The sequence below is a fragment of the Protopterus annectens genome, chromosome 6.part0, assembly GCF_019279795.1.
Source record: "Protopterus annectens isolate FY-2018-M chromosome 6.part0, PAN1.0, whole genome shotgun sequence".
NCBI lineage: Eukaryota > Metazoa > Chordata > Ceratodontiformes > Protopteridae > Protopterus > Protopterus annectens.
The window spans coordinates 186,546,129-186,618,217 of NC_056737.1; positions in this window are offsets into that span (position 1 = coordinate 186,546,129).

A 72,089-nucleotide genomic window follows, 5' to 3' on the forward strand; every position below is an offset into this window, starting at 1 on the left:
ACTTATATCCTGTGTCAAGATAGACTCCATTTTCCCTGCAACCCTGAAAAAGATAAAGCAGGTACCTGAGAATGAAAATGTGGAGAATTAAACAAATAACCTAACATGTATTCATTGGGTCTCAGCTATATGTATGAAGCAAGGTATGGTGAACCTCAGCAATAGTATATTTAGAAGTAAGGTTGTGGGGGGCAAATAAGGCACATACAGTATGTGTCTGTTATAAAAAAAAGTTCAATAATTCCTATTTCGGATGTTATGGCTGCTTGAAGAGTTGAAATTCAAACAACTGGTAAAGATATATAGTTGCTAAACCTATAGGGAACTCCAACTGCGTCTGGCAGAAGAACCACTCATCCAAAGGGAAATGGAGGTAAGTTATTTGTGATCCATGAAGGAGGGATAAACATGAACTCCAGTGATTATCTGGAGGCAAGATTCTCAGGATATACCACTTAGATTAACAGCTGATGGTGAACTTCCCCCAAGCCCTACATTCTCAGCTGAAGCTAAGGACTCATCTGGGTTTGACCCTCCAATATTTGAGGGTTAGCTTTGTTTGGGTTTGACCATTCATTACTTCAGGGTAAGCTTGGTTTAGGTTTGACCTTTCATTATTTGATGGTTAGCTTGGTTTGGGTTTGATCTTTCATTATTTGACAGTTAGCTTGGTTTGGAATTGACCTTTCATTATTTGAGGGTTACTCAGTAGGATGGTTTAAGCTTGACCCTTCATTATTTTAGGGTTAGCTTGGTTTGGGTTTGACCCCTCATTATTTGACAGCTTGTTTGGGGTTTGACCCTTCATTAATAGATGGTTAGCTTGGTTTGGGTTTGACCTTTCATTATCTGAGGGTTGGCTTGGTAGCTTGGTTTAGGCTTTACCTTCATTATTTTAGGGTTAGCTTGGTTTGGGCTTGACTCTTCATTATTTAATGGTTAGCTTGGTCAGGGTTTGACCTTTCATTATTTGACGGTTATCTTGGTTTGGGTTTGACCATTCATTATTTGACAGTTAGCTTGGTTTGGAATTGACCTTTCATTATTTGAGGGTTACTCAGTAGGATGGTTTAAGCTTGACCCTTCATTATTTTAGGGTTAGCTTGGTTTGGGTTTGACCCCTCATTATGTGACAGCTTGTTTGGGGTTTGACCCTTCATTAATAGATGGTTAGCTTGGTTTGGGTTTGACCTTTCATTATCTGAGGGTTGGCTTGGTAGCTTGGTTTAGGCTTTACCTTCATTATTTTAGGGTTAGCTTGGTTTGGGCTTGACTCTTCATTATTTAATGATTAGCTTGGTCAGGGTTTGACCTTTCATTATTTGACGGTTATCTTGGTTTGGGTTTGACCATTCATTATTTGACAGCTTGGTTTGATTCTTCATTATTTGATGGTTAGCATGGTTTGGGTTTGACCCTTCATTATTTGAGGACTAGCTCATCACCTGCAGAGTTCAGGGGACCATTAGACACTAGACTCTTCTCTGATTTCAAAGCATTGACCTCCTCTTTTGATGTTGTGACAGAAAAGGCCCTTATGCTGTTATCTGCATAAAGGACCATTATTGTCATTCATTCCATCACAAAGTAGGCAAGCATTTTTTTCCTCCTTTACTTTTAAGTGGCCAGTATAAACCCCTGACACATTTGGCAGTCATACTTTTCAATGACATGGTGGAGAAAATGCTGAGGAACGTCTTGGGTAGTAATAATGGCCGTGCTTACCATACTGGTTAGGAATACAAATGCAGGGCTTTAAAAATGACAGCAAGGATTGAGATCTAAAAGATATAGGAATGAACATACTTGTACAGCTGCTGCATTACATTATGACATTGGAACTTTCTTTTCTAATAACATCAGCAAAGCAGTAACTTGTCCTGGCTGCTACTGCATCCTGGCTGCAGTCCTACACGTAACATCTCCAGATTCTTCTTATAGGGGTGGGGGATGCTGAAGAATAAATTCCTGAATAAATAGAAACTTTCTCTTCTGTGATTCATTCACCATTTTTAGACAAGAAACTCCCAGTGATGACAACCCATGTGTTAAGAATACTGCAGCAGTAATTTCAGTCAAGATATCTCTCAGTGATTTTTGCCATCCTGCTCTTGGAAACTGAATTTCCTGATGGAAGTGCAACATTTCAGAACTTTAAAGCATATGCAGAAAAGGCATTTACTGTAACTGCCCTTTGAATAAGTTTATTTTGTGCAACAGTGTACTAAAATATTCACACGTGGGAAAGATCACTCTGACATCTACAAAGGTAAAAAACATTTCAAAGAGTAGCACAAGAAATTAGGTACTTTCCAAGCAGAAGTGAAAAATGTTGTCACACCTCAAAGAAATGAAATGAGCTGTTGTCTGTGGAAGAAAAACCTAGGACTGCATACATGATACCACTGGTTGCTTACAAACATCAACAGAACTGCATACTACTGACTAAACTTTAGCCTATGAGACTGCTTAATGGTAGAAGATTAACATCTGAAACAGGCCACTGGCAATGTTTGAAAATACTGACCACATGCAACTACAATTTTAGTTAACCCGTTTAGTGTTAGTCAGCTTTCTATGATTTGTTACTTCTCCCCCTCTCTTAATTGGTTCTCAAGTTACCTATCAGACAGAAAGCAGGCTGTCAAATGGCAGAACTTTTTCTCTACTTGTCTTCAGAAAGTACAGTTGTGTACACATCATAAATGTAGATGTTCGAGTGTATTCACTGTTGCAGTCATTACATTTTGGGTTATCCTGCCAGGGATAGCCCTCAGTTGGCCCGAATACCAGAGGCTTAGTATTTCTGCATCGGTTGCTGTCGCTCCAGCACTGACGTCAGGTCATCAGTGGTATAAAATCAGACAGCCGATGCCATTACATCAGTTTGTCTTGCCCTAACTGTCAGGACCCCCCAAATAGGGAGCTAGGTTATGGTGGAAAACACCACCAGTAGAAAGTAAATACCAAAGATTCCCTGTAAAGAGAGAGGAAGAGAGAAAGAGAGACAAGGGGGATAGAGGGAGGGAAACCAGGACTGCAACAGTGAATACACTTGAACATCTACATTTATGGTAAGTGTACACAACTGTACTATGTTCTTTGTGTTTCACTGTTGCAGTCATCACATTTGGGTTGATTTCTGAAGCTGAAGAAAAGGTTGGAGGCAGTCAAGAAGACTGGGTGCTGGCTAGGATGCCCTGCAAGACTGCAGTGGCAAAGCCTGCCCTGGATTTGGAGAAGATAAGCAGGTGGTAATGCTTACTGAAGTCCATGTTGTAGCCTCCAGGATGTCCCTGGTGGGGACTCCTCTGAGAAAAGCTGCAGAGGTGGAGGTTGCCCTGGTGGAATGTGACCTAACTCCCTTTGTGGGCAGTTTCCCATACTGTTTATAGCAGAAATGGATGCAGTGTGCTATCCATTTGGAGATTGTTTGTTTGGATATGGCCTTGCCCTCTGCCCCTGCTGCAAAGCTGACAAGCAATTGATCAGTTTTTCTAAAAGATTTAGTCCTGTTCAGATAGAATCTGAGCTGTATGTGCGCATCTAGAGAGTGCAGAATCCTTTCCCCTTGTTTTGTGTGTTTTGTGGGTTAGGGAAAAAGGTGGGCAAATGAATGGATTGGTTGAGAGCCACACTGGACACCACTTTAGGCATGAAGGATGGGTTAGTCCTGAGGGAGACCTTGTCAGCAGGGAAAATGATGAAGGGCTCTACAGCCATGAGTGCTTGTAGCTCTGATGCTCTTCAAGCTGAAGTGATGGCCAGAAGCAAGGCTGTCTTCCAAGAGAGGAATTTTAATAGAAGAGAAGGATAGACCCCTGTGTAGTAGGTCTGCTAGGTAATCCAGGATGAGAGGTAGGGAGGGCTGTGTCGTTCTGGCTCCCTTAGCCTGGCTCCAGGTGCAAAACGTTTTCCACTTGTCAGCATAGGATTTTCTTGTGCTGGGGCATCTGGCCTCATGTATAACATCTAGGACTTGTTTGCTTAGGCTGGCAGCTTGAGGAGAGGTCAGGGAATAAGCCAGGCTGCCAGGCTGAGGGTCTGCATGAATTCTCCATTCCTCTGGGTCAGGAGTGTTGGGATCTGAGGTAGGTGCCATGGTGGCAGGGGTGACAGGCTGTGCAGCAGTGGGTATCAGTGCTGGTGTGGCCAGTCTGGGGCAATCAGGATTGCCCTCGTTTTTTCCTCCCTTATTTTTATCAGTACACTTGAAATGAGTGGTAGAGGGGGAAATGCGCCCACTGGAAGGATAGAGCATCCAATTTCCAGGCCTTGCTGTGAGATTCCCTGGTGCAGAATTTGCTGAGCTGATGATTGGAGTGGGAGGTAAAGAGGTCCACCTTCTGGGTGCCTCGTTTCTGGGTTACAAGGGTGAAGGTTCTGTGGTCTAGCTGCCACTCGTGGGTGAGTTCTGCTTAAGTTGTCTGCCAGAGAGTTTAGGGAGCTTGGCAGGAATTGTGCTAGCAGGTGTAGTTGCATGGCTGAGGTTGTGTGCCAAAGGGTCATGGGGAGCCTGCAGAGAGGATAAGAGTGGGTTCCTTCCTGCTTGCTGATATATCACATACTTGTGGTGTTGTCTGTTTTGATCAGGAGACCCTGGGGAGAGTAGGGGTCTAAAAGCTGTCAGGGTGTGCTGAACAGCCAGCATCTCTTTTTGGGTGATGTGCAGATGTATTTGATTTGGGCTCCAAATGGCTCTGAATGCACCTGCCATCCAGGTGTGCACCCCAGGCATAGTCTGGTGTGTCTGGGGTGAGGGTCTGGGTGGAGTGGGATTGTGAGAAGGGAGGTTTCTTGTTGTGGTTGCATGCTGCTGCCCACCAAAGAAAATCTTTCCTTAGACAAGGTATCACTGGTATGAGAGTTTCCAGGTCTTGAGAGTGCTGACACCAAAGGCTTTTTAGGTACTATTGTAATTTCCTCATATGCAGTCTGGCATATGGAATGCATTGAATGCAGTAGGCCATGAACCCTACAGCTTGCAGGATTTTCCTTGCAGATAACTGGGTTCTGGTGGCTAGTTGAGAGAAGTAGCTTTTCAGGTAGGCTTGTTTTTCTGGAGTGAGGAATGCCATCTGGGATGCTGTGTCTAGGCTTGCTCCCAGGAATACTATTTTTTGTGTGGGGACTAGTTTTGATTTCTTTTCATTGATAGTATACCTCAGGGAGGTCAGTAGGTCCTTTACAAAAGTCAGGTGCTGTAGCAGCTTTTCCTGACTATCTGCCTGAATCAGGCAGTTGTCTACGTATGGGAAAATTTGAATATTTCTTTGTCTGCAAAAAGCAATGGAGGGAGCCATACATTTTGTGAAAACTCTGGGAGCAGTGGATAAGCCAAAGAGAAGCGCAGAGAACTGAAAGTACATAGATCCTACCCTGAAACATAGGTATTTCCTGCATGATTCCCTGATTGGGATGTGTAGGTAGGCCTCTTTTAGGTCTAGGGTGGCTAACCAAGCATCCTTGGAAAGCATTGGTAAAAGCTGCTGGAGTGTGAGCATTTTGAATTTTGGTATCACCAGAAAGGTGTTTAGAATGGATAGATGGAGGATGGGGTGCCATGTGCCCTCTTTTCTGGGTACCAGGAGGAGTCTGGAGTAGAACTCTTGGCCTATCTGTTCTGCAGGAAAATGCTGTATTGCCCTCATGGAGAGCAGGGAAAGGACTTGCTTTTTGGCCTCTGCCAATGATTTGGAGGAAGATCTGGGAACCCTTTTGGGGTTGGCGGAGTGTGGAAATAAAATGTGTATCCCTGGGACACTATGTTGAGGACCCATTGATTGTTGGTAATGGTGGCCCAGTTGCTTGCATGGAAGGAGAGTTTCCCTCCTAGGGGCACAAGCAGGTGGGCAGAGGTAGGGGGTGGAAGTGTAAAGTCATTGTGAGTTCTTACCATAAGGGGGTGGCTTTGCACTCTCTGTTTTTGAAGAGGAGGAACTCCATTGCTTAGATCTTTGCATTCCCTGGGGCTGGTGTCTGGGGGGTTTGCTTCCCCTGGGTATAGGCTGAGCTGGCCTGGAGGGGGCAGCAAAAGACCAGTGCTTGGAGGGGCAATGCCTACCAAACCTTGGTGGCTGGATCTGTAATAAGTCTTTAACTGTCTGCATAGATTTAGCTTTTTCTTCCATCTTTTTTAAGACCTCTTCTGTTTTGGTGCCAAATAAGTTGTCTTTGTTCAAGGATGCGTCCAATAATTTGGATTTGACATGGTCTGGCAAGGTCTGTTCCTTAAGCCAAGCATGCCTTCTAAGGACAGAACCAGTGACTGCTGCCCTGCAAGATGCTTCTAGGGCATCAAAACCACATTGTAAGCTGTGCTTAGTTACTTGACTTGCAAAATGCATTAACTCTTGTAATTCTTTGTTTTCTGCACAAGCAGGAAAAGAAGATATTTTTTGTTTGAGGAGTTTCATGGTATGTTGCTGATATTTCAGCATGTGGAACTGACAATGTAATGCTCTAATAGCAAGAGTAGCAGAGGTGTATACTTTTTTACCCCATCTGTCTAATGCTCGGGAATTCCTTTCTGAGGGGGCGGGATTCTTAGCTGAAATTGCTTTGATTCCTTTAGGTCCCTGAGAAATTACCTTGGGGTCAGCAGTAGGATTTTTGAAAAGAAATTTGTGAGAGTCAGGGACTCTTTAATACCCGTCAGGTTTCCTGGGAGCAGGAGGAAGGTGTCAGGAGTTAGACTGGATTCCATAAAAACATCATCCACAACATCTAGGACAGGAGGAATGGCCAAAGGTCTGTGCTGTGGAAAATCTAAGAATTCCCTAAGTCTCTTTTTCAACTGAGGTTAGTCCTGACATTCCCATTGGAAATGCTCCCTTAAAGTATGTAGGGTTTCCCCAAATGAAAAATCCTCTGGTGGAGAGGCAGAAGGAATGGATTCTTCTGCATCAGAATCCTCATAAGCAGACAGGGGTTGCATATCTTCATATTCAGATGCATCAGAGTCATCGGACTCCTGTTCAGATAACACTACTGGGGAAAAGTCTCTTTTTCTTTTGGAAGGATAGTCTGGCTTCCCCTAATAAGCATAATAAGGTCATCTGCCATTTTAAGCATTTGAGACTGAGGTAAGAAAGCAGGTGCCTGAGCTTGAGTTGTCATTTTTTTGGGTGTAGTTCATACCCTGGGCCTTAGATACTTGGTAGTTTTAGAAAGAACTGAAGATGCGAAAGAAGTTGTCGGTCTGTGTTGAGTATCGGTAGTGCGAAGTACTTCCTCAGAAGCCGGTGCCTGCTCAGTGGCTCCGGACCCATCCAAGGTAGAGACATCCGCAGGATCCTTAGTCGAAAAAGGGTCTTGCTGCATACTGGAATCCAAAAGGGTCTCGGTAGCGGCCTGCAAATCCACAGAAGCGGGCATCAAGGGCTGTGAAAGCACCTCACTGAGGACCAGAGAACTGACTAGCTTAATGGAAGCGTTGTCGGCAGTTTTGGACCTGTGCGGTCTGTCTCTGTCTTTATCCTTGCGTTTTTTCAGAAGATCGGTAGTCGGATGGCTTACTGAAGCCATATCAGAATTCGAGGACTGAGAGAGAAAATATCTAGCTACAATAAGGGCTCAACAATGTATAGTTCTGGCATTGAACAAAGCACAAAAGCGACAGCATGGGATGTCGTGGTCTGGGCCTAAACAGGTGACGCAGTAAGAATGGAAGTCTTGATGTGGTATTTGCAGCGGGGGATGTCGTGGTCTGGGCCTAAACACGTGACACAGTAAGAATGGAAGTCTTGGTGTGGTATTTGCTTCCCACAGGCAAGACAATTGTTAACTTTTTCTGACATTGGTTAGAGCAAGAAAAAAGGATCCCCAATGGGGTACTTAGCTTTAGAAGAATTGAACTTCAATTCGGAAACGAAAACACAGGTAGAGGCCAACCGGCACTCGTGGGAACTGCTTCTCCTTCAGGCTCCTCGGCAAGAAAGACTGATGTAATAGCATCAGCTACCTGTTTTATACCACTGATGACCTGGCATCAGTGCTGGACTGACAGCAACCGAAGAAGAAATACTAAGCCTCTGGTATTCTATCTGACTGAGGGCTACCTCGGCAGGATAATCCAAATGTGATGACTGCAACAGTGAAACATGAAGAACATCTGTATTGGTGTTCCCCAAGGCTCTATACTAGGTCCTCTCCTATTTATCATCTTTATTAATAATCTTCAGATTTCCTAGAGCCAGGGCTCTCTCATACAATATGCAGATGACTCTACTATTATCTGTTTCTCAGATACCATGTCCCATCAACAACAAATCACTCAACTGGCCTTCACCTCCATTGAGACCTGGCAAAGTGACAATCAACTGATACTTAATCCAAACAAAACTAAGCTACTCCTTTTTACCCCCCCAAAATAAAACTCTTCTAAACAAAGCCCACTTCACCATACAATCACAAAACAACACAATAACTGAAGTTGTTACTTCCACTAAACTATTATCACTAATAATAATAGATGAACATCTAAAACTTGACCTGCATATGCAACATTATATTAACAAAACACATCAGAAACTTGGGATTCTCTGTTGTCACAAATACTTTCTTAATTCTTCCACAAAACAAACCCTTGCCACCACTTATTTACTCCACTCTTTTCTCTATGGTGCCCCAATACGTACTACCTTACAAACTTCTCTAAAAACCAAGCCCAAAACATGCTATAACAAAATCGTCAAGTTTGCTACAAATGCTAAATATTCCTCCCATCACTGTATAGCTCCACGTTCCTCAACTGGCTCGAAGACTCACACTACTTTATCTATGTCCAATTGACAACTGCACATAAAATAATCCACAAACCTTTGACCTGCCCTTAGTTCATTATTTAGCAACTATCTACCCAAAAGACCTCTCAGATCATTCTCAGATCCACAAATAAACAACTTCTGGTTTTGCATAAGCCTAACACATCGGCCAGTCAGCTTCTATACTCCTGTACTGTGGCCAGAGCCCAGAATGTGCATCCATTAATAATCAGAGCTAACTAAATCCTAGCATCTTTCAAAACCTCTTTAAGAGAATACCTCTCTTCATCCTGGAACTGCTTCTGCACCAAGCCCTCTCCCTTTAACTCCAGACTACCTCTACTTTCTGAAAGTACAGTTTTGTACACTTACCATAAATGTAGATGTGCAAGTATATTCACTGTTGCAGTCCTGACTGTTGGGATTTCCTGCTGTGAAAGCCCTTGGCCAGCACGACTACCAGAGAAATTGTTGTCGCCTCCCAGGCTGGCGGATGCCCTTACCGATGTCAGTATGCTCAGGTGGAAAGGGAAGCAGCCTGCGTCATCATTTCAGTATTTTCTTGACCAGCTAGGAAGGAGCCCACAAGTGTACCCTGCAAGGACCAAGCTAGTGTGGGTATAAGGAGGCCCCAAGTGTACCTAAGGTGGACCAAGGTAGTGTAGACCCAAACAGGGTTGAGAGATGGAGGGTCCTGAGTTGATTGTAGTAGCTTATCTAGTAGGCTGATGAGGTACGTGGGATGGAAAGATAGACTGCAACAATGAATACACTTGAACATTTACATTTATGATAAGTGTACACAACTGTACTATGTTCTTTCTGTTTCACTGTTGCAGTCCTGACTGTTGGGATGATTCCCAAACCTCTAGAGAGGTGGAAAGAGATTAAGGAGAGGAGAGGATTCCATGCAGGACTGCAGATGCAAAACCTGTTCTAGACTTGGAAAAGGTTGCCAGGTGGTAGTGCCTAGTGAAGGTATACACAGAAGACCAGTTGGCTGCTTCTAAGATGTCCTTAGTGGGATCCCCTTTGAGGAAGGCTGTAGAAGTGGTTGTGGCCCTAGCACAGTGTGATGTGATCAAATCAGGGGGCTTTTTGCCATGATTTTACCTTCCAAGCCTGCGGCAAAAGTAATAAAGAGCAGGTCTGTTTTCCAGAATTATTTAGTCCTGTCCATGTAGAAGCGTACCATAATGTGTACATTCTGAGAGTGCAGTAACCTTTCCACTCTGTTTTGAGGATTGGGAAAGAACACATTAGTAACCACCTTAGGCATGAAGGCAGGATTAATTTGGAGGGAGATCCTGTCTTTATGGAAGATAATGAAAGGCTCCACTGCCATTAGGGCATGCAGTTCTGAAACCCTCCTGGCTGAAGTGATAGCCAGTAGTAGGGCTTTTTTCCAGTTCAGAAACTTCAAGGTGGTAGAGGCTGCAGTGTCAAAAAGATGCAAAGTTAACTTTTCTAGAAAAAACTTGTGGTACCAAGGAGGGGTGGGTCTCCTCCTGAGGGGCCTAATGTGAATAACTCCTCTAAGAAATTGTTTCAACAAAGGGTGAGAATAAATTGGAGGATGACTAGGGATGTGGGCAGAGATGGCTGTGCCATGCATCTTGATGGAAGAGTAACAGAGACCTTTCTCCACTAGGCTGGCCAGGTACTCCTGGATGTTAAGAATGTTGACAGAATTTGGCTGCTGCCGGTGCTTCTGGCATCAAATTGAGAATCTTTTCCATTTGGCTGAGTAAGATTTTCTAGTACTAGGCTTTCTAGACTCTTTTAAAATGTCTGTATGTGCGGACTCAAGTTGGAGGGGCAGTAGAGCTCTGTGATAAACCAGGCTGAGAGTCTGAGAGTCTGAAGGTTGGGGTGCACAATCCTTCCCTCATTCTGTGTCAGGATGTCCATCCTCTGTGGTAATATCAAAGACTTTTGATTAGTGAGCTCGAGGAGGAGAGGGAGCCAGTGCTGCCTGGGCCAGTCTGGAGCTATTAGGATGGTCTTTGGGCCCTCCTCCTTGATCTTCAGAAGCACTAGAGGCAATAGGGGTAATGGTGGGAAGGCATAAGTGAAGCAGTGTGTCCAAGGGAAGTAGAAGGCATCTGTTCTCCATGCAGATGTCTGCATTATCCTGGTGCAGACCTTCTCCAGGTAAGAGTTGTCCTTGCTGGCGAGCATGTCCACCTGGGGTACCCCCAATTATTTTGTTATTATGTAGAAAATTTCCAGATGGAGATGCCATTCATGGGGGTCTGTTAGATTCCTGCTGAGATGGTCTGCCAGGATACTGTTTTTGCCTGGCAGGTTTTGTGCCATGAGATGTAAGCCCAAGGAATTTGTTGTCTCCCATATTTGCATTGATAGATGGTGCAGGAGGTAGGAATGCGTGCAGCCTGTTTGTGTACCACATTACTGTGGTATTGTCTGCTTGTACTACTAGAACCCTGGGTACCATTTGTCCTTGAAAGTCATTAAACCATTTTGTACTGCCATGAGTTCTTTCCAATGTATGTGCCTCCTTCTGTGTTGAGCGGACCATAATCCTTGAGTTTGGAGGCATAGGGTATGGGTCCCCACGCTGTCTCTGAGGCATCTGTGGTGAGGATTTGACCCTGGGGCAAGAATCTGAAAGATAGGCCCTGATTTTGAGCATAAGCCTGTGCCCAACATGCAAACACCTGCTTGAGGCAAGGTATCAAGGGTATCTTGGCATCCAATGACTGACAGCACTGGCATCACTTGCTCTTCAGGTATCACTGCAGCTTCCTCATTTTTAGCCCAGCTAGGGGTACCATGAGAATACAAGATGCCATGAACCCCAGAACTCTGAGGAATTCCCTGGCAGTGATGCTCTGATTTTCCTTTATCTGAAGGAAATACCTGGTTAAATGGGTGACCTTGTCTGTGTGTGGGGGGGGGGCTCTGGAGGGAAGAGCCCAGGACAGCTCCCAGAAAGACCATCTGTTTGAATGGGACCAGGTTGGATTTCATGAGGTTTAGAGGAAACCCCAGGTAAGTCAGGAGGTCCTGTGTGAATTTCAGATCTTTGTTGATCTTTGGGATGTCTGCAGCCTTTATTAGGCAATCGTTCAGGTAAGGGTAAATCTGGACCCCTTTGGTTCTGCAGTAAGCAATGACCAGTGCCAAGCAGTAGACAACCCAAAGGGCAGAGATGAAAACTGATGGTGACAGGAGATTGCTCTGAAGTGAAGAAAGCTTCTGTGTGATTTTTGAATAGGAATGTGTTAAGTAGGCATCCTTTAGGTCTATTGAAACCATGAAAGCCTGAGGAGTTATCATAGGCAGCAATGTTGAAGTGTCAGCATTTTGAACTTTAGTATCCTGGGATATTGGTTTAAGCTGGACAGGTCCAGAATAGGGCACCAAGACTCTTCTTTTCTTGGGATGAGGAATAACCTTGAGTAAAAGCCTTTCCCTTTTTGATCCTGTGGAACTGGCTCCACTGCACCCTGAGAACACAGAATCTGAATCTGTTTGAGAGCCTAAGTTTTTTGATTTGGGGGTACATCTGTTAAACCTGTGCATACTAAGGGCTCTTTGAAAATGAGTTTGTAACAATTTGCAATAATGTTTAAGACCCACTGGTTTGAAGTAATGTGGGTCCAGTTTTGGAGAAAGAGAGTCAGTCTTCCTCCTAGTTTTGGAGTAGTGGTGGGAGGGTGGAGAGAGTCATAGTTGCCCTCTGGCTGGGGACTGTGACCTAGAACTCCCTTGTCTGGCTATTTCTGAGGTCCATTGCCTAGATCTCTGTTGGTGCTGTCTTTGCCTGGAGAAACTGTCCTTTTGAGGCCTTCTCTGTTTACACCTAGGCTGGGTAGGAAAGGACCAATGCTTGGCTGGAAAGTTCCTGCTGAACCTAGGTGGTTGTACTTGCAGAAATTCCTTAACTGTTTGCATGGACTTTGCCTTCGTCTTCCATCTTTTTGAGTACTGCTTTAGCTGTTGGTCCAAAAAGTCTGTCTTGGTCAAGGGAAGCATCCATAAGGTTAATCTTTACATGATTCAGGGAGAGATTGCTCCCTAAGCCATGCATGCCTTCTAATTACTGAAACAGCAACAGCTGCCCTGCAGGATGCCTCCATGGCATCATAGCCACAATGCAAAGAGTGTCTAGCCACCAGGAAGCAGAATGACAAGTCCAAAAGTTCCTTAGCAAGATTTTTATCCCCCATGGTAGAAACCTTCTACTTGACTTGTTCCAGGATAGTTTACTGATATTTAATCATATGGAATTGACAGTTCAGGGCCCTCACAGACAGGGTAGCAGAGGTTTATACCTTTTTTACAAACCTGTCTAGGGCCCTACTATTCTTGTCTGTGGGCAGGGGGTTCTTAGAGGCATATTTAATCATATGGAATTGACAGTTCAGGGCCCTCACAGACAGGGTAGCAGAGGTGTATACCTTTTTTACGAACCTGTCTAGGGCCCTACTCTTCTTATCTGTGGGCAGCGGGTTCTTGCAGGCACTAGCACTAGCCCCTTTAGGCCCTGGAGTAACAACTTCTGTATCAGCCAAAGGATTTTTAAACAGATATTTATGGGTGTCTTGCACCCTATAAAATATGTCTGGTTTCTGAGGGGCAGGGGAAAGTCAGTCAGGGTTCATGGAGGCATCCTGGAAAACATCCTCTACCACATCCAGAAAGGGAGAGATAGCTAAAGGTTTGTGTTCAGGGAGGTCCAAGAACTTCCTAACTCTCCTCTTGGCGTGATGCTACTCACACTGAAATTGTTGTTTCATAGCATGAATAGGCTTCCCAAAAGTCTAGTTCTCTGGAGGTGAAGCTGAGAGAAGGTTTTCCTCAGAATCTGATTCCTCAAAGGATATGTAGGAGGGTCCTTCCTCTGAACCAGAGTCTTCCAAGTCTGAATCCTCTTCAGATAGTAAGGGATCTGGGTAAAGATCAGTATAGTCATCCCTTTTTCTTTTATCTGAGGTAGCTTCACCTATGGTTTGTCTGACCTTTATAATGTTAATTAAGTCCTCAGCCAGCTTAATCAGATCCTGTTGGGGTCCCGGTAATTGGGAGCCTGTAGGCCTAGGTGGAAGCCTTATCACACTGCATTTCTTTGGGTGGATTTGGCCTTAGGCCTAGGTGCATCTGATGCCCTGGTGCCTGACTCTCTGTGGAAATGCATCGGCATAGGCCTAGGCCTCACTGTATCACCAGTTAATGAGTGCATTGGAAGCCATGGCCTGCTGAGTGACCTCGGACTCAACCAGTGAGATAACAATGTGTGCAGTGGAAGCAGAAGGAGCCAAAGGCATGTTGGACTCCAAATTGGTCTCGCCAGAGGCCTGGATTGCTGTTTCAAAAGTCAAATGGGGCTGCAAAGGCGCCTCACCTTTTTCAACAATAATCAGTCTAGCAGAAGAGTCAGCAGGGCAGTGAGCGTCATCCGTCAACTTTGGCTTACGTTTCTTTTCCTTTTTTGTGCTTATGAAGCTCAAGTTTGGGACAACTGGTGGATGCCATCGGACATGGTTAAACTGATTCTTGTCTTAGAAAATGTGCTAATAATTCAGCCCTCCACCTAATCGTTCTAGTGTTAAACCTAGCACAAAAAATGACACTTAGAGATGTCGTGGTCTGGGGCTAAGCAAATAACACAGAGTATGGAAGTCTCTGTGTGAGATTCATTTACCACAGCAGAGACAATTTACTTTATCTGACAGGAATTAAGAAAAATAGAAGACTTTCCCAATGATGTACTTATCTTTCGGACAACTTCTCTCTAGTGATTACCAAATGATGCACTTGTATACTGCTTTGGGCTCCAGCGGCAAAAAACTTTAGTGATGATGCAGGCTGGCTCCCTTTATACCTAAGCATTCTGATGTTGGTAAGGGCGTCCACCAGCCTAGGATGTGAAAACAATTTCTTGGGTAGTCGGGCCGGCCAAGGGCTTTCATGGCAGGAAATCCCAACAGTCAGGACTGCAACAGTGAAACACGAAGAACATCATATTGTTTTACCCATTCATTTACTATTCTTCCATGTATTTACTATAAAAGAATCTTGGTACTTAGCCCACCATACTGTTCTTTTTTATAACTTCTATCTATTCCAAATGAACATCATCCCTCAAAAGTATCATGAGATAACCTAATTGTTCCTTTGGCAGAAGTTATGTATAATGTCAACCTTTTTACTTATGTTTCTTGTCTCACTTTGAAAATTAAGTTTCATATTGCTTCTAACTAATTGATAAAAGTTGTTGTGTCTTTCGGCTTTTCCCAGTTAGGGGTCGCCACAGCGGAACTCCAGTCCGCTAATGATTGGCAGTAGATTTTTACGTGCCGAGTTGCCAGCTCTGACGCACAACCTTCAATGAAAGTACACCCATTCACGCATGTCTCCACACAGAAGACGCTCTAGCTGAGAATCGAACAGGACAACGTCATACTGTGAGGCGACAATGCTACCACAGCACTAACTAATTGATAAAAGTAAGTTTTCTATTACTTGTAACTATTGATAAAACTTGTATATAATTATTGTGGAGCTTTTCTCCCTGGGCCTCCACTGAAAATGGGCTCTTTTGGCCCAGTGGACTATCCTGGTATACAAATGTCAATAAATAAATACATAAAATAACTTTAGTCATTTGCATGTGTTAACCATGGCTGAGTACTTATTCGCAATGACCTTTTTCAGACTCAGCTAGGGAGCACTGTCTAATTAAGTGATTTGCTCAGTGGCACAGAGAAGGCAAATGGAGGTTGAACAGAACTGAAACACTGGCTGCAGGAAGCTGCATATTTTGACAGCTCTTAGCCTTAATCCTCTCAGCTAAATGCCAGACGCCTAGCCTTAATCCACTGCTCTAACTGGTAAAGACTAATAATGGAGCAAAGGTACCACTTTTTCAGTAAAGGTGAAATTTCTTTAACAGTCATTCTGTATGTTTGGGCACAAAGTCCTAACCACCTTAACATTTAATAAATCCAAAACTCAGATCACTGCATCTTGTGCTAAAGACATTCCAAGTCTGCAATAATCTTAAAGAGATTAGCTCCATTGCCTTTGGACTTGGCAAAGTAGTTTTCTAATTTTTCAGTTTCACATGACTGAGTTTGGTGACCTGCAAGTTTTCTAGGTCAAAATCAAAGTGTCTAACAGCTGAATTTAGAATCAAGATGTGACTTGACAGCCACATCACCACAAGAGTCCATGACATTTAATGAGAATTCCTGGGTCCTAAAAATATCCCTGGATATCTGCTGAGAAGCACTAGATCCCAACCTGGCAAAACCTCTCCATCACCTCGTTTCCCTGAGTCTCTCCAGTAGTTACTTCCCCAAGGTGCAGAGAACAGCTGTTTTAGTGCCTCTATAGAAAGGTAGTTGCTCTACTGAATTTGCGGATTACAGGCTTCTTAGCCTCACTAGTATTACTTGCAAGACTATAGAACATGTTATAGCTGAACTAATAAACAAAGATATAGGTGACATTATATCCTTGGATATGCATCAAATTTAGCTTTACAAAAGGCAGATCATGCCTGCTTAATCTAGTTGAGCTCTTTGAAATGGTTTCAAAGGCCATGGATAAATGATATTCAGTCCATGCTACTTACACAGACCTTGCCAGGTCCTTCATCATTATCCGTCATGCTAGAATTACTGACAAATTTGCACAGTTCCACATTAATCCACACATAATATGTGGGACAGCTGACTGGCTCTCTGTCATAAACCATGCCATTAAGCTCAGAGGTATTTGTTCCAAATAGAATATCACCAACAGTGCTCCAGTGTGGGCTCTGTTCCAGGCCCCTCTCCGTTGGCATGGTTACATCTCTGAATTGAAAGTTGATGCAAGGGACTGAGTACAAACTGGGGCAACTATGAAATCCCATTCTGATACTTAAATTGCCCAGCAAGTGATAGGGCATTCAGTTGCTTGTTGTACATTAACCATGCGCTTACCATACAGTACAGCTTTTACTGGTAAATTTTTTTTTTTGTTTATTTTGAGTTTTTCAAAATAATAATTATTTAAACATTTAAGAGTAGAACAAGCACAACAAACTATATATTTTTATCTGTTTAAAAACTTTCATTTGTGGCTTTCTCTAGTGCCTACTGTCTGTAGGCTATTGTTTTTGTCCCCACCCCTCCTCCCAGTTGGTGTCTTGCTGTTATACTTGGTGGCTTTGCAGTTGCCTGCCCCTACTGTAAATCTGATCTGTGACACTCCTCCCAGTCTAGTGTCATTAGTTCATTCTACCTAATACAGAGAGAACATTGGATAAGCCCTTCTGTTTCTCCTTTTTCTCTTTCAAAAAAAAAAAAAAAATTTTTGCCTGAATCTCCTTGTGTTCTGACTGTGCTTCTCAAACATTTTGGAAATATAGAGTATATTTCAGAGCATTTATTATAACTGTAATTGCCTTAATATTGCTACAACTCAAGTGCTCTAGGTTGCACTGCATCTGAAATGTTTGTATGTTTTAGCTGCTTTTCTGTATATATAGACTTCTCTGTTTCTTTAACTAAATAAGCTCTGTGAAGTTGTTTTATTGCATTCCTGCCTGTATTTCTGAGTTTTTTGCACTTTTAAAGTTTGTTTTTGCTTAGCTTAACTGGTAGGCTGCACACTCAAGTGCGCTAGCCGAATTAAAGCATTTACTGTGTTTCTGTACTAATTTCTGCTACTTGGTAAAAAAAAAAAAATATATCCTTGTTTCCCGCCTTTACTGAACTAGAATAGTCCAGTCTTCAGGTGTTGCTGATCTCTGGGCTGTGTCATAGTTCCTGTGTTGTCCATATCCTTATTTGGGTAGGAGGAAGCTTCTTTGTTCACCAGTGAGAGTGGGGAGCTCTGAGCAGCCTATCTGTCCCTTGAGGAGTGGTTCCAGCCCAGTGACTTGTAGCTTATTGGCCGTTTTGGGCCAGTTCCTATCTCTTTCTAACCCCCTGCTTTAAAGCCAGCTTTAGCGCGCTTTTGCGCTTCTAATTTAAAGTTTGTCCTGTTTGTTGCATTTACCTGTTGAGGCTACACACTCAAGTGCGCTAGCCTCTGTTACATATTTATTGCATTTTCCTGCTGTTTGTTGCAAAAAAAAAAACAAAAAATGATCCTTGTTTCCCATCTTTCCTGACCTAGAGTAGTCCAAATACAGGCTTTGCTGTATTCTGGACTTTTGGAAAGTTCCTGTGTTGCACTGTTGCCCATTTCTTTTCTTGGATAAAGGGAGGCTTCTTTGTTCACCAGTGGCAGTGGGGAGCTTAGAGCAGCCTATCTATCCCTGGAGGAGTGTTCCCAGCACAAGAATCTGGTAGTCTATTGGCTGTTTTGGGCCAATTTCTAGCTCTTTCAAGTCCCCCTGTATAAAACCCACTTTGGCGCGGTTTTTGCACTTGTTACTACTCAGTTTTTGCACCTGCACTTTTAAAGTTTGTCCTGTTTGTTGCATTTACCTGTTGAGGCTACACACTCAAGTGTGCTAGCCTGTGTTATATAGTCTATTGGCCGTTTTGGGCCAATTTCTAGCTCTTTTAAGTCCCCCTGTATAAAACCCGCTTTGGTGCGGCTTTGCGTGATTTTGCGCATAGCGCAGCATCGGGCAGCTCCGCTTAATTGGGTTTAAACCATTCTTGGCTCCACAAAGTCTGCTCTTCACTTTTTCCCTTAGAACTGATCTAGTTCTCATAATAAACACCCTATTCCTACTCTAAAGCCTGGCACTTGCTCACTAAAGCAATTATATAAGTCAGCACTAAAAAATTAAAAGCACTACACCCTCACAAACTCCCCTTGAGTACCTTGTTCCCCATTGGCCCTTTTTATCAATTATAAAGGAATTCCCAGTACTATTCTAGCATGTCCAAAGGTCAGTTGTCAATCTCCTCTCTGGTCCAGCTGGTGAATCTGGGAATCTTGAGGCAATGTTACAACTGCCTCATGTACACAGGCAACCCTCTCCTCCTCCCAACAAATTCCAACACATGTGAGAGATGCAACCATATAGCCAAACTGAAGGCTAAGCTCTGTCAACTCAGTACTGGCATAACCAGTCAGGAAGAGAAGGAAACCACACTCACACTCACTACAATTCCAGTCTCACATAGACCTACCATGACAGCAAACCAAACACATAAACACACAAAAACATACTCGGAGGCTCTAAATAAAAATCTGCCTAAGCAGCAGAGACCTCCAAAGCAGACACCCAAGCAACCGCTACCCCAAACCAAAACACGTGCAACACATAGCTCAAAAAGCCAGTGTGCCGAACAGTCACAGCCCTTAAGGCTAAACAACACACCTGATACACTTGTAACAGGTCACTCTATCGTCAGGCACACTGACGTCCTGCTCACCAGGCTGAACAAGGAGAAGGTCACGGTGAGCTGCCTGTCGGACGCTAGGATCCGCCACATAACACAAGCACTCAGGTCACTCCAAGGCAAGTACAAATATGACTCAGTCATTGTCCATGCTGGTGTGAATGACCTGAGATGTACCTCCCTGGACTACATGAAAAGAGACATAGAGGATCTCTCTGAGCATGAAGCCCAGGCCGGTATGACCCTGACCTTGAGTAGCATCTTACCCTCACCAAGAATGATGCCACAATATGAAGACAAGATGATCAATTTCAACAACTGGCTTAAGTATTGGTGTCATTCAAAGGGGATCCAATGCCTGTCAGCCTGGGATGACATGCTCGACAAGCCACGATGCTTCACTAGGGACGGCTTGCACCTGTCACCCCTGGGCTTTCGGATATTGGCAAAGGCTCTTGCCACCCCCATAGTGCCTTTTTTAGGCAAGGCTCAAAAGACAAACCCACCTCCATAGGTATCACAAGGGATAAGAAACTAAGAGTAATGCTACTCAACGCCAGAAGTCTAAACCTCAAGATGCATGCACTCGAAACTCGCCTTAGCATGGAGAACATCAATATCTGTGCAGTAACAGAAACCTGGTTCAAGGCTCCCGAGAGCACCCCAGCACTACCAGGTTATACCTCATACCATGCTTTTCGGCCCCAAAACTTGGACCGAACCACAAAAGGAGGGGGTGTATCAATATTCGTCAAGATACCCACACCTCCAGGTTGGTGGCACAGCATGAAGCATCAGAGACTATCCATGTGCAACTAACAGTGGGTAAAACTGCCTTCCAGTTTATAGCCTGCTACAGACCACCCTCCCAAACCCAGGAACCCCACTCGGCCTTCCTGAGAACACTGGAAAATATGAAGGTCTCTCCAAACACCATTATATTGGGCGACTTCAACTAACCAAACATAGACTGGGAGCATTACTCTAGCTCCAACACCCTAGCCCAAAGGTTCCTAGAATTTATAAACTCAAATGCTATGGAACAACTTGGTACCACTCCAACAAGAGGGGAAAACATACTGGACCTGATCATCACCAACATGGGGGCTCTATGCTCCAGACCAGAAGTGTATCCCTCACTGGTAAGAGCAGACCATAAACTAATCTCACTGGATATTCACATCCCGATCCCACCCCCTGCCCAGAAAACCACAGTGAAAAACTTCTCTAAAGCAAATTTCACACTCCTCAGAACTGAGGTGGAATCCTTCAAAGCCCCCGGGCCTCTGGAAAATACGGCCCAGACCGCAGAATCCTTTATAAATGCATTCTATGAACACCTTCAGGAATGCATGGATCATGCAATCCCAAATAAAACCAAGATCCAATCTTCCAAAGGCAGACGTCCTGTCTGGTGGACCCCAGCCATAAACAAACTATACAATAGAAGGAGGAAGCTACTACATTATAGAGCAAAATCCCAAAAAGGGAAGGCATCTCTGATCAGTATTAGCAAAAAACTACGGGCACTCATAAAATCGTCTAAGGCCAGCTTCGAGAGAAAAATTGCACAGGACACTAAGGATAATCACAAGGCTTTCTTTAGTTATGTTAGGAACCTGGGTGGGAATTCCCAGATATGCTCAGAATTAGTCCAAAATAATAAAAAATACACCGAACCCACAGACATTGCCAACATCCTGGCTGACAGGTTCAGCGCAAACTTCTCCCCCCCCCCCAACCAAAAGGGCAAATATCTATCCCAGCAGAGTGCTGCCCCCCCTGACATCTCAAATGCTCAGGTAAGAGCCACCCTCTCCAAAGCAAAAAACACAGCATCAATGGGACCAAACAGTGTCCTGGGCTGTGTCCTACATGAACTCCAAGAAGAGCTAAACCCAAACATAAAACTACTGTTCAGTCTCAGCCTTACTACAGGATATGTACCCAAAGAGTGGCATACAGCAACAGTGGTCCCTCTCCACAAAGGTGGTGCCTCAATGGTTCCTGAAAACTATCACCCCATAAGCCTGACTAGCTTGGTCTGCAAAGCTATGGAAAGGATCATCATGGACCTCATCAATAAAGATATTGGGAACCTACAGACACTGGATCCTACCCAGTTTGGCTTTGTTAAGGGCAGATCCTGCCTCTTAAACCTGGTCGATTTCTTTGAAACAGTCACCAAGTCCACTAATGAGGGGAAGGACATCCACACAGCCTACCTGGACCTCGCAAAAGCCTTCGATACAATACCCCACTCGGGCATTATAGATAAGCTCACCAGCTTAAATATAAACCCCTATGTCACTAGATGGGTTGCAAACTGGCTCAAGGACAGAACCCACATGGTTAGAATTGCTGGAGCCATGTCAGACTCCAAACCATTTACAAGTGGTGTCCCACAAGGCTCAGTCCTGGGACCTCTCTTGTTCGGTATATATTTCTCAGAGGTACAGGCCAACACGGAAGGACTGTGGCTGACCAAGTTCACAGATGACTGCAAACTAGGCACCATAATCAACTCTCCAGCTGACACAAGCATCCTACAAAAGGGCCTTATAGAAACAGACAACTGGTGCCAGAGCCATGGCCTCAAGCTAAACACCAAAAAGTGTATAGTCATCCCCTTTGGCAAAAACAAAGTGCCCACAAATTGCCACATAGGTGGTAATCCATTAAGTACGAAAGAAGTAATTAGGGACCTGGGGACCCAAGTTGATAGCAATCTCTCATTTGAAAATCACGTGGCCAAAGTGGTTAGAAAAACATTTTATATAGCCCACGTAATCATGAAGGGATTCACATCTAGATCAGGGGAGGTCATTGTGCCTCTTTACTCATCCCCCATCAGGCCCATAATTGAGTACAATGCCCCTTTTGGGATGTACCTTACCAGACACCTGCAGCAATGGGAAAGACCCCAAAAGTACCTCACCAAGAGGATCAAAGGGCTCAAACAGATGCCATATGCTGCCCGGTTAAAGAAACTCCAGCTCTACTCAGTGGCATACCACCTGCTCAGAGGCAATCTGTGCCTGACGTATAAAGCCATGTCCAACCCGGAATTAATGGACATGCTGCACCTCAGAAAATCCAAATCCCATTGAGCTACATGCTCGAGAGACTTGAACCTCAGCACTGAAATAAATAGGACATGCTGGAGGGACAGATTTGTAACCCAGAGGCTCCCTTCACTCTGGAATATAATCCCAGTTAGGTTAGGCAGAGTCCCTCATTGACTCTCTTCAAGAGGAATCTTGATGAGTGGATGGGAGATCGTAGCTTTACCCCAGGTATCACTTCTGTGTCACTGTTAGACAGAGGCACAGTAAACTAACCTCAAAAAAGGACATAGCAAAATTCATTTAAAATGGGTGGTGAAAGCCATACACACTCTGGCTAGGCTTATAAATGCCCTAGGGCAGATAGCCTAGTATGAGCCTATGAACCTATATTAACTATTTACAGAGTCCATAACAAATTTGTACGTTTATAAAATTATTAATATTTCCCTAGTAAATTATGTAATTTCTGCCAAGCAATTAATTGATGGGTCACATTCTTTGTTTTCATTTTTACAGCGAGTATTTCACCGTTACAAAATGATTTAGCTAAGCAAATAAATTCATTATTTAAATTGGCAGTGGTCTTCATTTCCCAATTTTTAGTAATGGATTTTCCTTGCTATGGCTAAAACATTTCAAAGAAAGGGCATTTGTGATACTGGGCAACTTCTGGTGTAGGTGCATTAAATAATATGAGGGGGATCTGTGATGGCACAATTATCCAACCACAATGCTTTTTAAAAATTTCTGAAATCTGTCCAGAATGTGAGAACTAGTTTGCATTCAATAATCATATGTTGCCAATCAACATTATAGGCTGTCTCACATCTCCATCATTTTGAGTTTTCTGTTTTATGTATAGCTGCCAGCTCGTGCAGTGTAAGAAAAATTATGTGTAAAAATTCCCATGTGAATATTTTCCAATATAGAGAAGATGTTGATTTCACTGCTGATTTCAAGACTAGGTTTTTGTTATTATCTGATAGATCTTCTTTGTTATTTTTTGTTGAATATGACCAGAAAGACCTATCAAAGGAAATAAGTTAGCTTCTAATAATTTTATAAATGACTGATCATGAAAACATATTTTTTAATTGAGTTACCTTTGGTGTTAGAGCGAAGGTCTAGGATTTTAGGGATGTTACTATTTTGTGTATTGGTTGTTACTTTGAGTTTATCTTGAATAAATTCTTTACATGTTTGTAAATCAAGCCAACTATTGTGTTCTATGCTGTATTTGGCAATCAGATAATCTACAGAATGCATTTTAGTTCCTGTCAAAAATCTGTGCCAGTAAATGAGCCCATTCTGTTTTAATTCAATCATTTTTGTTGTGTTAAATGATATTAAACATCCACTCGTGTAGGCTATCAGGAATAATAATATTAATAGAGCTTTATGTATATAATTAGAGTAAATAAATCTTTTAAATAGTAAAATAATTTAATTTTCAAATGGAAAGAAGTTATACTTGTGTTTATCATTCAATATATATATTTTTATAACCCATATAAATACAGTTCTAATAATTTTTGTGAGTGGCTCAATTTTAGTTTTATTATTTTGTATTAACAAGGTTTCATGAATTGATTTCCAGCATGTAGTGTAAGAAGAGTCTAACCACATGTAAACTATTTTAATAATCACAGATGTAATATATAAATCAATATTAGGAAAAGCTATACCGCCCTATTCCTAACTTAAAGTATGTGAGTGCAGGAAGATTCTACCTTTTTTGGATGCCACAAGAACTTTAATAAAATGGAGTTTATCTTTTTATGACTGCATTAGATGGAGGAAGTATTAGTGATTGGCTAAAAAAATAAGATTTTTGGTAATATAAATTTAATTAGTGTTTATCTTCAAAAGTAAAAAATAATTTATTCCAAGATTGTTAATTTTATTATTTTAATTAAGTGCTGGCAATTAGTTAATATACAGTGTTTATATATGGATTTAATGGTAATTTCTACATATTTTATCTGAGAGTTTTCCCAGTTAAAATTTTTAAATGAATCCAACCTATCAGTTATCTATGTGTTAACCATGTTTTACTTTTATTATGATTACATTTTAGCCTTGATAGTTCTATGATAAACGTTCTAGAGATACTTCAACATTTCCACAAGTAATTAGCAAATCATCACCAAACAGCTGCATTTTAGGGGAGAACTTTTCATTTAATTTATATCCTTAAATATTTACATTATGTCCTATGAGTTTAGTGAATGGTTCTATGGCAAGTGTGAATAACAGAGGGGATAATGGACATCCATGTTTTGTTCCTTTTAAAATATTAAAGGGACAAGAAATGAAAGAGCCTATCTTTACATATAAAATTGAGTTAACATAAATCTTTTTGATTAATTATATGAATTCAATGGGAAGGTTATATTCTTTTAGTATTCTAAATAGATAAAGCCAGTTTATGGAGTCAAAGGCTTTGTCCATGTCTAGACTTATTATGATTAATTCATTTTTTTATTTGCGATATCAGTCAAATAAAAAATCATTAATATATTGTCATGAACTTTCCTATTAATTATACAACCTGTTTGGTCTTCATTTCTTAAGCAGATATGTATTAAGTTTATTCTTTTAGCTAAAATGGACATAAGAAATTGTGTAATCTACATTTAAGAGAAATATAGGACAATAGGATGAGCATGAGGCAGGATCATTGTTTGGTTTTAATATGGGGTGATAAGTGAATATTTTCAAGAAAGTGGTAAGTTAGAAGTTTTCTTGACTTCTTCAAAAGTGTTTAACAAGATTTTTAGAATGTTATGAGGCATTAGTTTGTATAGTTCTGGAATTATTCCATCTAGCCCTGGTGCTTTACTTGGTTTTATATTTTTGATTTGTTCTTTTAGTTCTCTAAAGGAAAAGGCCTTATCTATTTTATGTTTGTCTTCTTTTGATAATTTTTGTTGTATATTTTCTTTTAAGAATATATCTAAAATGCTACTACTACTTAAAATTAGTTTTGTTTTATTAATTTCATCATTTAAAACATTTTAATACATCATTCAGATCTGTAACTTTCACTACTGTATCCCCTTTTTTACATACAAGTTCTTTAATGTAATTAATTTTAGTCATTTTTTTATCTGACTGCTATTTATGCAATCTTTGGGGTTGATTTGAGTTTGATTGTAGTTTGACTTTTTCTAAATTAATAGAAATCTTATATTGAAGGATATCTGTATATTTCCTATTTAGATTTTTGAGCTGGGTATTTGCAGTTTTATCAATAGGTTTAAGGTTTAGTTTTAATTTATCAATTACCACTTGAAGAGCTGTTAATTCTTTGCCCCATTCTTTTCATTTTGCAATATACCAGTTTTTAATTTTACCATACAAAACAACTTTTAATGTGTCCCAAAGTATGGACCCGGAAACTTAACCATTATTATTGAATTCTATTAACTGATTAATTTATTTTAAGAACCACTCTTGAAAACATTTTAACTTTGTTACATATGCTGGTATTCTTTTGCAATAAAGATTATTTGGGCTTAATGTTAATTTAAAAGTAATACCATTGTGATCGGACAACGGGCATGAGACAATCAACACCTCAGCTATCTTGGAATACAATGAATTGGATACTAGAACTTTGTCTATGTTTGTCTGGGTTCCAAATCTATAACAGCAATGTGTAAATGTCAAGGAAGTTGGTAATTTTAGGTCAGATAGATCTCTCAAATTCAAACAATGTAATTATTTAAATGTTTTGCTACAGAACATTTTTTTTATTTTATTATTTGTTGCTTCATTAAGAGATAAAATGCAGTTAAAGCCTCCAGCAAATGACACTTGAACTTTTAGGGTGTAATGTAATAATGTCTAGGTACTTTTTAACATCATTCACACCTATACCTGGCATTCAATACCCATATATGAGTGTAATATTTTTCCCTATTTCTAATACTACTAGTTCTAACATACCATTTTTGTCTAAATAAGAGTATAATTTTAGGTATTCCTATATTTTTTCCATAAAGTTAGAATACCTCTTCTTTTGGAATCAAACTGTGAACCAACTTAAACTGAACAGTCTTTCAATAATAACCTGTTTATATCTTTAGACATTAAATGAGGTTCTTCTAGAAAGATAATGTCAGATTTATGCAGTGTTAAATATTTATTAAGACTACTTCTCTTTATTGGGTTATATAACCCATTATCATTCAATGAGAGACACCAGAATGTAGTCATGATTCAGTATATAGTGTTCAGAATCTGTTTTATAATTATTTTGAAAGGTGTACATTAATCTAAAATTAAAAGTACTCGTTATGGACAGAGATAAAAAAGTTAAAGTAATAACCATAAGATACAGAAAATTTACAACCTTCCACATGGAACACATTATTCCAGACTGGAAGAATTTTCCATTCAAGCCTCTTACTAACCAAACCATGTCACATTCAGACACTATATTGCTACTACTTCTAACATATAACCTAATAATTACTGTATAAATATTGCATACAGTTAAAGAAGACATTAATTGCATATAAAGAAGTAAATATTAAACAACAAGCTTATTGTACAAGAAAGTTTTCAGCATGGAGAAGCATCATTTTCAATTAATTTATAACAATTAACTAAGTATGTGTGGTGTGTTTTGTTTAAAATATTTAGTTCTAAATATAATGACATCTTTAAAAATGTATATGATATAAGTTAAAAAAGAAGTTATGTCTTACCATAACATTCCATCTATGTTGTTTGTCTTCACCAATTCTTGACAGTGGGTTCGGTTCTGAACCCTCGGAACTGACTCAGCTGTATCTTTCAGCTCACACTCTCCAAACTCTTGAGCTAAGCTCTACCTATAATGCTGCTCACAGAGATTATCTCAGATCAAGTGTGCCAGATGATAGTATAAAACAGAAATTAGACTGGTTAAGCAGAGATATTCTAGAGATGAGGCCATATATAAGTTCTTAATGAGAAACTAGTTCAGGACTAAGAGATCTGCTAAGAGTCTTGGGATGGGGGAAGGCGGGTGGGTATGTCAAGGATTGGTGAAGATGAACAACACAGATGGAATGTTATGTTAAGACTGATGTTGTTAATCTTCACCTAATCCTTGATGCTGGGATAGAATCCTCAGCTACTTTAGCCTTGGGAGGTCTCATGGAAGAATATTCCAAAACACCAAGAGCCAAAGGATGCTCTACCCCTTGAGACCTGGTCTAATTTGTAATGAGAAATGAAGGTATGATGAGAGGACCATGTGGCTGCTGCACAGATGTCATCTAGAGAAGCTCTGGCATGAAAAAATGCTGATGTTGCTACAGCTCTTGTTGTGTGGGCTTGAACTGTTTTGGGAAGATGAAGTCCTTGAGAGTGGTAAATGAATGTGATGCAGTCTCTCAAACATTTAGCTAAAGTAACCTAAGTAACAGGATTGCCTATACAGAAACCAAAAAAGATGAGCTGGAATCCACACCCAATGCAGGAACTTTATTTGCAAATAACTTAAGCAACACGCTTTCGGAAGATGCAATGACCCTCCTTCCTCAGAAGACAAAACATTGACACAGCATTACAAAAACTTAAATACATCCTCTAAAAGGCCATTAGCAACGTGTTAATTAATAATTAAACCCGTACACACCTACTAATTAAACTTAAGAAACATAAAAAAATGCAGAGAAATGGAAAAAAGGATAGTCACAGATTCAGTATTTAACATTTAAGGTTCAGAATACTATACATGAACCAACAATCACATTAATGTTAAATTATTAAAATATTAAAACACTTCCTATACATTACAAATCCTTATATAAAAAATTATTAAATTACTTTAAAATATCCCTAATTTTATATATATATATAGTTACAACTGTATAACCATAAAAAGTAAAAATCCAATATACAATAATAGAAATACCAAGATGTGGAACATGTAAAGCTGATAACCCACACTCAAAAAACCATATACACCACACTCAATAAAACTAAACAAAGAATTTACCTCTTTAGGGCTAAATACTTAAGTAAGCACCCAATGGACACATGATCATTAAGCCCTGGGTGAATGTAGGAAGCTGTGCGTATTTGCTAAGTTATTTATAAGTATAAGTTATTTGCAAATAAAGTTCCTGCATTGGGTGTGGATTCCAGCTCATCTTTTTTGGTTTAAGTTTGCGAATTCTCTTGGTTTGGTGAGTTTTTTGGATATGAGCGATTTGGATTCCTCCCCCCAGGGCTCTTTGTATACGCCAGCATCTGGCCATGGAACGGCTTTAATACCAACAACAACTGCTGATGACAATGAACAAGGTAATCTTACTACCTTGTTAAATTTGATTATGGGTCGATTAGACAATCTTACGCAGAGGATGGACAGCTTGCAAGTTGGGGGACAGCGTGGTATTTCTCAACTTCACACTATCGGCTCCGCACTAGGGCAAGCGTTAAACGGAAATGAAGGGCGCCAGATGGCTAATCCTGTTCGGCTGTCTAACAACAGTGATGTTCCAACGCGTGACTCTGGATTAAATGCTTCTTCGCCTGCTGTTTCCATCCAACCAGGGCAAGCTTCTCATGTCACGGATATAGGATCTATGAATTTACAACCCAACGAGGATTCCCTGGTTTCGGGATGTCCTAACATAAACCAGATTTTGAACAAAACTGATTTTTTTAACGTACCCTCTACAAATGGGCTACAAGGTGATGAATCAACAGTAAGTAACATTTCTGAGTCCATTAATTTGTTCGATAATAAAATGTTCAAGTGTAGGAAACTACAGCTCGAAGTCTCCTATTTACAGGAATGCCTAACAAAAGGTTTGGTGCCTAAAGGACTTAGGCAATGGCGTTTTCCTGTGGGGCTCATTGAGGGTTCCGAGTTCCATAAGGAACTATTACAGTTGTTTGATAAACAAGCCTTTGAGTTTATGGGCTTGTTAATTACCTACTACAACAAAGACATTGATTTATTAAAGAGTGATTTGGTTGAACTTGAAAATAATATCAAGAGGGATGTTGATTTTTTTAGATATAAATATGACTATACCCGTATATTTTCAAGTATTGAAGCATCATTAACTAAAATGATTAATACCAAATCCAAAAAAATCAAAAGGGACATACACGAATATGCTACCAACACAGCCTACCCTTATCCTCCGGCTGTGTTTAACAAACTACAAGGAAATGGGGTAGTACATGATAGGCCCCAGGACTTGAGGTCTGTTGAGATACGTGATCCAACTTTTATTGAGGGTACTAATGATTCTGAGGATCCAGGTCTTAAGGTTCATAGAAGTGAAAGAAACTCTAACAATAAGAACAATAGTAGTAACAGAGATTCGAGTGAGGAAGGTTATAATCTTATAGATAACCCTTTACCTTCTCAGTCGTCTAACATCCCACAGAACCATCAACAAAATTTTCAGCAAGGCCAACAAGGGGGAAAACCAAAGCAACAACAAGGTCAAGGGAAGTACAATCAAAATTATTTCAGGAATCGGAAAGCACAACACAGGACTTAATAGGCAGGTTTTCTGATCCTGTAATTATTTGTGATGCTACCTGTGATTTTAAAGTGTTTAACTACACCTCTTTTACTATTGATTCTGAAATGCTTCAGCTTTTTTCAAAAGGTTTGTCCTTTGTTCCTGATTCTGGCTTTGACTTGGTTAAGTGTATTATGGACCTTAAGTTGTATGTAAGAAAACTTAATCTCAAACTTCTTATGGGCGATAGTAACTTGTGTGAACCTCATTTAAGGGTCTCTAGTGTTTTTAACCCGCCCTTAAATGACACCTTGCGTATCTTTGAAAGAGCTTGTGAATTGGACCTTAGGGCTTTGAATAGTAACAAAAGCACCACCCACTTTCATCCTATTAACATCACACAATCTCAACGTGAGTTCATTAAGATTTTGCATGATTGTAATATTAGGGTAATGAAGCCCGATAAGGGTGGTGGGTTGGTCCTAATGGATCAATTCCTTTATATAGAGAGAATTACGGAGCTCCTTAATACTGATTCTTATCAAAAGGTCAGTAAAAATGAGATTAATATTGCACACAATAAGATTAGTAGCACCATAGAAGATTTGTTTCTTGAAAAAGTAATTGACACTGAGTTATATCAGTACCTCATAATGTTGGCACCAAGGATTCCAGTTTTATTTGGAATCCCTAAGATTCATAAATCACTCACAGAACCCCCATTGTGGACGGAAGAGGATCTGCCACTTATGCCTGTGCTAAATATGTGGACAGTATCTTAAGGCCATGTATAAATCAGGAAGATCAAATATGTAAAGACTCATGGAGTTTTTTGGAGAATCTCAACAACATTCCCTTTAACAGTGATTATTGTTTTTTAACCATTGATATTAAAGATCTGTACACTGTCATTCCTCAGGCAATTGGCATTGAATGGGTAAGGGAGTTCATGTATGACCTAAATATAAATAACGATGTTGTGTATGTAGTAGAAACCCTCTTAGAAATTGTTTTGTCTAACAATTTTCTTTTATTTGATGGGCAAACTTATTTGCAGAAATCGGATGTTGCGATGGGGTCACCTTGTGGTGGCAGCTTTGCGAATGTGGCGCTTTGCTTTGGGGGAGAAAATTTCATTTTTCCAACAGAAATGTTTTCCACCAACGTCGCCTGGTACACTCGGTACCAGGACGACATGTTTATTCTTTGGAAAGGGCCTCCAGAAAATATTTCCATGTTTTTGGAATTTATGTCTAAAACCACTACTTTTTTGGAGTTCACGTATGACCTACAGGACTCGAGTATTAGTTATTTGGATATCATGTTAACCAAAGATCGAGTAGGTAAGAAATTCACAAGTGTTATATACCGTAAACCAACGTACTCGAATTCATTTCTCCACTTTTCGAGCTGCCACCCTTATCATCAAAGGAAGGCTGTTGTGAAGGGGCAAATGGTGAGGGCTGCAAGGATGGTATCTGAAACGGTGGATTTTTTAAATGAATGTGAACAGCTTAGTGACATGTTTCTTGATAGAGGTTATCCTCTCTATCTTGTACAAGAAGTTAAATTTGAGGTCATTCATAAAAGAATGAGCGGCCACTTTAAGTCCATACTTGTATCCACTCCTGTATGTTCTTCACCGATTGCCACTATTAGCCATCAAGACCCCACACCCAATGATTTGGACGAGGTGGTCCCCTCTACCAGCTCCTGTACAGGTGAATCCTGTTTAAGTCCTCCCAGGATTGAATTGATTACAAGATTTTTGTGTACATTTAGTACCAATCATTCACAAATCAGGTATGTTTTAAACAAAAATTGGGCGTTTATTAAAGAGGACACTTGTATTATTAACAAACTAGGTGAAAAACCTCAGATTACGTTCAGGAGAGGTAAAAGCTTGAAAACCCTTTTGGAATCAGGGCCAGTAAGAAGTTTCCACATCAGTAATGGTATCAGTAAATGTGGAAGTTGTAATCAATGTAGGTTTATTTGTACAGATTCACGAGTTAGGTTAGGTGATTTTTTGTGCAGCATTAAAGCAAAAGCCAATTGTCATACTAGTGGGGTGGTATATGCTGCTATATGTCAAGCATGTGCCGCCTACTACATAGGCAAAACTGAGCGAAAGCTCAAGAAACGTATATACGAGCATCAATATGCTATAACTAGACAGGATCAGTCAAACGCTTTAGCTAAACACAACATGCTACATCAAGATCACCATTTCAAATTCACTATTTTGAAACATATAACCCCTGACAGTAGGGGTGGTCCTTGGCAAACACAACTCGAGATAGAAGAACTACGCTGGCAAATACGCACAGCTTCCTACATTCACCCAGGGCTTAATGATCATGTGTCCATTGGGTGCTTACTTAAGTATTTAGCCCTAAGGAGGTAAATTCTTTGTTTAGTTTTATTGAGTGTGGTGTATATGGTTTTTTGAGTGTGGGTTATAGGTTCATAGGTTCATAGGTTTATACTAGGCTATCTGCCCTAAGGCATTTATAAGCCTAGCCCAAAGTTTTGTGGCTTACGCCACCCCTTATATGAAAAAATACTGTACCCATTAGTTTGTTGTGCCTCTGTCCAGCAGTGACACAGAGATGATTCCCGGGGTAAACCTATGATCTCCCATCCACAGGTCAAGATTTCTCTTGAACAGAGCCAGCGAGGTGCTCTGCCTCACATGGACCGGAATTTTATTCCACAGCATAGGAGTCTCTGAGTGATAAATCTATCCCTCCAGCACATCCTATTTATATCCGTGCTAAGGTTTAAGTCGCTTGCTCTAGTGGTTTTGTTGGATTTGGATTTTTTGAGGTGGAGCATGTCCATTAATTCCGGGTTGGACATGGCCTTGTATGTCAGGCACATGTCACCTCTGAGCAGACAGTATGCGACTGAATAGAGCTGGAGTTTCTTCAATCTGGCAGCATATGACAGATTTTGGAGTCCCTTTATCCTTTTGGTGAGGAACTTTTGGGGTCTCTCCAATTGCTGCAGATGTCGGGTTAGATACATCCCGAATGGGGCATTGTACTCGATCATTGGTCTGATAAGTGAAGAGTACAGGAAAACAATGACCTCACTAGATCTGGATGTGAATCCCTTCATGATCAGGTGGGCAATATAGAAGGTCTTTCTAACCACTTTAGCAACGTGAGTGTCAAAAGAAAGGCCACTGTCAACCTGGGTCCCCAGGTCCCTGATAACCTCTTCTGTGCTTAGTGGATTGCCACCTATATGGTAGCTTGGGGTTACCTTGTTTTTCCCGAAGGGTATGACTATACATTTTTTGGCGTTTAACTTCAGGCCATGGCTCTGGCACCAGCTATCTGTTTCCGTGAGTCCCTTCTGAAGGATATCCGTGTCCGATGCACTTTCCACTATGGCGCCCAGTTTGCAGTCGTCTGCAAACTTTGTCAGCCAAAGTCCTCCCATGTTGGCCTGTACTTCTGAGAAGTAGATGCCAAACAATAGGGGGCCAAGGACCGAGCCCTGTGGGACACCACTTGTGACTGGCTTGGAGTCTGACATAGCGCCAGCAACTCTAACCCTGTGGGTTCTGTCCTTAAGCCAGTTTGCAACCCATCTTGTGACATATGGGTTTACATTTAAGTTGGTAAGTTTTTCTACAATACCCGAGTGGGGTATTGTGTCGAAAGCCAGCTTTACATGTTCCACATCTTGGTATTTTTATTATTGTATATTGAATTTTTACTTTTTATGGTTATACAGTTGTAACTATATATATATATATATATATATATATATATATATATATATATATATATATATATATATATATATATATATAAAATTAGGGATATTTTAAAGTAATTTAATAATTTTTTATATAAGGATTTGTAATGTATAGGAAGTGTTTTAATATTTTAATAATTTAACATTAATGTGATTGTTGGTTCATGTATAGTATTCTGAACCTTAAATGTTAAATACTGAATCTGTGACTATCCTTTTTTCCATTTCTCTGCATTTTTTGATGTTTCTTAAGTTTAATTAGGAGGCGTGTACGAGTTTAATTATTAATTAACACGTTGCTAATGGCCTTTTAGAGGATGTATTTAAGTTTTTGTAATACTGTGTCAATGTTTTGTCTTCTGAGGAAGGAGGGTCATTGCATCTTCCGAAAGCGTGTTGCTTAAGTTATTTGCAAATAAAGTTCCTGCATTGGGTGTGGATTCCAGCTCATCTTTTTTGGTTTAAGTTTGCGAATTTTCTTGGTTTGGTGAGGATTGCCTATACAGAAAGATGAGAAGGCTACGAATAATTGATCTGACTTTCAAAATTCTTTTGTTCTGTGGAGATAAAAACATAGCTGTCTGTGCATGTCTAGTAAATGAAGAGCATATTCTCCTTTGTTTGAAAAACGAGGGAAAAAGGTTGGCAATTGTAATGACTGATTAATATTTGATTCAGAGACTACCTTGGGCAGAAAGATCAGATAGGGTGATTTGCATGAAAGGGCCTGCAATTTGGAAACCCTTCTTGCAGAAGTAATCGCTACCAAACTACAGTCTTCCAGAATAAATATTTCAAATGACAAGATGCTGACGGTTCAAAGGGGGCTTTGGTTAGAGCATGAAGAAGGGTAGTTTATATCCCATGGAAGAATTGGTTCTTTAAATGGGGGTTTCAGTAGTAAGAGTCCCTTCAAGAAAGCTTTAGAAAGTTTGCGAGACATTATTGGAGAATTATTCCATCCTGAGTGAAAGTTTGAAATTGCTGCTAGATGAACCTTAATCGTAGAAGCAGAGGAACAAGATTGATAAAGTGTGTTTAGAAAATCTAGGATGTCATGGATAGAAGCAGCAAAGGGGTCAAGCCCTTTAATCAAGGCCCATTTGGTAAATTTCTTCCATTTGTACTGGTACAGTTTTCTAGTAGCGGGTTTGTGGTGCGTAATAATGATACATTGGATGGGGGAAGAAAGAGAGGGATGCCTGGCAATCATAGGAATTGAAGAAGCTACGCAGTGAACTTGAGATGTTGAAGACTGGGGTGAACCATGACCTCTGGGTGAGTTAGTAGATCTGGAACTGGGTCCACGATCCATAGTTTCTGTATCAGCTGAGACCAGAGGAAGGGAAACTAAACTTGTAGAGGCCAGAATGGGGCAACAAGGATTATTGTCTTCTTCATCCTTTTGGCTTTCTTTAGGTATTGTGAGATTATAGGAATGGGGGGGAAAGGTATATAACAGACCGGCTGGCCAACTGTGAAGAACAGTGTCTCTGTGAGTCCCCCTGGGGGGGATTAGGGTGAAGTAACTTCTGCACTTTTTGGAGAAAAGAGAGAGGAGAAGAAAATAGGTCACAGCAGGGTTGGCCCCAATGATGTAAAATCCTGTCCACCACCATAGTGTTTAGAGACCACTCGTGAGGCATCAGAATTGTCCTGCTTAATTTATCCACTATCACATTGGATCTTCCCAGAATGCGCATTGCTGTCAGAAAGCAGTTGGAAGAAATCACCCATTGCCAAACTCAGAGTCTCTTAATATACTGGGTAAGATTTGGTTTCCCCTTGGTTGCTAATATACCAGACTACCGACATGTTGTCTGTTTGAATTGCAACTGTCCCTAGAGGATGGGCCTCCTGGAATGCTTGCAACTCTAACAGCACTGGCCTCATTTCTAGAATGCTGATGTGCAAATTGGCCTCTAAATGGGACCAGGTGCTTTGAACTGTCTTTCCCAGATAATGCCTCCCCACCCTATCTGGGAAGCATCCGGGGTCACTATGGCTTGGGACTGAGGAAGGATGAATGGTCGGCCCAAGAGAACTTGGTCAGAGTGAAGCCACCATTTGAGGTCTCGTTTGCTGTAGTTGGTAATCAACACTAGGTGAGACATTGGTTGGTGATTCAGAGACCATTAGGTTGCAAGTAACCACTGTAGTATTCGCATATGAAACCTTGTTAGAGGAACCAGAATGATTGCAGCTGCCATTGAACCTAGGGTTTGAAGGACAAATCTTGCTGGGACTCTGTTGCTTTGGAGAATTTGTCTGACTTGGGTCTTGATACTTTGATGCCTTTCTGGAGAAAGAGAAGCAATTCCCGAGGCAGTGCTTAAATGAGCATCAATGAAATCCAGTTGCTGAGAAGGCTGCAGGTTGGACTTTTCAAAATTTATTAAAATGCCTAGAGATGTACAAAGATTCATGGTGTAATCTCTTGTCTGTTCTAAGAGATGCCTGGTGGTAGTGGTGAGGAGCCAGTCAACAAGGTACAGAAAGACTTGAAACCCTTGCAGTCTGAGGTGAGCTGCAACCACTGCCATGCATTTGGTAAACACCCTGGGGGCTGTGGTGAGTCCAAAGGGCAGTATTCTGAAATGGAAATGACTGGCTCCTAGCCAGAAGCGTAAAAACCTCTTGGAGATTTTTTTCCCCATTTTAATATGATAATAAGCATCTTGAAGGCCTATAGAGCACATCCAGTTGCCTTTTTCCAAAAAAGGAAGTATGGCTTGTACCAAGACCATCCAGAATTTGATTTGTTGAACCATATTGAATTGGCTGAGATCCAAAATGGGCCTCCAGCCCCCTGTTTTTTGGGCGCTAAAAAAAACCTTGAGTAAACTCCGGATCCTGTTTGGTCTGGTGAGATTTTTTGATTGACTCTTTTTTCGAGCAGTTTTGGAATTTCTAAGACTGCTGCTGCTTTTTGATTGTGCAGAACATCTGGGAGTTTTTTCTGGGATTTGGGACTTACAGATAGTGGGATTTGGAAGCCTCTGGAAATTATTCCCTGCACCCATTTGTCTGAAGTCATTAATTGCCAGGCTGGTAGGTGTAGGGATAATCTTCCCTTGACTTCCTACAGAGGAAGGCAATCGGGCATCCATTCATGGATGCTGATAGGAAATTCCAGAGAAGGATTCCCTGGATCCGTGATTCTCTGGTCCATGTCTGCCTCTGGGGCAGCATCTTCTGTTACTTCCTCCTCTGCCGCCGGGGGAAGTCTATACCTTGTGAGTCATTGGAAGGCCCCTTGGATTTTCTAAAACATAGTCTCTCACTCCTTTGGTTCCTCGAGTAAAATCTCTGAGGAGTGGAGAAACGTATGCCTATGGTAGATAGGGTCTTACCATCTTGCTCACTTCTGGCAAGAGAGTCTTTAACCTGTGGACCAAAAAGGGTGGATCCGTCAAAAGAAGCATTGACGAATGATGTTTTAAATGGCTCCGCAAAGTCGCACATCCAGGAGTGCCCTCTAATGGCTATACCTGAACCTGCTACCCTGGTTGTCCCTTTGACTGCATACACAATGAGTCTCATGGACGAGTTGGAGATAGCATCTAGGGTTGCAAGCTGAGAGGAAACTTTGTTGCAAACCTGTTCAGCCACTGATCCTGAGAGAGTATTTGAAAGTTCTTTAATCAAATTTCCCTGTAACCTGGTAAAATGTGCCATATAATTCAAGGGCCTCAGAGTGACGGTCGATAAAGCATAAACACACTTCCCAAATATATCCAACACCCTAGACTCCTTGTCAGGAGGATGGATAGTAGGACTCACTTCAGCGAGTTCCCTCTTGGTGGCAGCCGCTACCACCATGGCATCAACAGGAATTCCCTTAGACCAATGTGGTTCTTCCTTTGGTGCTGATAGTGCATGGTCAGGTCTTTTCGGGATTGGCTCTATGGAGTCAGGCATCTTCCATGCCCACTGAGCAATCAGTTTGATAAGGTCGTCAATGGGAGAAGAGATCCAAGAAGTGGAGGGTTAGACACAAAAAGCCTCCAAGTATACTGATTCCTCCGAGGAAGGCTGGGTGGATGACCAGCCACCCCTCTGCTTCAGGATTTCCAGGATGACCCCGAAGGAAACATCATCAGCGGGTGACCTGGGGGAACATTCTCCTTCAACAAAGTCAGCACCTTCCATGTAAGACTCTTCCAGGGAGTCCAGGGGCTTCCTCTTGCACTTCCTCTTCACAAGGACTTCTTCGGGGGAATGTTCTGGGGAGGTTTCCCAAAAGGAAACCACTAAAGTGGGAGTCACCTGGGACTTTTGTGCCCTCCGTCCAGGGAGTGAGACTAATGGTAGCTTAGGTCGAGAGGAAGAAGATACATGTCTTAACAAGGATGGAAAGGACTGAGAATCCCCAAGGGATAATGCCTTCTCCATCATCCGGAAGGCAGGTCCCCCCGTACAGGGGTGGAAGCCTGGAACCAAAATAGACTGCTTTGGAACTGGGGTCACACCCTGCACTGAGGACACCACCTCTGGAATAAGAGCCTGGGTTGACACTATAAGGGCCGAGGCACCGAGAGGCATATAAAGGCTCTGTAGGAACAGAAAAGGTACCATGCATCTTGGACCCAACCAGAGAGTCCTGACCCTGGAAGGTCTCTGGTGCCAAAGGCTCAGAGATACTCAAGAAGGTTCTCGGAACCAAAGACGAAAAGCCTATTGGAACTGAGTCAGTTGGAGTTGGGAGTGTCAGAATCGAAGGCTCCAAAGCTTCATCTAGAGTTGGAGGAAGAGGGTATGAAAGGGTCATAGGATGGATAGTTTCGATACCAATTTGGCTTGGAACCAAATGTAATCCTATTGTATCAAGTAGCTGATCCACTAGCCTCATGATATCAGCTTCTGATAGACTCTTAGTAGACCTCACCGATGCTGTGGAGGGAGATCTGGGTGGTCTCACTTCCACAAATGGGGTTTCTCTGAAAGGGTCCACAGAAGGGGAATAGGAGCACAGGCAGCCCCAGTTGCTTAGGTACTGATTGATCTATTGATACCGATGTGGAGGCTGTTAGCTCCAAAGCCAATTTTGTCGGTGTAGATAGGCCCTCTTCAGCACCGAGGAAGTTTTTGAAATTTTCTTAGTCGGTTCCAAAGCACCCGGAACCGAGGATGAATTTTTCTTTGAACCATGGGAGGAAGAAGTTCCTGCAATACTAGATTTCTCCTTGGAACCAGAGATGGCCTTGTCAAAAGGAGATTTTAAAAGTCCTTTTAAAATTGGCTTGTTTTTTCTCTCAGTTAACGTTCGGGTAGAGAACCCGTGACATATCGCACAGTTTTCTTGCAGGTGAATCCTGCCAAGACAGTAGACACATAGCATGTGCCCATCTGAATTGGGCATTTTACCCTCACACTTTCTACACCTCTTGAATCCTGAGGTGTCCTTGGAAGGCTTTGATGGAGATTGTTTTTGGTCCGCCACTATTGGCAATAGTCAAAAGGAAGGAAACAAGGAACATTTTTTTTTTTTTTTAAAGTAAGGAAAAAGATAAAGGGAAGGAAAATAAATAACTGCTACAGTATTAAGAGGTACCTTATCAATAATTAGGTGAAAAGGAAATATTTACCAACTATGAGGTAGTAATGGAAAAGAAAAGGAGCTAATTAGAAGGGAGGAGGAGTAGGTAAAAGTAATAATAGAAAGAATCACTAAGAAAGGTAGAAAGTTTAAGAAGAAAATTTGAAAAAAGACTCACAATTTAACTGCTAAAGCTTGAGAGATGGAACGGACACGTCCTGCCTGTGAAGCAGCAAATGAGATCTGGGGTAATCTCTGTGAGGAGCATTATGGGTAGAATCTAGCTCGGGAGTGCGAGCTGAAAGATACGGCCGAGTCGGTTCCGAGGGTTCAGAACTGAACTCACTGTAAAGGATTATGTGAAGATTAACATCAGATCATAAGTTTAGAAAAATCATATTTTAAGATTACAGATCTTTAAAATACCACTTGGTACAATGGACTAATGCATGTCCACTCCTCACCAAAAAGTTAAACTAGTATAACAACATACTGACCAATATTTTGTTATTTAGCAGATTCATAAAGTAGGCAATGAGGCATAGCTGTCAAATAACTAATTATAGTGTCATTCCTCTAAATAAAATGAGGGTAGCACACTTTTGTAAAAAAAATATTCTAATCCAGTAACATTGAGTAAATCTTGTCACATTAAAATGCATGTGTGTAGCATTACACAATGTAAATCTAGTAACATCACACTAGCTGCTTCTAAGATTTGTGTGACACAGCTTCACACAGATCACATAGCAATATGCTGTTCACAAAAGGTAACTGAAACCAGTGTAGTGTTTATGTACTAGAGTTCAACCTATCTGCAGCTTCAGCAGACTTGCCACTGTGTAGTACTATTAAAACTTTGAACACTTTCAAAATTGTTATATAGCTGCAACACATACATTAATAAACCATGTACAACTGTTAATGCCTATGTTATTTCGGGTTTACTTTTACAAAAGGACTGAGTTAGAAGTTAATTTTGTACTATATCTGAAGCTAAATAGTAAAAACTACTGATGGTGCCACCTTAAAAAACGTCTTTGTCTGACATTATAAAGATTCCTTCTTGTTATATTTTACACTTAGGGATGATTAAATAGTTTGAAATACATCAGTATATTAATCTGATATGTAAATTTAGTATAAAATGCTTTACTTACAATATTCTTTAAAGTACAAACGATAATTTTACTCAAACAGCCTTTAGAACAGTTCATTTTGGCTTTCCTTTTATTTTCCATGCAGTTCCTATTTCTGAGAGGTCAAAGTTTGCACCATACTTCCTTTTTAACTTGCGAGCATTCCCCTGTGAATATGGAGTGCTGGTTGAACATACAGAAGCTCAAGCCCTGCTTAAAAAACATCTCAGAAACACTGTAAGTAGGGCTATCAGGAAAATAGGACTAAAAAGGAAAGCTTATAACACAAATGGCTTGTGGATGTGTTCTATAAGCCGCAAATTAACTGAAAAGCCATTTTTACATATTCAACCTCATAAGAAAAAGTTAAAAAACAGATAATGTGTATTAAAAGCATTAAACTAGTGATTTTCATAAATATAATATCATCAAACTACACATAGGAGCCATGTTAATGGCAAAATTAAAATCTAGTTGTTAAAAACACCAAAAAGAAATTTAAACAGTAAAAAAAAAAAATAAGTATACAGCTACATATACCTGCATTTTCAAACCAACCCCCATGTCTGTGTTTAAACTAACAGAATCTTATGTTGCCATGCTGTTATATTATTATGTGTAGTTGGGGGGGTGAGGTTGCTATAAACAAAGCAGTAGAACTATGGCATTTTACTATTTGTTTATTATAATTAAGGTAAGACTGTTTGCCAATATTAAGCTTTTTCTAGTGATATTATTTTAAAACTGCAGTAGTACAGGAATGCTCTAGAGAGAAGAGGAATGACAGAATATATGCGTGTGAATGAGGGAGGATAGAGGAATGGTGAGGATGCAGGGAGTAGAGGTGGCGAAGGTGGATGAGTTTAAATACTTGGGGTCAATAGTTCAGAGTAACGGTGAGTGTGGAAAAGAGGTGAAGAAGAGAGCACAGGCAGGATGGAGTGGGTGGAGAAGAGTGTCAGGAGTGATTTGTAACAGACGAGTACCGGTAAGAGTGAAAGGGAAGGTCTACAAGAGGGTAGTAAGACCAGCTACGTTATATGGTTTGGAGACAGTGGCATTGACAAAAAGGCAGGAGTTTGAGCTGGATGTGACAGAGTTAAAGATGTTAAGATTTGCACTGGGTGTGACGAGGGTGGACAGGATTAGGAATAAGTATATTTGAGGGTCAGCCCAGGTTGGAAGGTTTGGAGACAAAGCCAGAGAGGCAAGATTACATTGGTTTGGACATGTGCTGAGGAGGGATGCTGAGTATATTGGGAAAAAGATGCTAAGGATGAAGCTACAAGGTAACAGGAAAAGAGGAAGGCCTAAGATAAGGTTTATGGATGTGGTGAGAGAGGACATGCAGGTGGGTTGGTGTGACAGAGCAAGATGCAGAGGACAGGAAGAAATGGAAACAGGTGATCAGCTGTGGCGACCCCTAACGGGAACAGCCGAAAGAAGATGATGAGTAGTACAGGAATTAATATATATTAAATTGTTTTAAAATAAAAAGTTACCTTTAGATGATTTTCTTTGAGGAATGATACAGCAACATAACTTAAAATAATTAATTGGATTTGCAGCTAAAAGATTTATTTGTCTCTAGGGTTTTTTTTCTTTAACAGACCAGTTACTCTTAGCAACTTGTCTCTTTAAAAATGTACTTACATCCATGTCTTCAGCAAAATTCAATATAATCTTCTTCTAAACAAAAGGAATATCATCTTCTAAATTGTCAAAAGTTTTAATTCCTTCAGGTAAGAAGAGTCTAAGTTTTGCTGGGAAGATTAGATGGGTCTTGATTCCAGCTTTTTTAATGATTTTAGCAAAGGTATGTAGGCTTTCCTTCTTGAGATCACTAAAGAGGAATAATCATTATCAAACCTGATTAGTGAGTTCCCGGTTTTCAAAGGTGAAGCTGACCATGCTGTGTTCAGAGCAAGGCCTTTATCCTGAGTAGAAAATAATTTAACTATAATGGAACTAGGATTTGCATTTTTTATTTGTAGGAATAGTAACCAGAGATCTACAAGTGCTTTCTATTCCGTAGAACAGAGCTTCTGGGAGATTTAGTATTTTTGGAATGCAGGATGTTAAAAAGTTTACCATACTGTCACCTTCCTTTTGTTCAGGAACCCCATATATTTTGACATTATTTCTTCTTGCCCTGATCTCCAAATCCTCGATTTCCTCCATGAGTTTATTGTTTTGTTGTAAACTGAAGTTAATTTTGTACCCCCCTTCTGATAGTCTGCCATCAATGTCTGTAACAGAGTCTTCCAGAGCTGCTATTTGTGTTTTTGTTGTTTAATAACATCATTGATTAATTTCATTTGTTTACTACAGTCTTCTTTTATTTTATCTATTTTTGGAATCTAGTTTGTCAGTTTTGAAGGTAAGTCATGGATATTTGAAAGAACTGACTGCAGCTCCTTCTTCACTGAATTTTCTTTTTAAGGCAGCCTTTGAATGATTCATCTTCTTTCTTTGAAATTTTCCTCTTGATATTATGACAGGAAACTATATGAAATATTTGTTGATTTTTTCACCAAAATAATCCACAGATCTTCCACTTCAATAATTTAGTACTTTTAAGTGACTTCTGATGAAAACTGGATGAAACAGAGCATAGAATCTATGCTGCTCTCAGCTTGCTATCTTGGCCAAGCCCCCCTTCTACTGGTAAATCTGATATCACCACCTTATACCATATATGTGTAACATTCCCTTAAATTTGACCCAATCATCAGGGACTTGGGTATTTGTGCTCACAATGAACTCTCCTTTGACCACTACAGCTCTCTTGGTTAGAAAATCATTCTATTTTACACATTATATTCTGTGGGGTATGTCCTCAAGGTCCAAAGAAGTTGTAGTCCGATTTTGTACATCCTTTATTAGAGCCATCATTGAATAAAACGCTCTTTTCAGTATGTGCATCTCTAACCACCTAAACTAGTTAGAGAGTCCTCAACATTTCCTCACCAAAAGAATATCAGGTTATAGAAATCTTAGCTCCCCCAAAAGAATAAAAGACCTGTCCCTCTACTCAGTTTTGGAGGGGTGATCTCTGCTTAGTCTTCCATGCTATAAATGACTCTTCACCTAACTACAACCAGAAGTAATCCCTATACTGCCATAACAATAATATCAGCTGGTGAGACAGGTATGCAATCCAAAATTACCCCTTTTCTCTGGAATAAGTTCTCATTTGCACATTAGGCAAGAGAAAGCGCAGTTGTGTACACTTACCATAAATGTAGATGTTCAAGTATATTCACTGTTGCAGTCATCACCTGTGGATTATCCCTGCTGTGGTAGCCCTCAGCCAGCCGAAATACCAGAGTCAATGTTTTTCTGCTCTAGCTGCTATCGCTTGTTGACTGACGTCAGGTCATCCGTGCTATAAAGCAAGGCAGCTGACACCATTACATCAGTTTTTTCTTGCCCTAACCAGTCAGAAGCCCAAGGAAATATGGTAAAGTGGTCCTGGTGGCTAAAAGCCACCATAAGAAGCTTATGTCTTCCTAAGGAAAGAGGATGTAAGGGGGATGGAGGGAGGGAAACCACACCTGAAACAGTGACTACACTCAGACATCTACATTTATGTTAAGTGTATACAACTGTACTATGTTCTTCATGTTTTACTGTTGCAGTCATCACCTGTGGGAGGATTCCCAAAGCAGAGGAGAGGGGTGGAAGGATTAGTTAGAGACCTAGGCATAGGTAAGCATGCCCTGCAGAACTGCAGAGGCAAACCCTGCTCTAGCCTTAGAAAAAAGAGGTAGATGGTAATGCTTTGTAAAGGTATGGACAGAGGTCCAGGTGGCAGCTTCCAAGATGTCACTGGTGAGAACTCCTCTGAGGAATGTTGTGGAAGTGGAGGCTGCCCTAGTGGAATGGGCACAAATAGACTTAGGGGGTGGTTTCCCATGTAATCTGTTGCAGGAATAGATACAGTGTGATATCCATTTGGAAATGGTTTGCTTGGAAATGGGCTTCCCCTTTTCCCCTGGGGCAAAGCTGACAAGAAGTAGGTCTGTTTTTCTGAAGGGTTTAGTATGGTCCAGGTAGTATCTGAGCTGTCTGTGCATGTCTAGTGAGTGCAGAATTCTTTCCCCCTTGTTTTGTGGGTTAGGGAAGAAGGTAGGTAGATGTATGGCCTGGTTGAGAGTCACATTAGATACCACCTTGGGCATAAAGGAGGGGCTAATCCTCAGGGAGACCCTGTCTGCATGGAAAATGATGAAGGGCTCAATGGCCATCAGTGCCTGAAGTTGTGAAACCCTTCTGGATGAGGTGATAGCTAGTAGGAAAGCAGTCTTCCAGGAGAGGTATTTCAGTTCTGCTGAAGCAGCAGGTTCGAAGGGTGGTAAGGTTAGTTTTTCCAAAACATAATTCAGGTCCCAGGCTGGTGTGGGTGGCCTTCTGGGAGGTCTGATTTTAGAAACCCCTCTGAGGAATAGTTTAATCAAAGGATGTGAGAACAGGGCCTGGTCTGTATCGAAATGAGCTGAAATGGCTGAGGCGTGGATTTTAATAGAAATGAAGGAGAGGACACTATTGAGCAACTCTGCTAGATAGTCCAGGATAAGAGGGATGGAATGTTGTGAGGAACTGCCCCCTCTGGATTGGCTCCAGGAGCAGAATCTTTTCCATTTCTCTGGGTAAGATTTTCTGGTGCTAGGCCTTCTGGCCTCTGTGATATTGTCTAGGACCTGTTTGTTTAAAAGGGGGCCCCTTGTTTGCTTTTAGAGTATTAGCCATGCTGACAGTTTGAGTCTGCAAGTCTGGGTGCAGCATTCCCCCCACACCTGAGTCAAGAGGTCTGAGATCAGGGAAAGCTGCCTGGGAGGCTGTGATGTCAGGCTGTGCAGTAAGGGGTACCAATGCTGTCTGGGCCAATCTGGAGCAATGAGGATGGACTTTGGTCTCTCCTCCCTTATCTTGATCAGTACCTTGGGAATAAGAGCCAGAGGAGGGAATGCATATACAAAGAGGGATTTCCAGGGGAAAGTCAAGGCATCCACCTTCCACACCAGGTGGGGATACTCCCTGGTATAGAAATTGTTTTAGCTGGTGGTTGAGGTGCAAAGCAAAGACATCCACCTCCGGAGTTCCCCACTCCTGAGTGACTTGCAGAAATATTTTTCTGTGGAGCTGCCATTTGTGGGGGTCCAATAAGTTTCTGCTTAAGTGGCCTGCCAAGGTGTTGTTGATCCCTGGTAGGTATTGGGCTATTAGGTGCAATCCCATGGAGGAGGCTGTCAGCCAGAGGTTCATGGTTAGTCTGCACAGAGGGTAAGATTGGGTCCCTCCCTGTTTGTTGATGTGCCACATTACTGTGGTGTTGTCTATTTTGATAAGGAGAACCCCTGGCTTGAGATGGGGTTTGAAGGATGTCAGAGCCTTTGGTACTGCCATCATTTCCTTCTGGTTGATGTGTAAGGGAAGGTGCTGGGCATCCCAAAGACCTTGGGTGCACCTGCTTGTTAGGTGAGCGCCCAAGCAATGTCTCAGGCGTCGGTGGTGATGATCTGCCTGGTAAGGCAGAGGATGAAGGGAAGACCCTTTTTCTTGGCACAGGCCCCTGCCCACCAGAGAAATGCGGCCCTTATACAGGGGATCAGAGGGAGAGAGGTCTCTAGAGGCTGAGAGTGCTGACATCAAAGGTTCTTTAGATACCACTGAAGTTTTCTCATGTGAAGCCTGATCAGAGGAATTAGAAGGATGCAAGATGCCATGTACCCCAAGACTTCAAGGCTTGCAGAAACTTCCTTGCCATGAGGTGACTTCTGGAAGCCAGATGGGTAAAGTAGAGAGGCAAGAAGTTCTGCTTTTCTGGGGATAGGAAGAGCATTTGGGATGGTGTCCAGCAGTGCTCCCAAGAAAATGATCCTTCTGGAGGGTGTTTGCTTTAATTTCTTCTCACTGATGGTGAACCCTAAGGAAGTTAGGAGGGTTTTGACAAAGAGGAGGTCCTGGAGCAGCTTTTCTTTGCACTCTGCCTGAATGAGACAGTTGTCCAGATAAGGGTAAATCTGTATATTTCTCTGTCTGCAAAATGCTATGACCGGGGCTAAACATTTGATGAATACCCTGGGAACAGTAGATAAGCCAAAGGGTAGAGCAGAGAACTGAAAGTGTTGTGAGCCTGCTCAAAAGTGCAGGAATTTCCTGCAGGATTCCCTTACGGAGATGTGGAGGTAGGCCTCTTTTAGGTCTAGGGTCACTAACCAGGCATTTTTTGTCAGCATACGCAGTAGTTGCTGCAAAGTTAGCATTCTGAATTTGGGGACCACGAGGGAGGTGTTCAGAATGGATAGATCGAGGATGGGGCTCCAAGTGCCCTCTTTTCTGGGAACAAGGAATAGTCTGTAATAAAAGCCTTTGTCTGTTGATCTGCAGGAACAGGTTCTACTGTCCCCTGGGATATGAGAGTTTGGAATTGTTTCAATGCCTCTGCCCACTGATTTGGAGGCAAGTCTGGGTACCCTCTTGGAATTGGGAGTTCGTTGAAAGAGAATTTATATCCCTGAAAAATGATTATTTAAGACCCATTGGTCGTTTGTTACAGAAAGCCAATTTACTTTACAGAGGGAGAGCTTTCTCCTAGCTTTTGGTGAGTGAGAGGAGGGCAGGGGGGAGAGGGAGTCATTGAGAGTTTTTGCCATAGAAGGATGGCTTAGAACTCCCTGCCTTTGGGACATAAGTGGTCCACTGTTTGGTTCTCTGCTGTCTCTGGGATAGGGGCCTGGGTGGTCTGTCCCTGCGGGGCTTACCTTGCCCCTGTCTGCTAGGTGCAGGAAAGAACCAGTGCTTAGGGGGAAACTTCCTGCTGAACCTAGGAGGTTGAACCTGAAAGAAATTTACTGTTTGCATAGATTTGGCTTTGTCTTCCATCTTTCTAAGCACCTCTTCTGCTTTTACTCCAAACAAGTGGTCCTTATTCAAGGGTGCATCAATTAATTTAGACTTGACATTATCAGGGAGAGGTTGTTCCTTCAACCATGCATGTCTCCTAATGACAGATCCTGACACTGTTGACCTGCTTGAGGCTTCTAGGGCATCATATCCATAGTGTAATGAGTGTCTGGCCACTTGACAAGTACAGTGCAGTAAATTTGCTAACTCTTTCAAATTGGCACAGTCAGGAAAGGTAGAAATCTTTTGTTTTAATAGTTCCAAAGTGTGTTGTTGATATTTTAACATATGGAACTGACAGTTGAGTGCTCTGATAGCTAATGTTGCAGAGGTGTACACTTTTTTACCCCATATGTCCAGAGCTCTGGAATCCTTGTCAGAAGGAATAGAATTCTTTGCAGAACTAGCCTTTGCTCCTTTAGGTCCCTGTGTAATGACCGCCGGGTCTGCAGCAGGATGTCTGTACAGGTATTTGTGAGAATCCAGTACTCTGTAAAACCAGTCAGTTTTACTGGGAGCAGGTGGGAGGGCATCAGGGGCTAAGTTCGATTGATGGAAAACATCATCCACCACTTCTAAGATAGGGGGGATGGCCAGGGGTTTGTGCTGGGGCAGGTCTAAAAACTCTCAGTCTTTTCTTAGACTGAGGGAAGTCCTGAGATTCCCAGTGGAAATGTTCCCTGAGGGTGTGAAGGGTTTCCCCAAAGGAAAGGTCTTCTTGTGGGGAGGCAGAAGGAATGGATTCCTCTGCATCTGAATCCTCATAAGCAGTCAAAGATTGTTGTTCCTCTTCAAAATCTGAATAATCAGATTCCTCTGAATCCTGCTCTGTCATTAGTTCAGGAGAAGGGTGCCTTTCCTGTTTAGAAGTTGTGGCCTGACTACCCCTGATAAGGGAGATAGGATCCTCTGCCTCCTTAAACATTTGGGATTGGGCTAGTGGAGCAGGAGTAAGATGGTGGCTAGAGGTACATTTTCTAGGAGTGGCCTGGCTTCTAGGCCTAAGACTATTGGTTTGAGAGAAACAGTAGTCGGATGAGGAGACGTGGGTTTTTGTCTAGAATCAGTAGTGCAAAAGGCCTCCTCGGAAGCCGGTGCCTGTGTTGCGGCTCCAGACCCAACCGAAGCAGAGACAACCAACGGCTCGGAAGACGAAGAAGATTTATGTGGCATACCGGACTCCTAAAGGGTCTCGGTAGAGGCCTGCATTGATATCATATCGGGCATCAGTGGCTGTGAAAGCGACTCACTGAATTCCAGAGAACTGATGACCTGCTGAGAAGTAGCATCATCGGAAGGCTTAGCTTTGTGTGGTCTGTCTCTGTTTTTATCTCTGTGTTTTTTAGGAATGTCTATGGACTGTTGTCTGATGGATGCCATTTCAGAATACAAAGGCGGAAGACAAAAATACCTGTCTACAACAGCTCTACGATGAATGGTTCTCATGTTAAAGAGGGCACAGAACTAGCAATGGGGGACATCGTGGTCTGGGCCTAAACAAGTGACTCAGTATGAATGGAAATCTGGTGTGGGATATGCTTTCCACAGGTGAGACAAATGTTAACTTTTTCAGACATCGGTTAGTGCAAGAAAAAAATATCCCCAATGGGGTACTTAGCTTCAGACGTTTTCAGCTGTAATTCGAGCTCTGGTAGCGACCGACCAGCACACTTGTGAATTGCTTCTGCTACAGGCTCCACAGCAAGAAAGACTGATGTAATGGTGTCGGCTGCCTTGCTTTATAGCACTGACGACCTGACGTCAGTCAACAAGTGACAGCAGCTGACGCAGAAAAATACTGACTCTGGTATTCGGGCTGGCCGAGGGCTACCACTGTAGGGATAACCCACAGGTGATGACTGCAACAGTGAAACATGAAGAACATCTTCCCTTACATAATTTTGGATAACTGGATGGGTAACTGCAAATTTTCACATGGGATATGTGGGGCAAATATACATTACTAATCGTCCACTGTTACTGGGTAAGATGTGTAATCTTCTCAATGGTATCCTAGTTGTAAGCTTGATGTGAACCTATGAACTGAGTCCACTTCCTTCTTAACATCTCATTTCCAGATAAGAACATTCACCTATACTGGGAAACCTTTCAATAAGCGAGCTGGTTTATTCTGGTTTGTGCTGAAGACTTTGGTTGGTAACACTGGGCTAACAACCTAACCTTCCATTCCATGCTTAAGGCCACTGTTAAGAGTCAACAAGAACACAGATTTAAAAAGATCATCATAAGGATGAATTGTTCTGCAAGGAATCCTGGGAGGTCAATAAGTGACAACCATATTGATAATAGAATGACCAGTTAACTTCAACCAGCTGTCCCAGCCAAGACAATAAATACAGAAGGCTTAGAATCTATTTTGGAGAAAAGACCAAGAGGAATTACTGATATGGGGTTGAATAAGAAGCTATTTGCCTTGTGAGTTAGAAGCAGAACTGCTAGTAAAGGCCCACTAAAGACAACAGTGGTGGATTCTGGCATCAGTGAAATATATTCTTATCTTTTTCCATGCCCAAAGAAACAAAATCAGCCCTAGAAGAAACCCAACAGGATATGTGTTGGCACATTGTATTTGAAAGCAGTATGCTGTTCCATGCAAAGATATCCGAAGAGTTTTTCTGAAAACTGTAAATAAATGTGTATTGCCTTGTATTATAGTAACAACCTTACATTATTGACAATGCAAGGGAAAAAAAGTTATGTACTCACCATAACCTTCCATCTGAATAGTTCTACATCATTTGTCTTCAACATGCGGGATACGGATCCGTATCGGATCCAAGCCGGCAACTTTACTAGCATCTGCTCCAAGCTCCTCCCCTTACCCATAATACACTTCCACTACCTTCCAACCCCCAGATCGAGTTTGCTGAACCTTATACTGATAACCCAACCTGAAAAAATACTTGTGACCTATAACTGCAGCCCGTAGGCTGTTCATATGCCAAGGTCTGGGGGAAGGAGGGAGGGATGGTTGAAGACAAATGAAGTAGAACTACTCAGATGGAACGTTATGGTGAGTAAATAACTTCTTTATCTGAAGTAGTTTACTTCATTTGGTCTTCAACCTATGGGACAGAGTCCCCAGCTACTAAACTCCTGGGAGGCCCTCATGGAAGGATATTTCGGAGCACCGCGGAACCAAAGGATGCTCTTCTTCTGGAAGTCAAATCCAATTTGTAATGAGAAATAAATTTATTATTTATTTATTTATTTTATTTATTTTACATTTGTTGACTGGGCTAGTCTAACTGGATATATGTCCATTTTCAGTAGAGGCCTGGGGAGAAAAGCTCCATAAAAAGACATGCACAAAAACAGAGCAGTAAACTACAATTACAGGATACAAAGACATGCACAAAAACAGAGCAGTAAACTACAATTACAGGATACTTGTAAGACAATAACAGGTGTTCGATTCCAATTTTTTTTTTTTTGAGTGCAAGAAGAAGAAAATAAAGAGAGGACTTAGAAAAGTGGGTAGATACCAAAGCAAAGTAATAAACAGGAACAGAAGGACAGACCAGATAATGAAGAATTAGTATAAGGGTAGTGAGTAAAGATAAGTCAGAAAGAAGGCCAATTCAGTTGTTCCTAGTTGCAACAAGAGAATGTCTAGTGTAGGGGCCTTAAGTGGCTGTGAAGAGAGATATGTGGTAGTAGCCTAGGGTAACAGTAACAGATACTCTAGTCGGGGTTGGTACAGGGACATAGCCAGTGGGTTGTAAGATATGACTTGATTTTCTTTTTAAATAGAGAAATAGAAGAAAGAGATGTGACTGCACTAGGAAGTAGGTTCCAGCGTTTTCCCACAGTGTTAGAGAAAAGGGGTTCTCCTGCTTTATTGTTAGGTTTTTGGGTAGTTATGAGTAGTTTGTTTGCAGAAAGCAGGTTTGTTAGATTTTTTTATGGGCTGATTAGACTTGTGAGAATTGGTATAGTGCCTAGATAATACAGGATTTTGTGGGAAATAACCAGTTGGTGAAAAATAATTTGATTTTGCAATTCTAGCCAACCCAGTTGATTAAGATTTAGGCAGTGGTGGGTTCTAAATGGGGAACTGGTAGCAAATCTGGCAATATTGTTGTAAATGGTTGCCAAGCTTGTTGAGGTTGCTTTTAGATAGGTTTGTATATATAGGAGAGGCATAAAAGAGTGTTGAGATTAGGTGGGTGTGGGCAATGGCAGTACTGGCATTGGAAGCAAGGAAGTGTTTGATTTTGTAGAGAGAACCTAGTTTACAGTTAACTGATTTTATTGTGGTATTGATGTGAGTATCATAGTTGAGGTTATGGTCGATAGTCACTCCTAAGAGTTAGTGTTAGTATCAAGGTATATAACTGTACCATTTTTAGATTTAATAGTGAAGTGAAGTGGGGAGGATTTTTGTGTTGGAGTAAACAGCAGTAGTTTAGTCTTTTTAGGGTTAAGGAGGAGACAACGCTGTAAAAAACCTTCCTCTACATGCACAAAGACATTTTGGGTGAGGGACTGCAGTTATGAAGGATCTGTAGCTGAGGATATTAGTGTGGTGTCATCTGAATATTGTATGGATATAACACGGGGGATACTAATAGATCATTTATAAAGATAGAGAATAGCTGAGGACCCAAAATAGAACCTTGGGGTACACCAAGGAAGACAGGAAGGAGGGAGGATAGAGTATTGTCCCAAAGCACTGCCTTTAGCCTGTTGTCTAGGTAGGACTTGAACCACTATAGGGCTTGAGTATCGAGGGAAAGGGACTTAAGTATATTCAGTAGTAGTTTATGGTTAACCATGTTGAATGCTTTTGAAAGATCTATAAAGATAGCAGAGGACAGGGTGTTTTTATTACGTTGTTTGTTAATGAGGTCAGAAAATGATAGTAGGGCAGTGGTGGTGCTATGGAAAGGTCAAAAGCCATGTTGAGAGCTAGCTAAAAGGTTATTATGGAGAAGGTGGTCTAGAAGTTGCCGGTGAATACATTTTTCCATAATTTTAGCTATGGGAGAGAGAAGGGCAATTGGACGATAGTTGGAAAGTTCAATTGAGTTACCACCTTTGTGTAGGGGAATTATATGAGAGACTTTCCAGATGGTAGGGATGGTGCCTTCAGTAATGGTTCTATTGATTAGGATACAGATAGGGTAGACTATAACTTTAGCTGCTATTTGAAGATACTTGGCAGGTAATCGGTCAACAGAGGGGGTGGAGGGTTTAAGTTTCTGAAGGAGGGTACAGATCAGGGATGTAGGCACAGGTTGGAGTTGGAAAGTGGGTGGTGACTTATTTATGCAGTAAGGCAGATTAGAGGATACATGGGGTAAAGAGTTAGCTAGAGACTGGATAGCTTCAGTAAAGAAGGTGTTGAAGGACTCAGCAATTTGTTTGGGAGTGTGTTGTGTACCAGCAGATGGGGTAGGTGTTCTAGAGTTGCCTGGATGTAGGAGTCTATTGATACCTGACCACAATTTCTGTGGGCTTTGTTGATTGGATTGTTGAAGGCAAAACAAAAGTTGTTTTTGTCCTAAAGTATTGATGCCTTCGTCGAATTTCTAAGCTGTTTAAATTTTAGATGATCAGATGGGTCTTTGGAGGTACGCCATTTGGCCCAAAATTTGTTTCTTAATAGCATCTTTTGCTTAGATTCCTTTGTAAGCCATGGAGCGGTTTTCGTACTGTTTCTAAGAGTATGAGAAGGGGCATGGTGGTCCAAGATTTCAAGGAACTTCGTGTTGAAGTATGCAACTGCTTCATCAAGTTGGAGATGTTTTAGGGATGACCAGTTGCATACACTGAGTTCATTCTGGAAGTGTTCTGGGTTGAAATGTTTATTGTAATGAGTAGTTCTAAGAGTTATGGGGCTGGAAATATTATTCTTTTGTCGAATTATATAAGTAAGAGAGTGATCACTGATGTTAGAAGGGAGGATACCAGCTATACATGTTGTGGGTAGAATATTTATTAGGATCCAATCAAGATTGGTTTCTTTGTTGGTAGGTTTATGTATACGAGTAGGTGAGGTGATTGGGAGAAGCCATGAAGATTAATGTGGACAGAAGGATTATTGGAGTTACAGGTATTCCAGTCTATGTTAAAGTCGCCTAGGACAATGGTTTCTTGTGGATAGTTAGTAGACAGCCAGCTAAGGATATTTTCGAGGGAGGTGATGATGTTACCTGGAGGAAGATATGAGCATATAATGTAGATGAACTTGCAAGTATTTAGTTGTAGCTTAGTGATAAGAATTTCATTACTGAAATCACAAGGTGGGCGAGTATCAAGTTGTGTAAATTGGAGGTTTGCTTTGTATAATAAGGCTACGCCACTGCCCTTTTTTTTAATGCGATCCCTTCTTAAAATACTATATCCTGCAGGGGTAATTTCATTATCTTGGGTTGTTGGTTTTAACCATGTTTCGGTTAGACAAAGAATGTCGAAGTCATGTATATCCAGTAGGGCATGAAGATCAGTCACTTTATTATTGACACTTCACATATTTAAGTGAGCAATGAAGAGGGAGTTTGGAGGCCTTGTAGGAGTGTGAGTGGAAGAGGGAGAAGGTCTTCCTAGATGAGCAGGTCTATTAGTGGTAGGGCCAGGATTAGGATGGATGTCACCATTGAGTAGGAGGTGAAGGTGCCATCTATATGTGTGAATTAGAGTAAGATTCAATAAGTTATGTGCTCTTTTGGATTGTTGGTGTTTATAGCTAATGTGGATGACTCTGTGATACTTTGGGAAGAGACAGTTAGTTGTGGATGTGATGTTGCGGTGTTTTAGGGTGCCTGATGGGGATGGCAGGGAAGTGTATTTTGTGGCATGCTGGAAGTTGGAGTAGCTAAGATGTTCATAAGCAGTTAGGATATAAGGAAGAAAAAGTAAAGGCAGAATTAAGAGGAGTAGGGGTTTGAGTTTAGTTGATAGAAGAGAAATAGACATAATGCTGAGGAAGTTGAGGGAGGAGATTAAGTAGGTAGGAGTATAACATAAAGAGGAAGGGGAGTAGTAAGATAGAATATGTTTAGCTTGGGATGGGACTGGATAGAGAATATATGAAGAAGAGGATGGAGAGATGTAGTAAGGTGCAGTACTTAATGAGTTGTGGGCTAGGATTGGATGATGGGAACATGGGAGTGGCTAGAGAGGTATAAGGCTAGATGCATTGGGGTGGGTGGAATTTGGGGGTAGGGTAGGGGAGCGGAGTAAGCCCGCAGGGCGAATCGAGCGGGAACAGCCAAGGGAATGATAAAGAGACAATGTTGTGAAAACAATCAGATAAATGCTGACTGTTAAGGTAAGTGTGGATAGAGGAAGGTTAAGATGGTAATGGAGTAAAATGGTAGAATGAGGAGGTATGGTGGTTATGTGAGTTATAGAGAAAAAAGACGGGTAGAGTGAGACTTCAAAAAACAGGTAAAAATAGTTTCCTGAGAAATTCAAGTATGACTCAGTAGGTTAAATGTACAAAGATAGTATCAACAGAAGGGTGCCATCTTGTGGACAAAAGCTATACAGGTACAATAGGTGTTAAAGAGGGAAAAGGGGGATCTAGGAGGAAGGGAGGGAAGATAGTGCAGTCAAGTGCAGAGGTTACTGGAGGGGAAGGGATAGAGAAGCAGAGAGGAGTATGGCTGCTGGCTATCCTGGTAGGGAGGGTACTTTACACCTATAGTTTTAAGGAAATAACTTAGCATAGAGCAAAAACATACTTTCATGTATCCTTGAGGGGATGAGTTCAGGGAGAAGTTAGCCTCTATTCCTTAACTTAGGAAAAAACAGCAAGAATTTTTAAATTAAGGATGTGCGGTCATCAGGTGGGGCAGGTTAACTAGCTGGATACACAAATGAGATAAGAAAAAGTAGTAAGGCACACAGAGAGTAAACAGCAGTAGCAAAAATAAAGGTCATAGAAAAAATATGAGACAAATTCACTTAAAAATCATATAAGCAATCAAAGTCAGCCCCCCAAAAAACCCACAATCAATAAACAGCTATATCAATAAACAATAAGCAACTGTATCTAAAAAGTTCAATCAATTAACAGCTGCAGCAAAAATAAAAGTAATTAGACAGATAAAATATAAGAAAAATTGACTTAAAAATTATATAAGCAATCAATGTCATAGAGGTATTTCATAGAACCTTTAGGTTGTAAATATAAATTAGAACAGCAGTTCAGCAGGAGCTTGAGAACTCAAAAACAGATGCAAAACCTAGGTTAACTGTAGCTATTATTGATAATAACTGTAAAATGTTATGGGTAGAAGAATAAATGTGAATTAAATGTATGAGATGAGGACCAAGTAGCTGCAGAACAAATATCATCCAAAGACACTCTAGACCAAAAGGCTGTAGACGTAGCCATGGACCTTATGGAATGAGCTTTCACCTGACCTGGAGAAAACTTGCCTCTGTCCTTACAGACCTGAAGGATGCATGAAGAAATCCATCTAGCAATAGTGACCTTGGAGATAGGTTTCCCCAAAAAGGGTTTGTAGAAGGATACAAAAGATCAGATTTACAGAAATGTTTTGTCCCGTGTAAACAGAATCATAACTGTCTATGAACATCCAAGTGGAGTTTGTATTCCATCTCGTTAGAAAAATTAGGAAAAAACACAGGCAAATTGATGGACTGATTAATATTGACTGATGATGCTTCCTTAGGAAGAAAGGATGAATTGGTTCGAAGGGAAACCCTGATTTGTCAAAGATCATGTAGGGAACTTTGATGGACAAGGCCTGTAATTCTGAAACCCTTTTGGCAGAGGTAATAGCCACCAGAAAAGTTGTTTTCCAAGACAAATAGTTCAGATCTGCAGCCTCAAAAGGCGGAGCAACCAAATCTTGAAGAACCATAGTAAGGTCCCATGGGGGAACAGGATCTTTGTCCAGGGGGCGTAACAAAAAGGTTCTTTTAATAAAGGCTTTATACAATCTGGAGGAGGCTAAAGAGGCAGAATTCTCGCCCACATGAAAATGAGAGATGGCAGCCAACTGAACCTTGACAGTAGAAGAACTAGCTCCGTGTTGAAAAATATCAGCTAGAAAGTCAAGAATGGTGGAAATAGGAGCCATGAAGGGGTCTAAACTCCTTTGAGAGGCCCAAAAGGAAAAACATTTCCACTTGCTGCGATAAACCTTACTGGTCAGAAGAAAGAAAAACTAAAGGAAAATGTTATTTCTTTCTTTCTAAGAACACCAACTGACCACACACACACAGAAAACACTGAGGGGGGAGGGGAAGCAAAGAATCCACACAACTACTTTAACTAACTACCCTAAAAACTCGACGCACCAAGCGAGGGGAGGAGAAAGGGGAACCTACTCTAACACTATCTACAGATTTTTAAAGAAAAAAAGAGATATTTTTAAAGTCTTTACCCACTTGTAAACCTGGAGCTCAAGAGATCATGATGCATAAGCTATTCACAGCAAACAAGATTTGGGGGTTGGAAGGTAGTGGAGGTGTATTATAGGTAAGGGGAGGAGCTTGGAGCTCGGAGCAGATGCTAGTAAAGTTGCCGGCTCGGATCCGATATGGATCCGTATCCCACAGGTCGAAGACCAAATGAAGTAAACTACTTAAGATTGATAAATACTGACACTAAAAAGAAACTATAAGTAGATTCTTCTCCTGTGGAGTACAGACCACCAAATGTAATAAGTCAGGAATGAGGTAGAATTCTGCAGGCATCAGCAGCAGAGACTGAAGTCATCAAAGCAGGTGGTCCCAGATGAACCACTACATACTTATAAAGGTATGCGACTGTGTCAGGTACATTACAAAGAGACAAACTTAGGAAGAGTAACACTAAAATGGAACAGAGAGAAGAGTGCCCAAAATAACAAATAAAACAAAACCAACACAGTTCTGACACTCTAGGAGGTTGAAAATAATGTTTTTGTTTAAGCACAGTGAAATGTGGAACCAACAGCTTTATTGCATTAACGCAATTAAACCACAATAGGGTTTTCGTCTTCAATTATACTTCCTCAGATGCAAAACGGATTTACCAAGCTGTGACTTCCTTTTATACAACACACAATACATACAATTGTTTATTCAACCAATTAAAATCAATCCTTTGAAATCATTTTGTTCCTTAAAGTAAAATACATTTTAAAAAACCTCATGTTGACAAGTATAAACTAGTTAATTGACGTTTGCACGTTACAGAATATATAGACCAACAGTGAATGATAAACTACTTATATTATATTAAAAATCTTATGTTATATTAAGAATCTGTAAAATTTATAAAAATTATAAATGTTAAATAAATATATAAAAATATAAAAAAAAATATATATATATATATATATATATAAACATCCCAACTATGCCACTCAATAATCCAAGCTTTAACCTGCTATTTTCTATAGCTAAGATTTTTTCTTTGCCATTTATTTATAATTTAACAGCTTTAAAATGGGCACTATAGATAGATGTTCATTAATTCCTGGGTGCTTATTAGCCTCCAACACCAACTGCCAAAAAAACTCCCTCACATCTATCCTTGTTTCCCATGCACCACCCCTAGGGTCAGGGACTATCCTTTCCAAAACAAAAAATGTCCACTTAGAATTTTTACAATCCAGTGTATACTTGTATAATGCATTATTATGGTCATGTACACTTATAGCATTCATATGTTCGTACACCTTCCTCTTTAATTTACGTGTGGTCTTGCCCACATAAAATGCCTCACATACTTTACATAAAGCGAGGTAAATAACCTCCTCGCTATTACAATTGGCAAAGGTGTCAGCTTCAATAATCTCTCTCTGCAATATACACCTTGTCCTGATTAATAATATAGGGACACTGTGGGCAAGACCCACATTTGTATATTCCTTTCCTTCTCAGATTAATAACCTTCTTTTCTTGTTCCAGAAGGTCCTTAAGATTTCTTCCTTTCTTATAACTAAATTTTAAAGGAGCCTTAAACAATACTTCCAGATCAGAATATCCACTAAACTTTTCCCAGTGTTCGGCTATAATATCTTTAATAGCTGGTGTGTCCATACAATATTGTAGGACAAAATTCCCCGCTGGGTGATTGTCCAGTTCCTTCCTATTATTTCTACCTTGATATTCTAGGTGATCTAACTGGGTTAAGGCCGTAGCATTATTATTCCCATCCTCATTAGCTTCCAGGTTCATACCCAGGATAAGACCAAACCTACCTATTCTACCCAACCTTACTTCAGCCACTGTTTGCTCAATTAAATCAGCAGGATATTGTCTTTCCGTGGACATGGCCCTAAATTTATTAATCTCCATTTCAAAATCTATATCACAAGAAGTCATTCTAGAACTGCGTATGAACTGTCCCTTTAAAATATTCCTTTTTTGTGCATAAGGATGGGAACTTGAAAAATGTAAATAAGAATTAGAAAATGTCCCTTTCCTGTAAACCATAGACTTAAAATATTGCTGATCTGGAAGCTTCTGTAAAGTAATGTCTAAGAAGTTCATGTCCCTGTAACTAATATAATGCGTAAATTTCAAAAACTCGGTGGTTTGATTAAGATAATCTATAAATTCCATCAATAAAGCTTCTGTTCCTGTCCAGAAAATACAAATGTCATCTAGGCAGTTAGTGTTGGAGGCTAATAAGCACCCACGAATTAATGAACATGTATCTATAGTGCCCATTTTAAAGATGAGAGCTGCTAAACTATAAATAAATGGCAAAGAAAACAATCTTAGCTATAAAAAATAGTACGTTAAAGCTTGGATTATTGAGTGGCATAGTTGGGTTGTTTATATATATATTTTAATATATTTATATTTTTATATATTTATATATTTATACATATATTTATTTAACATTTATAAATTTTACATATTCTTAATATAACATAAGATTTTTAATATAATATAAGTAGTTTATCATTCACTGTTGGTCTATATATATTCTATAACATGTGCAAACGTCAATTAACTAGTTTATACTTGTCAACATGAGGTTTTTAAAATGTATTTTACTTTAAGGAACAAAATGATTTCAAAGGATTGATTTTAATTGGTTGAATAAACAATTGTATGTATTGTGCATTGTATAAAAGGACATCACAGCTTGGTAAATCCGTTTTGCATCCGAGGAAGTATAACTGAAGATGAAAACGCTATTGTGGTTTAAATGCATTAATGTAATAAAGCTGTTGGTTCCACTTTTCGCTGTGCTTAAAAAAATTTTATTTTCAACCTCCTAGAGTGCCAGGACTGTGTTGGTAAAGTTAGGAAGAGGTAGTAAGACAAAGGCAGATCAACTGTAATGTTACTATACCCTACCATAGGAAGTTGCCCTCTTTTCCATTCACTAAAAAATCATGTGTTAAACTACTTTTATTAGTTTTTTTCCCAATGGTTGCTGCAAATTTACCATAAAGATGTTGATAGGTCCCCTGCTGGGCCTCAGTTACAGTGTGCATTTCAAGTCTGTACATTCATCCTTAGAATTTTCCATGCAATAGGAGGCACCATTTGAACTTTGCCATCCCCACACACCATCACAGTGAAGAGCACAACACTTTTATAGCACATATACAAACTAAAATGTGTACAATACAAGAATTTAAAATAAAAATGCCCACAGTTGCAGAGTACAAAATATACAAGGTTTTATTGAATAAATGCATGAATAACATTATCTGCCCTGACTCAAATGACATAAAAAAACAAGTAGCTGAAGAAGGCACATAAATAATGAATCAAAAACAACGTAAAATACATTGTGCTAATTCTGGAGTAAACTTGTGTTTTTGTGTACAAATCGTCCACTTTCATGCCTGTGAGCTCAGCCTTTAGAAATATTATATTTTTTCTATAAAAATTAAAGCAGCATCACAATTTAAAAGCAGTTTAAAACAAGATATACAAAAAGGAGTATGAATATTTAAGATTTTGCATGATTGAACATTTAAATACATGATAAACCTTCAGCAGTATAGAAAATAAATCATAGCAAAAGTACAGTTGTGTAAGTAAACGTACTCAACAGGAGATGTTCAAATGATCACTGCTGCAGTAGCCTTAGCTATATGGGTTATACCTTGGCAAGGATGTAACAGCTGGCCAGCTTCCAAAGCCTCAGGGCACCTTCCACGTGCTCAACCTGTCAGGCAGCACAAGTTGACCTGACTAAAAGACAAGTTTTGGTGCCAAGCCCTTCAGAGCTTTACTGAATGGAGAATGCTAGGAAGAACAAAAAATAAATGACACTCTGGGAGAATGGTCATAACAAACCCTGATCTAGACCTTGAGAAGGAATTGAGCTTATAGTGCTTTGCAAAATTATGTACTGACGACCAAGTTGCAGCTTCTAGACTACTTCTAAAATTCAACCCTTTCCAAAAAGTCATATATCCTAGTTATATATCCTAGTAGAGTGGGCCTTGACCTGTCTGGAATAGTTTTCTTGTGGCAAGTAAAACAAAAGATAATAGCCTTAGTCAACTATTTAGATATAGTTTATTTTGACACAAGTTGCCTTAGTCAACTATTTAGATATAGTTTATTTTGACACAAGTTGCCCCTTTTTCTTACCTTCACAAGAAAAGAACCATTGATCTGAAGATCTGAAAGATTTAGTTCTGCCAAGAAAGTCTTGGCAAGAGTTGTCTGCAGATATCCAAAGTATGTAGTGTCTCTTGCACTCATTTTTGGATTCGGGAAGAAAACAGGGTGATTGACTGTTTGGCTTAAAGTAAATTTGGATATCACTTTAGGCATAAAAGAATTAGTCCTCAAAGAAATCTCGATTTTGTGGAAAATGAGATATGGTTGACGCACCATAAGAACTTGCAACTTAACATATCCTTCTTGCAGTGGTCAGAGCAATCAGTAAAACTGTTTTCCATGTTAAGAACTTCAAGTCAGCCAGGTTAGCTGGTTCAAATGGTGCAAGTGCTAGCTTCTCTAACAAAATTAAGATCGCAAAGAGGGGCCTAAGATTTTTTGGAGACCTCTTATGCAAAACCCCTTTCAAAAACATTTTGACATGAGAATGCATTGAAAGAGGAGGATTCATGGACAGACATGCTGAAATGACCGACAAATGAACCTTGATAGAGGAGTAAGAAAGGCCACAGGATTGTAACACAAAAATACTGCAAATCAGATAACTAGCCTTGAATGGGCGCGGGTTATGTTTTTGGCATCAGCTAGAAAACCTTTTCTATTTGTTAATATACAAATTTTCTGTTAACAGGTATTCTTGCTTCTCTTAGTCCCTGCTGCACATACTCAGTAGACAGGTGTTTAAAAGGAATTAAAAACTTATCATCCAGGCAGTCAACTGAGGTTGACTGGTGTCGAGGTGTATCAAACACCACTGTTCTTTTGCGAGTAGATTCAGTCTGTGAGGAAGGCTGTGGTAACTGCCCCCATAGCCGGCCTTAGGCATAGGCCAATTAGGCGGCCGCCTAGGGCGCTGCTGTAGTAGGGGCGCTTTTCCAGTGTTTATTTGGTGAAGGTAGACTAGGATGGGGGCACCAGGTGGTGTGGTGGGGGCGCCATGGAGCCCTTTTGCCTAGGGCACCAGCTGACCTAAGGCCGCTCCTGACTGCCCCTGACTACTTCCAAAAGAAGGGAAAATCATGGTTGCCTGGGGCAGAAGGTACTCATCGCAATGATATTGGGGGATTCCTTCCGAGTCTTCTGACGTGTCCTGGATATTAGTGGAAAGGGGGAAAGCATACAAAAGCATTCTTTTCGAAGGTAAAGAAAGGTATCTGACTTTCAGTCCTTCTTGCATTGAGTCCTGGAGGAGAATCCTGTTAGTTGATTGCTCAGGGAGAAAGCAAAGAAGTCTGCTTGAGGGAATCTAAGATGGATCACATCTTGGAAAACCTGCTGATCTAGTTTAATTTGTGAGGGCTGGCTTTTGTCCTGCTCAGCATGTATGCCATACAGTTTTGCTCTGTAGGATGCCTGGAGAGTGAGATTTTGCTCTGAAGCTATATCCCAGTAATTTGGCTAGTCTGCAGAGGGTGGTAGAACCTGGCTTCCCCTTGCTTGCTGATGTAATGCATGACGGTGGTATTATCTATAACAACTTGTTGAGGTCCTGGGGACCAAAGATGATTCAGAAAGTTAAGTGCCTAGATTACAGCAACCATCTCTTTTATATTTATGTGCTTGAGTCTGTCTTTGCTGTCCCACACACCTTGCACTTTTATTGATCCTGAAACTGCTCCAAAAAGTCAGAATATATTCATTTGATCAACAACACAAAATATCGACTGACAAAATGTGGAAAACTCAAAATATTGAAAATGCTAATTTGCCCATTCCCCATTGTACGATCCCCGAGCTGGTTTATATAATTAGCAGGAGGGTTGGATGGATGTCAAAGTTTTGAGTTTTTCAAATTTTGTCATTTAATATTTTGTGCCGTCGATCGAATGAATGCATTCCAACAAAGTCAAAGATGTATAGAGTGACTGACTGCTTTGGAACAGGGAGGGAGAAGGGGAGACCTGGCTTTATGGATATCTGGTGTCCCCACCAAGTAATTTCTCTTCTGACAAACCTCAGCACTGGGATCTGAAAATATAAGGGGTGTTAGTGCTGGGACCAAAGAGACTTCAGATACCACTGTATCTTTCCTATGTGGAGGCTTGCCATGAGTCCCAAAATCCTGAGGTATTCCTTCCCAGTGATCAAAATCTGAGTGGAAACCCCTAGAAATAGATCTAGATCTATTTTTTTCATGTGGAAGTAAAGCTCTCTATCTGACATCCTAGAGTCACAATCCTGTGAGAAGGAGTCAAGAAAAAATGTTTTAATGTTCTCTTGGAATCCTACCTTGTGTAAGAGATCTCTCACCCAAGATTCCTGATGCTTTGAAAAAAAAAACCTGCAAAGATAAGCAAGTTGTCTAAATATGGAAACATGAACACCCTGTAGCCTGCAATGAACTATAACTGAAGCTAGACACTTTGGCCTACCCCACTGCACCAAGAGTGTTTACAAAGGGTGACAGAGAACTGATAATGTGATCCAGACACACAGAATCTTAAGTACTGCCTGATGTCTGGATGAATAGGAATGTGACAATATACGTTAAATTTAGTGTCAGCAGAAAATTTCAGTGAGGAAGAAGAGGTAATATGTTGTGAAGTGACATTGTTTTTTATTTGGGCACTATCGCAAACAGGTTTTGGAAAAAAAAGATCCAGAACTGGTTTCCAAGCATTTTCTTTCTTTGGCACCAAAACATCTTTGAATAAAATCTCTTTCCCATCTGGGAAGGGGGAAATGATTCTATCATTCCCTGGGACATGTGATGAAGGACAGGAGGAAACAAGAGAGTCTGGCCTGGAGAATGACAAATTACCCCCTGGAAAGGAAGAATTTCCTCTCACTGCCATCCGTAACCTTGATAAATGATTTTGAGACCCATTTGTTTAAAGTTATCCACTGGCAAAGAGAAAAGTGGAGATTCAGACTTGCTGGAAGAAAAAAAAGGGCTGCCAGGGTCGGAGGGGGAAAATGCCTCAAAACATTGTACCACTCTGTTTCAAAGTGATTCTGACTTACTGGACTGCCCTGGGCTTCGGGAGTTTCCAGTATTCAGTTTGGAACACACTTGCCATTTCTTCTTAAACGTCTGTTTACCTGCATTTTTTGAGATTAACCAAAATTGGTAGAGGAGTTAGAAAATCCATTGTAAAAGTTGCAGAAGAAGGTCTGAAAAATCTTAAAGATTCCCTGTATCAGCTTACCCCTTTCTTTACACTTTTTGATCACCTCTGAGCAGAGGGTCCAAAAACTAAATCTCTATCCAAAGGAGAATTTAAAAGCTTATATTTAACATCAACTAGGAGGTTCTGAGATTACAGCCATGTAAACCTCCTTAAAACAGTATCATTGGCCACAGCCCTTGAACAGATATCAACAGAGTCATACACACACTGCATACAATGAATGTGACTTGAACACCAAAATACATTGAATTATTTAAATCACATTTTTCCTCATAAGGAGTAAGTGAGAACAAAAATTCTTCATACTCACAATTAGTCAGGACATAGGAGCCTGACAATTCAAAATTCTAAAAATCAAACTTGCAGAAGCATTCAATTATTTTCCCATAGTTATCAATATCTTCCCATCCTAATCAAAAATAATAGGATTAGAATTAACTACGTGTTTAACAGCAGCATGATTAGCTAAAGCTATAGTTGTTGGATCAGTTTTGTGAATAGTATATAAAAACTTAAAAGACTTAAGAAGTTTATACATCCTATCTGCCTTTTCAGGGACAGCTGGATGACAGAACTGGAGGAATGGTGTAGGTTCTGGAAATTCCTCCTGTAACAGCTCATACTATTTTCTTACGGGCTGAGAAATATCAGTGATCTCCCATTGAAAGAACTGGCACATTCTAAAAATATTCTCACAGATAGAGAACTCTCCACAGGGAGAGTCAGAAACTGAGCTCTCCTTTGATTCTGTCTCTTCATCCTACTGTCCAGATTCAGAATCTCGAATCTCTTTAGGAAAGAAGGTGTCCCTCTTTCTTTTACCAGAAACTACTTTACAAGCAGGATCAATAGCTTGGATTAAAGTCTGATCCAGACTCAGTAAATTACTCCTGTCCATGGAAATTTGAGGAGGAATACATATGTTTAGTTTTTTGTTTCCTTTTGACAGGAAAAGTAGGACTAACAGTGTTATTAATGGCAGCAGCAAATTCCTCAGGGATTGGCACAACATTCTGGAAAAACTTGGAAGCCTTTCTTGTTCCCTTTCCCAGGACTGATAAGAGTGGCTTTCCCTTGCCCACTGAGAGGGCGCCAACAGCTACAGAGGATGTGGCTAACCTTCAGTCCACAGTGGTTGTAGGTGCTACACCAGAGGAATCTGGGGTAAAAGATGAATGGCCTAAGGTACAACTAATGACCACAGCAGAGTCACCCATCTGTAGCTGAGGCAAGTTTAGTCTTCGAAGATGGCAAAGGCTGTTTGCTTAACTTTTCATTTTTGTGGTTAGAAGAACGATCTACTGTGGGACTGACAAATTGTTCCATGGTCAATATGAAAATGGTGCCTCTTTCCCAGGGAAAACGAGCAGCAAATGCCAGTAAAAACAAAAAGTCTTTAAAGTTACCTTTTTACAGACAAACACAGTAAAAAAGCACTTTACAACACTCTGTCAGCCCACAAAGTAAAATGAACACAATTTCTTCACAGAAAAACTGACAGGAAAAAAACAGCACTCCCAATTAAAAGTGCAGCACAGTCTGGTGACAGTCCATTAAAATACAAATTCCTAGCTTTAAAACAACTATCCTGAAAAAAAGTATCAATAATAAACAAAACTATTAAATGTAAGTTCCCCCTCCAAGGGGGAAAGGAACAGCACAAGCCAACCATCGATCCTGGAATGCCACAGAGGACTATACTCTTCAGCAGTAAAGATCCAAAGGGCTTGGCACCCAAACTTGTCTTTTAGTCAGCTCAGCCTGAACTGCCTGACAGTTTGGGTGTGTGGAAGGAGCCCTGAAGCTTTGGAAGCTGGCCAGCTGTTATATCCTCAGCAGGATGCAACCCATATATCTAAGGCCACTGCAGCAGTGATCAATATAATGAACATCACGCTTGACACACTGCAATATATAGATAAGCAACAGATACATGTAACTATGAATTCAGGAAGAGTCAGTTCTGGGCACTTTGTGGGTGCTGCAAAGAGCAGTTTTGGCTAATATCAAAGATTGAAACGATACTAACTTTATGAATTTTAATCATACTTTGACTTAGAAATGGGGTCCATTCCTGTCATGGTAATAGAAACCAAAAAGACCTGGAGAAATTACACAAATGAAGAGGAAATGTTTTGCAAATGCCACAGCATTGTTGGTCATATTACAAACATCATTTCTCAGAAAGCTCTGTGCAGCTGTTCAAAATATACCAAGTGAAATCTCATGCCAATCACACTACTGCAGAAAGCATCAAAGTTAGCTTTCTTGATATAAAATGCTACCTGAGAATTGAACAATTAATCTAATGACATGAGATGGGATTCATAAGCACTTTACATTAAAACAAACAAATTAAAAGTTTTGGTGGTGAGGGGATGACACCACTGGATTTACTAGCAATGTCTCTAGGGAGGGCAGTGCAACACAAACCACAACCAGCATTCACAATAATACAGTATACCATTGAAGGTGACTGTGAATACCCCCCCCCATGTGTAGTGCATGGGTCTTTATCATAAAAACTAAACATTATTTGGTCGAATACATAAACGTTGACACATACAGAGTGAATGAAGTAAACATTGAAGTACTAAATAAGCGAAATCCAAAAGATCGAAAAGTTTTGTTTGGCCAACACCGCAAACCTGTTGTGATTAGCGTAACTAAACACCACCAAAACAAATTTTACACTAGTTTCGTAAGAAAAATTGCCATGGACTCCAAAGACAGATCTGCTCGGAGTTAGTGCAGAATGGCACAAAATACACTGAACTGACCGATATAGCCAACATCCTGGCAGACAGGTTCAGTGCAAACTTCACCCCCCTCTTGTCCCCAAAAGGGCCCATAACTATACCAGAAGAATGTAGTGCCCCTGAAATCACAGACACTCAGGTTAAAACAGCCCTCTCCAAAGCCAAAAACACAGCATCAATGGGACCAGATGGTGTCCCAGGCTGCATCCTACATGAGCTCAAAGATGAACTAACCCCTCACCTAAACACACTGTTTAAACTCAACCTCTCCACAGGCTATGTGCCTACAGAGTGGCACACAGCAATGGTTATTCCGCTCCACAAAGGTGGAGCCACAATGGACCCCGGGAACTATCGCCCTATAAGCCTGACTAGCTTGGTCTGCAAAGCTATGGAGCACATCATCATGGATCTCATTAACAGAGACATTGGAAACCTCCAAACACTGGACCCTACCCAGTTCGGCTTTGTTAGGGGCAGATCATGCCTCCTAAACCTGGTGGACTTCTTTGAGACAGTTACCAAGGCTATAGACGAGGGAAAGGTGGTCCACACAGCCTACCGAGACCTCGCAAAGGCCTTCGACCCCATTCCCCACTCAGGTATTATAGACAAGCTCATCAGCCTGAACATAAACCCCCACGTCATGAGATGGGTTGCCAACTGGCTCATGGACAGAACCCACATGCGGGAGCTAGGTCTGACTCTAAACCAGTTACACGTGGCATTCCCCAGGGCTCAGTCCTAGGACCCCTCCTGTTCGGCATATACTTCTCAGAGGTACAGGCAAGGAGGACTATGGCTGACCAAGTTCGCAGATGACTCCAAACTAGGGGCTATAACTGACTCTCTGGCTGACACAGACATCCTCCAAAAGGGTCTCACTGAGACAGATACCTGGTGTCAAAACCATGACCTCAAGCTAAATGCCAAAAAGTACATAGTCATCCCATTTGGAAAAAACAAAGTATCCACAAACTACCACATAGGTGGTAGCCCCCTAAATACAGAAGACGTAATAAGGAATCTGGGGACCCAAGTAGATAGTAACCTTTCCTTTGAGAATCACATTGCCAAAGTGGTTAGAAAATCCTTCTATGTGGCCCTCCTAATCACAAAAGGGTTTGCATCCAGATCGAAACAGGTCATTGGGCCCCTCTACACATCACTCATCAAACCCATCATAGAGTACAATGCCCCATTTGGGATGTACTTTACAAGACACCTGCAACAACTGGAAAGACCACAGAGGTACCTCACCAAGAGGCTCACTGGCCTCAAGTAGATGCCCTATGCAGCTCGACTGAAGAAACTCCAGCTGTACTCGGTTGCATGCCGCCTACTCAGAGGTTATCTCTGCCTGACATACAAGGCCATGTCCAACCCAGAATAGATGGACATGCTCCACCTAAAGAAAACCATATCCCCCTCGAGCCACACGCTTCAGGGATCTAAACCTCACCACAACAATAAATAGGATGTGCTGGGAGGGATAGATTCCTGTCCCAGAGACTTCCCATGCTCTGGAATAAGATTCCAATCTACATTAGGCAGAGCTCCTCGCTAACCCTCTTCAAGAGAAACCTTGATGAGTGGATGGGAAACATAAAGGGATCACTGCAATGGCTCTGCTGGACGGAGGCACAGGGAACTAATCTGAGGGGGGTGGGGTGGCGAAAACCAACACATTCTGGCTAGGCTTATAAATGCCTTTGGGCAGATAGCCTAGTACCTACCTATGAACCTATACTCCAACAAATTTCCCAACATGATTTAAAACACACATTGTACACTGAACTTTACAAATGATGTAACTTTACCTCACCCATATCCTTTAATAAAGTAGAAAGGAAATCATAAATGTTTATAATCAACGTTGTGACTGAATCTAATAAAGTAAACTTGGATTCCACATTTCTAATAAAATAATAACAACTGAATGTGGTGCATACAGCTAAACACTGTATTTGTACTCAATTAAACTTTCAGTAACATAGCTACTGTACTTAAGAAATCCTACGTGGTATATTCTTCTTTTCTCTGAAGTACAGTCTGCAAGCGATGTTCCTGTTCTAAAGACTTCCTTTTCTTAGGAGACACTGCACATCCTGACAATCTGTAAACGCAATTCATCTACCCTGTTCTGTTATCTAACTAACACTGAAATCACAGCTGGAATATCTGATATACGCCTACCCAGCAAACACCAGAGATCTAAACCTTGCTACCACAATAAACAGAACATGCTGGAGGGATAGATTCCTGTCCCAGAGACTTCCCGTGATATGGAACAGACTACCTATTCATGTCAAGCAAAGCTCCTCATTAGCCCTCTACGAAAAATCTCGACAATTGGATGGGAAATAGGAAATTCACCCCAGGGATCACTTCTGCGGTTCTGCTAGACAGGGGTGCAGGAAAATAACTTTCTTGGGTAGCGAAAGCCAGGGAACTTTTTTGGCTATGCTTATACAGGCCCCAAGACCAATAGCCTAGTACCTACCTATGAACGTTATTCGCCTATGCCACCCCTCAACATAGTTTTGGGTGCGTGGTATGCATTGATCATTCAAAGAGGACACATTCCAAGATGAAATAGGGTAAAGTGGTGGAAATCGTGTAGGTGCTACAGTTCCTGTAAATTACTTACGCAGACGACCTAGTACATAAACATCTGAGAAATAACTAAGCAACTCTTTACCTTCAGTAGGGAAACTTTTACTCAACTCTTTAAAAGCTGGAATAACTTCACTTTCAGATAAAAAAGACAGTGCTATTAATTCCTTTACAGAACATTGAAATTCAAGTGACGCTCCGTATAAATGTGACAATTTCAATTATTGAAGTTTATGCCATATGTTCTGCGAGAAATGAAATAAACATCCTTTGCTACATACATCCACAAAATTTGCTGCAATACTCTTTATAGCAGCCAGTTCAAAGTCACAAAGCAAATATTTTACTGTAAGATTTAAATTTGATCCAGCTAGTAAATTAAACACACTCCCACATAAAATTGTAAGATTTAAATGACTTTTTAGTCATCAAGCAGTATAGTAAAGGGACACTACGTGAAATAAGTGCATGTACACTATAAAGTTGTCTGCAAAGTCTTACTTTTGTGAGAAATAAGCCATCCATAAACCACATATCACACTTACAAAGATCTACAAGATTCTCTTTAGTAGTGAATATGAATACATGGATGTTTAAGTGATGTCTACTATTCGTTCTTGCACAAATGTAGACTGCTTCAATTTGTAATCATCTAAGGATACTATACTTAGAATTGTAGATGGTGTAAACTGCGTTAATAATTTCATATGCCTAACCCTACTGACCTGCTGCAACTTTGATCTCCTGGTTGGTAATGTAACAGTATTTTCTAAAGAAGTAGTAGCTAGAACATCATCTACAAGTAATGCAGGAGTGTTTTTACAAACACTAGCCATTTCCTTCAACTTTTGACATGTTCTATATATTTCTCCACTACTGTAGGGTCAGAAACATGATCGTGAGAAGCTGATTTTAATAGTACTTCTTCTACACCTTTACTTGTTGTAATTGCCCTACCTTTACATTTTTGACTACTTTTAAGCAGACAACACCAGTATTTTCAAGTTTGTAACACCTTCTCTAAGTTATGTAAATAACCATCTATCAATAACATCTCTGTCTTTTTGTGACTTTATTGTAAAGCAGCTATTACCTATCACACCAGGTCCTGTAGGCGCACTAGCAGCCATAGTTACAGATACAGAATGCTGTATGCATGCTTCCATTTCGCAGCTTATTTAATCATTTCCTATAGTGACGTTCAAGAATAATTATAGTTCATATATTTTCTATATACACAATTTTACTATATTTTAAGACACCTTACCTGTCATATTATGCATTTTAATTTAAATAATGTTTACAGTTCTTAACTCTTTATTTAAATACCTTGTTAGAATTTCTCTAAATATGCAATTCAACGTGCCTACATCACACGTTTCAATATAGCTAAGACTTCACTTGGCCAAGTATAACAATTTGATTTAATTTATTTCTCTGTAGTTGAACTTCAATGTTTAATTAGTTCGCTCTTTATGTGTCGACGTTTATGTATTCGACCAAATAATGCTTCATTTTTATGATATAAGCCCGTCGTGCAAAATATCACATTTGGGGAAAGATCAGTTATTTCTAAACAAATCTCTGTGTAGTGGGGGGGGGGGGTACAGCTGGCCCTTACCTCAGTTATATAGATGTCGGGTCAAGTTGGCGGATTCATAATGTTAGGACAGGACAAAAATGAGTGGTGGCAGACAATGTCATGCAACTGAAATAGTAATAAGACTGCTTTCAATCATTGCCCATGCTACCCACTATGTAGCTGTATCAGGATTGTACATAAACGTGTGATTCTTAGCCATTAGCATCCTATGCTTCTCTAGCAATAGGCCAATACACTACATAAGCATCATTATTTGTAAATCTTTTATTTGCGTAGGCTTCTGCATTGCCTGAATTAGCAGCCTGGGACAGAAAGGAATACATTCCACTGAGAATTAGGATGTTGTTTTATATTCTGACACTAACAGGAATGGATGTGCTACTGTTTTATATTTTGACACTGACAAGGCTGCGTGTGCTGAGGAGGAATGAGCATACTGTTTCTTACCAACACCACTGAAGGACATATGTGTTGAAGGGAGCAAGGAATAATAATAATCTACTATTCTAGGTCAGGAGTGCCAGAGGGGACACATCCGGACGTGTGTGCTAGGGGTATGTGAAAATGCAGGTTTACACTACAATGTGCGTTTGGCAATTGCCCTTTGGATGGTATATAATGTACACACTGAGCATTCAGAAATTTTACTTACTACCCAGGCACTGATCAGTCTGTCTATGAGGGGGTATGGAGATATTATTTAGCTGACATACACTGCTGGTCTCAGGTATGGGACAGAATAAAGTATAGTTATACAAGGAAATCACCATAATAGCAGGTGTTCCTATAGAGGGGTTGTTCTTAAAGTTATATTCTAAATAAATGGAAATCAGCTGCAGATGGATTGTTCTCACCTGAAAACCAAATCAGTACTTATGTACCCTACTCTGATCACAGCTTTCCTCCCCAAACAAGGGTGTTATCAGATAAGAACTCAACTGCAAACAGAAGAGCAGGTGGCACATCTCGGATTAATTTTTTATGTATGCATGTATTTATTTTGTGGCTATGCACCCCCCAAACTAGCAGAAAATAGGAAAAAAAATGAATTATAAAGATAGAGTCCACCTCCCACAACAGAAGAGCCTGTCATCCTACAAACAGCACCCCCAGCCTAAATACTCATATCAAATTACGAAAGGAAAAGGTCTTGTTCTAAGGATCCCCTACCTAGGCTGTTTCATTTTTGTAAGATCCAGAAACTTGATATCGCTACACACACATTTTAGCCTCTTCTCTCTGCAGGGGAAGATTAGGAGGAGCCACTTAACAAAATGGAAAAAGGAGAGAGAGCTCTTACTTACATCGCTTCATCCACTCTAACTACTGCCATGATGAGTGTTGTAGGCATCACTACTGCAGACATAGTTCATATAACAGGAGAATAGCAAGC